The sequence below is a fragment of the Ursus americanus genome, chromosome 8, assembly GCF_024610735.1.
Source record: "Ursus americanus isolate L20-20 chromosome 8, mUrsAme1.1.p, whole genome shotgun sequence".
Taxonomy (NCBI): Eukaryota; Metazoa; Chordata; class Mammalia; order Carnivora; family Ursidae; genus Ursus; species Ursus americanus.
The window spans coordinates 18,776,248-18,848,336 of record NC_142134.1 but is presented as its reverse complement, the minus strand read 5'-3'; the positions used below and the strand labels follow the sequence as shown (position 1 = coordinate 18,848,336).

General features: G+C 39.6%; 2 protein-coding genes across 8 annotated transcripts; one reads left to right on the top strand and one right to left on the bottom strand.

Moving 5' to 3' along the window:
* Window positions 1–22,460: 22,460 nt before the first annotated feature.
* On the bottom strand, window positions 22,461–66,140 carry HELQ (helicase, POLQ like). 6 transcript variants are annotated; one of them, XM_045790832.2, is made up of 18 exons: window positions 65,703–66,140; window positions 63,961–64,678; window positions 59,946–60,124; window positions 59,209–59,409; window positions 58,721–58,793; window positions 56,585–56,682; window positions 55,219–55,317; window positions 53,579–53,724; window positions 49,449–49,688; window positions 46,947–47,088; window positions 46,488–46,592; window positions 38,364–38,526; window positions 36,469–36,626; window positions 35,196–35,294; window positions 32,328–32,501; window positions 30,543–30,656; window positions 29,276–29,410; window positions 22,461–23,203 (listed from the first exon to the last, which is right to left on the bottom strand). In XM_045790832.2, exons 1-18 carry the CDS (start codon window positions 65,892–65,894, stop codon window positions 23,096–23,098), a joined length of 3,144 nt encoding a protein of 1,047 aa, XP_045646788.2. In that variant the 5' UTR covers window positions 65,895–66,140; the 3' UTR covers window positions 22,461–23,095. The 6 variants fall into 6 exon arrangements, with proteins under 6 accessions (XP_045646788.2, XP_045646783.2, XP_045646792.2 ...); XM_045790827.2 differs by having other exon boundaries at window positions 38,364–38,586; window positions 65,703–66,139; XM_087864025.1 differs by lacking the exon at window positions 22,461–23,203 and adding an exon at window positions 25,408–25,706 and having other exon boundaries at window positions 38,364–38,586.
* Window positions 66,141–66,246: 106 nt separating this feature from the next.
* Window positions 66,247–70,720, top strand: MRPS18C (mitochondrial ribosomal protein S18C). 2 transcript variants are annotated; one of them, XM_045790893.2, is made up of 6 exons: window positions 66,247–66,405; window positions 67,194–67,246; window positions 68,571–68,654; window positions 69,527–69,584; window positions 70,459–70,518; window positions 70,614–70,720. In XM_045790893.2, the coding sequence occupies exons 1-6, from the start codon at window positions 66,306–66,308 to the stop codon at window positions 70,676–70,678; spliced, it is 420 nt and encodes a 139-aa protein (XP_045646849.1). In that variant the 5' UTR covers window positions 66,247–66,305; the 3' UTR covers window positions 70,679–70,720. The 2 variants fall into 2 exon arrangements, with proteins under 2 accessions (XP_045646849.1, XP_045646842.1); XM_045790886.2 differs by having other exon boundaries at window positions 70,602–70,720.
* The last annotated feature ends 1,369 nt before the right edge of the window (window positions 70,721–72,089 follow it).

Genomic DNA, 72,089 nt, shown 5'->3' with positions numbered 1-72,089 from the left:
TGAGCAGGAAGTCCAATGTGGGGCTCTCTGGGGGGCTCCCTGGGGGGCCCACTGGGGGGGCTCAATCCCAGGGCCCTGGGATCATGACCTGAGCCGAAGACAGACGCTTAACTGACTGAGCCACCTAGGCGCCCCTAAATTGACCAATATTTTAAAGCATTTGTTTCACTCACGAAAGTAGACATAACTAAATAGAACACCAATGACGTTTTCATTAAATACACTGTAGTATGCTTTTCACTAATTACCACTAATCCTCTAAATGGCAATGTTCCCCAAAATGTAAGAACATAATAATAATAATTTCTAAAATCACCTCATAAAGATCAAGGCATTTTCTTATTTTTAGTACATTTTTTTATTGATCATTAGGAAAAATATGAATAGCTTTTCTGATACATGTAAGTGCCCAATTAAAAGCAAAAAAAAAAAAAAATCCAGCAACACAAGTAATGTAAAGCTATTTCCTAATGCATAGAGATAGGAAGTGTCTGGGGTGCCTGGCTGGCTCAATTGGTAGAGCATGTGACCCTTAATCATCAGGTGATGGGTTCGAGCCCCACAGGGGGTGTCGAGATTATTTAAGAATAATATTTTTAGGGGAGCCTGGGTGGCTTAGTCGGTTGGGTGTCTGCTTTCGGCTCAGGTCAAGATCCAGGGGCTTCCTGCTCAGTGGGGAGTCTGCTTCCCCCTGTGCCCCTCACCCCACTTGTGCTCTCTCTCTCTCAAATAAACAAAATCTTTTTTAAAAAAAATAATACCTTTAAAAAAGAAAAGGAAATGTGTAATACTGGTGAGCAGTTTTGTTTTTGTTTTTGTTTTTGCGAGGTTGAGTACAAATGTTTCTGTGCCTGACAGGCTCACTCAGCTCTAACATCCTAAATTAAGGCTGAGCGTATGATTGGAAAATGACTTTGGAGGTCAGTCACCACAGAGAACTGAGTGGGAAAAGCCCTTACGTGGTGATTCATACACTGTCCTCTGTATCTTCTCGGGGTAATAATGACAAAGTGTTCTCCTTAAGACAATGAAAAAGATATTATTTGGAAAATAGACTGTTATTCTATTTTCTTTTGTTAATTTCTTGGAGACTTATTTTCAAATATATTTGAATGGAAAATATAAATATAATTTTAAAATGTTTTTATGAAAATGGATTACTACCCTGTTTGCATTATGAAAACTCATAAGACAAAAGAGAGACTCTGGCTACTTCGATGACCTGAAGGCAAATTCCAGTAAGGTCCCCAACAGCGTGACCTTTGAGACAAAATTCAACGAGAACTTCATCATTTGTCTCACTAAAGGTTGAGCAGCCATAACTGCTGGGACAATGCATGGCAGAATCTGGCTGTTTGGCTTTGGCCCCTACTTTCTCCAGCACCCCCCAAAGGAGCTGGCCTGCAGGGCCAAAACCCAAATGGGTGTTCTCCGACTGTTTCTCATGGCTCGCTGGTCCTGTCAGCGGCTCAGAGCTTCCTGGCGGTGGGGAGACTGCGCCGGCCTGGCCCGCCAGCGTGGCAGGCTTGAGAGAAAGAGTGGGGGGGCACAGGCTCTTTGGCTCATTTTTTGGGTGAGTGTTATAAACACACAAAAAAATGGAGAAAAAGAAGAAAAGCAAAGGGAGATGTGATCTTAGTGGCTGTACCAGTTATCACTTTATTGCTGCTGGGCTCAGTATCTATCCTTTATCATCTGCTCTATGATAATGGGCTAGACCCTTTAAGCACTTCTTGTTTGCAGCGAGCGTTTTGTTAGACTTTGTCAATAGAAGGTGCTGGAAGGACACCGCAGGAGGAAAGGGTTTCTCCTTCTGGTCTGGTTCTTTATTTTCCCCAGATTAGACACACTTGCCCACCCAGGCGGAAGAGCACGGGGCCACAGCAGGCTTCCCGTGCTAGAGGGGGTTGGTGTGAGGGGGCCCAGATCCCTTTTGCCAGCAGGTGCACCCACTCCCCTAATGTTGCTGTGAGGAGGGGCCTGATAACATCCACTATTGCTGCTCTAGCTAGAGAACTGTCCTCAGCCACATTGCTCCGGTCTCTGCCCTCGTCATGGCATTCTTCCCTGTGTCTTCACATCAGCTTCTCATAAGGACATCGGTCACACGGGACTTCAGGCCCACCTCCCTCCACGATGACCTTGTCTTACTCTTTCTACAATGACCTATTTCCAAATAAGATGATCTTCAGAGGTCCTGGGGTTAGGACTCCAACATATCTTTTTGGAGGGCCCAATTCAACCCATAATGACTATATAGGTCAACTAAGATACCTGGGAGGGCCAGATTCAGCCAGAGGGCTGTCAGCTGGCTGATACTGGCCTTCCTCCTCTGTTTCTATGGCACCTGCTTCTACCTGTGTGCAGAGGACCCGTCTCTATCACGTGCCTGTTACATTACACAGTAATCAGCACTCTGCTCGGATTTCCTGTTAGGCTGCGATGTCTTGAAGGCACCAGCAGTTTGTTACCTGGCATCCTCAGGGCCTGGTATCAAACCTGCCACACAGGATTCACTCGCCAAATGCTTGTTGAATAAAACTAGAATGGTTCTAGACTCTCAAACACAATTTGGTTTAGGTTACGGGGTCCATTACTTAGCTCCTCTGAGCCTTTAGTGTGCTATTTGTAAAACGGAATTAATCAAAACTAACCTGTGAAACTGTGTGGATAAAGGCTGGGGCCGAGTGTCACGGTTCGGAAAGTATTAGCTTCCAACCCTTTGTTGCTTTTCTGTCTTTGAAGGTGTGGGGACTCACTTGTAACCCCCAGAGTTGGTATGAAGATTATTTTAAGTTGAAGATATTTGAGATTCAAGCGATACAGAGAGAAGCCTTCTCCGAGCTTCCCTTATCTGACTAAAAGCAGAAACTCCTAAGAAATGAGGCTGCCCTAAATTCTCTTTGGGGTGGTTTCTACTCCCAGGAGAGGAACCAACAATAAACCTACCATATATCCCCTCTCCAGAGGTGTTTCAAGGCCATGAAGAAGACAGAAAGACCACCTGCACCTGTATAAACAAATATTCTCATATTTTTTTCTTATCTTCCATTTGTGCTCCTAAAAATCCACTTGTCTTTGCTAAAGGAATATATTTCTTCTTGCCATAGAAGCTGTTAGGTATACAAACCTTTAACTTCAACCGTTTAACTAGCCAGCTACTTCTTTTACTGGCTCCTGTGTGCACACGGATTAGCCTTCCCTTGTTGATCTGTCTTTTGTCAGTTTAATTCACAGGCCCTGGGCACTCAACCTAAGAGAGTAGAGGAAAAAGTCTTTCCTCTCCTACAAAGCCTCTGGAAAAGAGCTATTTTTTTTTTCCATTTGTGGCTCCACTATGTACAAATACAAATATCCTGGAACATTATCTGAACAAGGATGGATGATTCTGCCAAAACCTGGTGTGATCATTACTGCTTTCATCAGCTTCTAGCAACTGCTGAACCATGTCTGAACCACAGATGTCCACGGTGACCCTTCTCTCCCTTACACAGAAGGAACAGGCAGCACGTTTAATTACATTGCTAAAATGTGTATATTTGCAAGGAAGAAGGAAAGACTACATACCAAAGTGTCAGCATGAGTTATTTCTGGATGAAGATATTTGAAAATGTCCTTTTGGGGGGGGGGTTATTTTCTACATTTTCAGTAGCGAATATTAGTTTTATAATAAAAAAGCTCTTTCCTCCTCAATAAATATTATTTAAAAAACAAAAGTACAAGATGGGCAGTATCTCCTAGATCACTCTTGTTTGCTGTTTTTTTTTTTTTTTTTACCTTCAATCCAGATTTGACATGGTTTGTTTGTTTGTTTGTTTGTTTATCAGAGAGAGAGCACAAGGAGGGGGAGCAGCAGGCAGAGGGAGAAACAGGCTCCCTGCTGAACAAGAAGCCCCATGCGGGACTCAATCCCAGCACCCCGGGATCATGACCTGAGCCTAAGGCAGACGCTTAACCGCTTAGCCGACTGAGCCGACTGAGCCCCCCAGGCGCCCCTGACATGGCTTTCTAAATGTTCACTGCATAGTCAGCATTCTTTGCTCACTGGTTACATAGCAGGTGGAGAGTTATTTCTTCTGGGATTTTGCAGTCAATGCAAGTGGTAAAAAAAGAGACAACAGGCCCCGAATGGAGCCGCTTGTGCAAGCCCACATCAGCCAACCAACACCTACTACCTAACTTACTGCGGCCATAGTTGTCACTGAGCTTCTGTGAGTTTGCTCCTGGGGGAGTTCCAGGTGGGGACCACGCCAGGGGCAGTTGTCACACAAAGGAAATTTTTTTTTGCAGCAAATAAGAAGACCGCAAGGAATGACTTCCAAAGCGGTAACTCCGGGAGCAGGGGTGAGTGGGTTTCTTTTTTTTTAGAGTTAGGATAAATCTCAGAAAGGGGAGTTTAGTCGTCTTCCGTAGAGGCAGGCAGAAGGGTGCGCGCGCATCTTAAGGAACCGTCGCTGTAAGGACATTGTACCTGGTGTTAGGGAGGCTTGGGCTCCTCCTTGGGTGGGGACCTTAACATTATAATGAGGCAGAGGAAACCTTCGGACAGGGGGAAGGGGCTACGGGCCAGGTCCAAGAGCAGGAATGAACTGGATGGGTCTGGGCTCCTCATCTCAGGTAAGGCGTGCAGGGCCTCGCTTACCTTTGAAACAGCCCCGATTGTCTCCGATCTGGGACGGCGATTTCCAGGCCTGGCAAAGACTATTACAGTTTTTTGCATTCCCTTGACACCCCTAAAGACTGGGCTTTTTGCATTTCTTTGTAATTGAGCACCTCCTGGGAAGTTCTGCAAGCACTGTGCTCGGGCAAGCAAGGCACAGACCAGGAAAAATAGCTGGGGGCCTAAAATGACTTCTCTTGTTTCACAAAAGCTCTGTCTCACCTTTCTTTTTCTGGCTCACAACCCTCTTGGGAGCTTTCCCGGTGTAATCTGAAACCTGCCCCAGTACTCACCCAGCAGGGATTGACCAAAGGAAGAGGCAGGCCACTCCAGGTTGGCAGGTGCCAATTTTAATAATAGCAAAGGGAACTTACATAGGAAGCTTGTTCCAAGAGGCAGCAAAATGAATGGATCCCCACACCCGTCCTCCAAATCTTAAGAGTTGATACAGAGGCCCTAACCCGTGCAGGTGTTTTCAACATCACATCACCATCCCAAGGCTATGTCCTTGGAGCAGTCTCTAGGAGCAGGAAAGGAAGTGGAACCCACATTCCAAGGACAGGGGAGGGAGTAAGGAGTCTCCAAGTGCCCCAGTCCAGCTCACGGGTCTGTTGGAGGTCACATCTTTTTGATGACGTTACCCGTATCTGGGGACCCCTCGCTATTTCTGCTTACATAGTGTCTCAACCTCTCGCTGGAATGGAATCTGAAACCAGTCAGTCTGAAACCACCTGATTAGCACTAGAGAGGTAATCTGCCTTCCAGACCCTTGCTGTCCCCCAAAGGGAAGGTGACCTTGCCACAAAACAAATCTACTCTTTGCTAGTAACTTCCTTGTCCTCCCCCTTCTGCGTATAAACGTCTTTCATTTTGTATGACTCTTTGGAGCTCCTTTCTGCCTGCTAGATGGGATGCTGACCCATGAATCGTTGAATAAAGCCAACAAGATCTTTAAAATTTACTCAACTGAATTTTGTTTTTTAACTCAGGGGTTCAACATAGGCCTCCCAAACCTGAAACCAGAACTCCTTTTATTTTATTTGCCAAAAATACCGGGGCTGGTCACTACTTCTTATACAAGCCCAGCCCTAGGAGCTATTTTTATCAAAGAAATCTCCTATTAACAAAGGAAAGGAAAAATTTTAAAAAGAAATGGATAGCATGATTTCTTGGAAAGAAATATGAAACAGTGAAATGTGCTTTTGAAACAAAGGTGATTTTAAGATCACATACAACTTACTTGAAAGCAATACTAATGTTTATTATCATTTGGTTAAGGACAGGTTATAAGGACACTTAAACAACAGAGAACTTAATCTTGAACTGAATCTAGATAAAAAGAAAATAAGAATTAATTGGTGTCAAATGGTCTTATTAGGAAAAGAGAAGAAATGCATGTCCACAGCTCTGACAGATTTTGCTTTCTAACTATTCTAATAAACTGGCATTTGTTGGGGAACTATAATTAAAAATGAAACGTGTTCGTAACTCAGAAAACCTCTCTACGAAGAAGAGAAAGAAAACCATCTTTTACTGAATGCGCATAAGCCAGAATGTGATACGCATCTCAGGCCATCTGCTGAAAATGGCAAAGACAAAGGAAATCTTGCTCTCCTGCAGCTGAGTGGGCGCCCCCGTGACATTCGGTGGGTTTTGCAATTTGAAGTCAGATGACAGTTGAAGTTAGGTCGGTCCTCTCCTAGCAAACTGGGAAGTAGGGCGCGATCTTCCCTGATGATCACATTTCAGAGAGATGGCTTCTGGTCCTCTGTCCTGGGCGGGGGGGGGGGGGGGGGGGGGGGGCGCGACACAGGACATTCCTGAGTTGTGAGACTGGCAACAGGCTTATTTAGCCATTAAAAAGATTTATATCGTTTGTTTGAAGAAACAGAGAAAGAAATTCTGAAACAAAAGGGAAAGGAAGGTCTCTTCCCTTGTTTCCAAAAGGAAGAATTAAGCCTCTTATCTGACCTTACACACGCCGTGGGGTGACTTCTCAGTTCACTTACCGGGTGTCAGAGAACGAGGGGGGAAAGCAATTCAGCGAATGTCAAGTATGCAGTTTTTCCTTTTTGGCAAAACAGCAGAAGCATACTGTTTTTCTGATTGCCTCGACCAGGGACTTTTAGCCCCGGCACTACTCACATGTTGGGGCCGGATGATTCTGTGTGGTTGGGACGGTCGTGTGTATTGTAGGAGGCTTAGCGGCACTCCTGGCCTCTCCACCCACCAGGTGCCAGGAGGCTAACTGCCTCTCCCAACCTGTCGCGTGAGGAAAGGCGCAGGTAGAGACGCGGAGGGCAGGAGGACAGGCGAGGCTCACGCAGGGGGCTACGTGACCAGGCTCACGGACATCCCAGACGTGGGGAAATGCTGAGGCGGACGAAACCAGAGATAAGGGAACATAACGAGACTGAGAAGACTCCCTCGTTTGTCTCCAGTGTCAGAGATGAGCTCTGTCCGCGACACTTAGAGCTGGGCCGCCGAAAGCTACCAAACGTCACGGAAGAACTAAACACGGTGCAATCGGGGAGAGGCGTCAAGAAGATCTAAGTTCCCCGGTCAGTTCTCGAGAAAAGACTGCCACTAACGGCCCTGTGGCAGCCCGTCAGGACCCTCTCCCTCTGGAGAGCTTTTTTCTTTCCTTTCTGTTCTCACCGTCACTTACTTTCACTTCACTTCACCCTTTTGTGTCCGCGAGATTCATCCTTCGCCTCCCTAAGACAAGAGCCCAGTAACCCTGTAACACTACAGCAACTAAAAACGTCTTCGGTCATAATCTAATGTCTCCAATGAAGTGAGGGTGGCAGTTGCCCTCAGTTGAAAAGCACTGGCTTTGACAAATGATCTAAACACACAGCCCTTGGGGCGCCTGGGGGGCTCAGGTGGTTAAGCGTCCCACTCCTGGTTCCGGCTCAGGTTAGGATCTCAGGATTGTGAGATCGAGCCCCGTGTGGGTTCAGTGCTCAACGAGGAGTCTGCTTAAGCTTCTCTCTCTCCCTCTCCCTCTGCCCCTCTCTCCCACCCCCCACCCTGGCTGGTGCACGCAGGTGCAGACACTCTCTCTCTCTTTAAACAAAACAAAACAAAACAGAACGGGGGTGCCCAGGTGGCTCAGTCGGTGAAGCGTTGGCCTTTGGCTCAGGTCATGATTCGGGGTTCCTGGGATCGAATTCTAAGTCGGGGCCCTTGCTCAGCGGGAGGCCTGCTTCTCCCTCTGCCCCTCCCCCTGGTTGTGCTGTCTCGCTCTGACAAATAAATAAAAATCTAAAAACAAAACAAAACAAGAACACAAACCCACAGCCTAAACAGGTAGTTGAGCCTAGCCTGGGCTGGGATCCCCACAAGTCTTCTCTCTCACGACCTGAGCCACACCTGTCCGAGGCGCACTGGGTAATGTTCAGGGGTGCTCGACCTGAGCAGTGGATTCCGGAGGACCTGACAGCCAGTCCTCTTGGTGGAGGACGTGCCTGTTTATACCACCGGCAGCCAGCCTCCTTCCGCTCCCCACGCCCCACCCCAACATCTTTATTCATCTTTCTCAGTCCTTGTGATGCAGGAAGGGGGGTTATGACCTAACCAGTGTAGCTCCAGGGTTTGTCTTGTGTCCAGGGCCTACCAATCACTACAATCTCTTCTTTTGGCTACCCTGAAAAAGAGGAAAGAGGAATTCTTTTTGGGATGGTTTTACCTGGCTGCGAGGAGATGATTCTGCAGGCAGCCGTCTGGCCACCATCATGGGGGAGCCTGACTGAGAATGGAAGCGGTTCAGGGGGAAGTAGAATTAGGATAATAGGAGACAGTGTCCTGGGGACAAACGTCGAGCCCTGGTTTTAGCTGAGTCTGAAACCACTGCTTCTGAATCGTTTGCTACTGAGTCATCGAAGGGGAGACTTTTGCGTGCAACTGGCACACAGCACTCACGCGCAGACTCTCAGTGCTCTCATTTCTTCCCAAATGGAGGGGGAGGGGGAGGGGTGGGGGATGAGAGTCACGATCTTAATCTTCTCTCTCTCTCTCTCTTTTTTAGTTGGCAAAGATTTTGCCTCAAAATATTTATTAATTTCTGTGGTGGTTTTAACATATTTTCACAAATACTTTGATACTTTGCCTTCAAGCAAGTGGAGCTAAATTTGTCTCCCCTTAATTATGAACTAAGTAGACTTGGTGACGCACTTCTAGCGAGTAGAGGATGGACATGGAAAAGTACTAACCACAATGTCGAGAGCTGCAGATACCACTTGAACTAAGGTGGTCAAAGGAAACATCTCTAACAATAACAAAGGGTGGTATCGTGTACTCCCTGATATGATGCAACCAGAAGGGTACTCTACTGCATGATATTTCTTCCAAAAATGGACTACCCAGTGTAATCATGAGAAAATATGAGACAAGCTAACATGTGGGGGCATTTTACAAAATAACTGACCAGTCTTCTTCAGGTCAAGCTCATGACAACAAGAAAAGACCAATAAACTGTTAGAAACCAAAGTTAACTCAGCAGGCATGATGACTAAATGCAATATGGAATCTCATTTAGTTCCTGGAACAGAAAAAAAATTGTTAGAAATACATTATTGGAATATTTGGTGACATTTAATAAAGTTTTTAGTTTCATTAATAGTATTGTATCAGTATGAATTTATTAATTTCATAAATGCACTCTGATTATTAACATCCTCTCCCTTTTTTTAAAGATTTTATTTATTTATTTAACAGAGAACACAGGCAGGGGGAGCAGCAGGCAGAAGGAGAGGGAGAAGCAGTGTCCCCGCTGAGCAGAGAGCCCAACATGAAGCTGGATCCCAGGACCCCAAGATCATGATCTGAGCTGAAGGCAGATGCTTAACTGACTGAGCCACCCAGGCACCCCCTCTTCTTCTTCTTCCTTTTTTTTTTTTTAAAGATTTTATTTATTTGAGAGAGAGAGAGTGAGAGAGAGCGAGAGTACAGGGTTGGGGGGAGAGGGAGAGGGAGATGCAGGCTGAAGAGGGGGCCTGACACAGGGCTGGATCCCAGGACCCCGGATTCATGACCTGAGCCAAAGGCAGATGCTTAATGGACTGAGCCACCCAGGTGCCCCTTAACATTCCCTTCTAATCTCCCCCAGCACTGGGCTCTACCTTTGTTCTGAAGCTCCTCTCCTCATCACTTTTGTTATAGTTTATTTATGAGAAAGCCTTCTCTGCTACTAAGCTACATGTTTCTTAAGGTCCAGATCCTATCAGATTCATCTTTATATCCTCTGCACCACACACCAGACCCTCAAACTAAGAGTTACATGAAGCAACTTCAACAGGTACCAAACTCAGTGATCTACGTGTGTCTTAAATTAATGTCCTGGTTTCCGCAGTAAGATTAGAGGGAAATTTTTAGCAGTGTTCAGATTCTGGGAGCTGGGACCATTTGTTTCCCCTTAACTGTCTGGACTCCATCTTTCTTTCTCTGTATTATTCCTTGCTCATAGCTAGGGACACATGCCATGGCTAAACAGTTCGATTGTCCCTTTCTTTGCCAGCCAGTCAATGTTTCCTGAGTTCCTGCTGTCTTCAAAACACCAATAGATTCCCTGCTCCTGTAAAGGGTTTAAGGATGGCGGGCAATGGATGGGCCCTGATGGTGCTGAGGAGGACCAAGCCATGGCTATCTGTTTATCAGTCTGGAAAACAGAGCCCATCCTAGATAAGTCAGTTGAGGGAATATGATATAGGCAACCGCTTACAAAGTGTTGAAAGAGTTGAAAAGTCAAAGAAAGGATGGGGAGGAAGGAGGAGCAAGCCAAATATTGGCAACAGAAAAAGCTGCTGTGAGGGACAAGGTGGTCTCAGGAGGCCAGGAGCCAGAGCCACCACCATCAGTGGGAACCTTAGGGAGGGGCCAACCTTGGCATAAAGATTATTTTTTAGTTAAAAGCAATCAAGACCCAGCCGATTCAGGAAAAGCTCTTTACCTCCCTCCACAACTACATAAAAAGAATTTAGCTAGAGGACCTGCCCCAGGAAGAGAGCTAGCACCACAGACAGCTACATATACTCTGAACTACGCATGGTAGACAGGGCGGCACCTAGCAAGGCCTGTTTGCTCCAAGTCCTCTATGTCGCATTGTTTCTGAGTGGCCCAGGAAACATTTGTTTACCAAACATTGACTTTTTTCATTCTTCCTGAAGATTGCATTCCTTCTCTTTGAAGACCCAGACTCCTACCCCCTTCTGCTTAGTTCAGAATGACATATATACTTCCTGTTGCCTGACTGTCTTTGGAATTTCCATGTCTGTGTGGATTCTCTGTAAATACCCTGTTGAATTTGATTTTTCTCCTGTTAATCTCCTTTATGTCAGTTTGATTGTTAGTTTGGCTAAAAGGACAGTGAATGGGATAGGAGTTCTTGCTCTCTGAGAGAACTACCCACACTGGGGGCTCCCAGAGATGCTGAGACCAAAGAGGGGCTGCCTGGCAGAAGCTGGAGCCTCGGGGGAGCCATGGCCAGAGATACTGCCCATCGCCTACCAGTGCCTCTCAGGGGAGAAACTGGAGAAGAAAAACTTTTCCTCTACCCTCTCAGGTTCAAGAACTGGGGGCCTGAGAATTAACTGACAAAAGGCAGATTAACAAGAAAAAAGGCAAAGTTAGCTCGTGTGTGCCTTCAGTTTACACCGCAATTCTGTGATGAGTAACTCGAAGGGGAGGCTAGAATATGGGAGTTCATATGCCTAAGTTAGTAAGGGAAAAGAGGCTGGAGAAAAGGCTTCTATTAGAAGAACAGGTTTCTTTAAGAAAGACAAATGGTTTTTAGGGGAACAAAGAAGAGAAAAGAAAATGTGTGGTGATGCCTGTTTATACAGGGGCAGGTGGTCTTTCCGCCATGACATTCCCCTAGAGAGGGGAAAACGGTAGGTTTACTCTTGGTCTCTCTCCTGGGAACAGACCCACCCCCAGAGGGAATTGATGGAAATTAAATTTCTCAGAAGTTTCTCCTTTGAGTCAAGTAAGGGAATTTCTGAGAGGGCTTCTTGCTGTATCTGTTGAATTTCATATCTTCAAGTTAAGATAATCTTCATACCAACTCTGGGTTTAGAGGGTCCTGAGGGGGTTCAGGACATGCTACCCCCAAATATGGCACCGTAGCATAATGACTATTTTAAGCTGAAGGAGTTGGAGAAAACTGAAGTGGGAAGGTCACAGTGGCCTTCCTTCTGCCCTTCTTCCAAAATAGGTAATAAAACCCCCGTGTGAGAAGTGTCTTCCCTGTACACCAGGAAAGGAATACCCTATCTCCAAAGACAAAGGGACATGGAGAATCATCCGAACAAAGAGGTCTTACTAAGTTTCTTCTACTAGGCTTACCCCATACTCTTTTACTTGTTATATTTCTACACAACTGCCCACTCTTCATTAGACCTAGCATAAAAATACTCAGGCTTAACTGTTTCTTTGGGCATTATGTGAAACCTATATTAAATAAATTTGTGTACTTTTCTCCTGTTATTCTGTCTCTGTTGGTTTAATTTTCAGACCCAGCCAGGGACCTTGAAAACTTTTTCCCTCCTTATAGTCCCCACAGTTTTAACCTAATTGATGGCCAGTTGGGCAAGAGAGCCTGGGAAATGAATATGTCCAGACTCTAGGCCCTGAAATTCAGAGAAAAAAGAAGCAGGGAATGGTTCTAAGAGCAAACAGGCAAATGGCCCGCCCATCTATTTTTCTGTGGTCACCTGTGATATAGCTTCACCATTTGCCCTTCTCGAGTCCTCCATTTAAGGAAACAATGCCCACCCATCCGACAGCAAGCCCAATGGTTCCCTTCTGGGTCTGCTTAAATTGCTAACTTAGTGGTACTGGCTAAATAGCTAGCAGAGCTTTGTATCTGAGAGACCTCAACCATGCCTCCGGCAGTCACATACATGGAAACGACCAATTTATGTTGGTTTATAAGCAACACGAAACTGAACTGTCCAAATAAAATTCCCGAACAATACTTGGAAGCTTCTTAATTCACAACGTAGATGCAACAAGTGTTCCCAGGGATATGGAATGAAGCCATTGTACCTAGGGAACAATTGCCCTGCAATTTTAGCAGAGAACAGCCGGGGCACCTGTTTCAAAGGTGGGATTCAACCTTCTCTTTCTCCAGAGATCACTGAAGTTTATGATGGAAGACCAGAAATGTGGAATGGGATTCTTTGGTCCTAGCCTGCTTAGTGGCTTGTCTCAGACATAGGAATCTAATCAACTGCTATTTATGAATGGAATCACCAGCCGTCAGGAATCAGAAACATCCAAATTATGCATTTGGAGTAAACAATGGGAAAGACTCTTTCTCTCTGCTGAATTGACAAGAAAGAAGTTTCTTCACAAGAAAGAACTTTCAGCAGCAGCATCTGCTGGCATGTGCTCATTTGGCAGGAAGAGATCACAAAGTGTGCACTACCCTCAGTAACAGAAGGACAGACGCGGCACTGCCCACTTGCTCCTTTTGTTCTTGTCCTATTTAGGGAGGCGTCACAACCTTCTTACCTTTTCTCTGTGTGGATGTGGACTCATGTCCTCCTCTGTGCCTCTCTCAAGGACTTTCAGCTTCTCCTGCAAGAACACATGTTTCTCCAGCCCAAAATCTTGGCACAGGCGAGCCCTTTTGGCAGCAGGGCCATTAATGAGAGTGGGAGCTGGCGTAAATCTAGGAAGCCAGGGCACAGGGGAAGGCAGTGACCCAATTACTGACAGCTGTTAAAGCCTCATTTCTCTGCATTTTAGTTTCCCCAGCAGAATGGTACAGACACACCATCATTAACATTTAATTTTGATTTAGTATGTCTGCACTGGCTGGAACAACTGAAGTGCAGCCTGTTGCCTATAAAAGTTCAAGCCCCTTTGAGGTCATTCTGAACCGCACCTGCTCAGGCCCAAGAGAGGGGTAGAGGAAGCTGTTCAAGGTCATTCCAGCTTCTTCCTGCTACAGGAGTCTTGAAAGATGAACGTAAAAGCCATGTGAAGAGCGGGGATTACTTACGCATAACCCTCTTCCTACTCCCCTGTAATCACACTGAGAAAAAGAACCAAGAACTAAGGTTGTGTAATACAGATTGAAGGAAACCAAATATCAATTTTGGTGATGGAGTTTTTTTAAGTGAGCTAAGTGATGCGTTTTGAACATAACTAAAGAGTGACGAAGATCCCTTCCTTGACCACACTCTTTTTTTTTCTTTTTTTTACCATACTTTAGACAGGCTCCTCGGGGCCCTCTTTTTGACCAGACCTCAACTTTGACCTATAAAACCTGCAGACTCTCAGCACAAATGATTTCATCCATTCTGCAGCCCCAGAAGCCCCTGCTAAAAGACCTGAACAAACACTAACATAATTTCTAATTGCTCAAGTCTGCACCCCTAGGATGACCCCAAATCCTTTTAAAGTATCTGCCTGAGAAAATTGCCCAGAGAATTACTGTTTGTTCCAGCCAAACCTTGTGATAATGAGGCCCCAGGAATATCCCCACCCAAAACCTTCCACAGTTACTTTACGGCTTGCAGTTGTCAATCCTTTCTCCCCAGATTTTTAAAAAAATTCAATCTACATATACAGTATTATTAGTTTCAGGGGTAGAATTTAGTGATTCATCAGTTGCATATAACACCCAGTGCTCATTCCATCAAGTGCCCTCCTTAATGCTCATCACCCAGTTACACAATCCCCCCCACGTTCCCCCCAAGCAACCCTCAGTTTGTTTCCTAGAGTTAAGAATCTCTTATGGTTTGCCTCCCTCTCTGTTTTCATCTTATCTTATTTTTCCTTCCTTTCCCCTATGTTCATCTGTTTGTTTCTTAAATTCCACGTAAGAGTGAAATCATATGGTATTTGTCTTTCTCTGACTGACTTGTTTCGCTTAGCGTCATACCCCCCACAAATCAATACAAATAGGTCAACACTTCGACATGTAATAGTGAACTTGCAAATTTCAAAGGTAAAAAGAAAATCCTGAAAGCACCTCAGGACAAGAGTTCCTTAACCTACAAGGTTAGACACATAAGGCTAACAGCAGACCTGTCCACAGAGACCTGGCAGGCCAGAAAGGACTGGCATGATATATTCAACATGCTATCGGGGAAAATATGCAGCCAAGAATGCTTTATCCAGCAAGGCCGTCATTCAGAATAGAAGGAGAGATAAAGAGTTCCCAGGACAAACAAAAACTAAAGGAATTTGTGAACACTAAACCAGGCCTGCAAGAAATATTAAAGGGGATCCTTTGAGCAGAGAGAGAGATCAAAAGTAACAAAGACCAGAAAGGAATAGAGACACTCTACAGGAACAGCGACTCTACAGGTAATAAAATGGCACTAAATTCATACCTTTCAATAATTACTCTGAATGTAAATGGACTAAATGCTCCAGTCAAAAGACACAGGGTATCAGAATGGATAAAAAAAACAAGACCCATTGATATACTGCTTATAAGAGACTTGTTTTATACCCAAAGCACCTCCAGATTGAAAGTGAGGGGGTAAAGCACCATTTATCATGCTAAGAGACATCAAAAGAAAGCTGGAGTAGCCACCCTTATATCAGATAAACTAGATATTAAGCCAAAGACTGTAATAAGAGATGGAGAAGGACACTATATCATAATAAAAGCATCTATCCAACAAGATCTAACAACTGTAAATATTTATGCTGCCAACTTGGGGGCAGCCAAATATATAAACCAATTAATAACAAAATTAAAGAAACTCATTGATAATAGTACAATAATAGTAGGGGACTTTAGCACCCCACTCAGCAATGGACAGATCATCTAAGCAGATCAACAAGGAAACAATGGCTTTGAATGACACACTGGACCAGATGAACTTCACAGATATATTCAGAGCATTCCATCCTATAGCAACAAAATACACATTCTTCTCAAGTGCACATGGAACATTCTCCAGAATAGATCCCGTACTGGGTCACAAATCAGGTTTCAACCAGTACAAAAAGATTGAGATTGTACCATGCATATTTTCAGACCACAGTACTATTAAACTGGAGGTCAACCACAAGAAAAAATTTGGAAGGACCACAAATACATGGAGGTTAAAGAACATCTCTCCAGCTCTGAGATGCAGACCTTCTACCACTCAGCACTGCCTTCTCAAGAACTCGGAGCTGCCTGTTGAAATGCAGACGTGCAGGGCACCTCCAGCTCTCCCACCAGGCAATGGGCAGCTTGCTCTAACATGCACCACTGCCTCCTGTCACAAAGATGCTAGAAGTTTGCTTCTCCTCCAGATAAGCACTGATGAATAAACCCAGTCTGCTGGGACTCCCACTTGTTCCCCTCCTTACTCCTTCATTCTGGCTTTAAAACACCCAACCCCTTTGCATGGATAAAAGTTGAGCTCTGGTCACACTGGACCCTCTTCCCCATTGCAGTGGTTATTACTGAATAAAATCTATCCTTGCCACTTTAACCAGTGTCTGACTTATCTTTGACAAAGGCCAGATCCACATTTTGTATCTGCTCTAGGGAGCAAAGGTTAGTTTAGACAGATCACAGTGGCTGAGGTTATGAACTTGATCTCCACATGGCTCTGTCCACATGGTGGCCACACGTGCGCACCTCTGTCAGGTGTCATCAGTGCCTCTCATTCATCACGAGGGACACCAGATTTGAAATTAGAGAGTACAAACCATTTGCTGCTGCTTTGTTTGTTTGTTTGTTGTTGTTATTGTTGCTTTGGGTTCTCGTTTCTGCTTTAAGAGCTCAAATATCCAGATGGTGTGGGATGCAGCCTTCACTTTGCTAACCTCCTCTAGAAGACTACCTTCATGTCTGCCCTCCCCCAAACGTCCTTCTCCCTTCTGCCTCAGACATTCCCGATTCCCCTGCCTTGTTAGCGTCTAGTTCGTGGCTGACCTCTTCCACCAGGTCTTTCTCAGAAACTCCACCTCCCACTTCTCTTTCTCTAGTGTCTATAAGCACTGGTCTTTTGTACCCTGTTTCATCTACTGTATCAGTGGCTCATGGTTCACGCAACTATGCAGGAAACAAGAACCAAACATCCCACCTGTTGTTTTCCATCAGAGTCAAGCATCAGACTAAGTATATTGAAACCATTCAGTAAAATGCATTGAGATATTTTCAGAGCTTTCAAACAGCTTTGACAAATTTCAACAAAATGATGTTGAATTCCTTCATCATTTCTAGGATGGGCACTAGGCTGTTATCATAATGTTCAAAGTACTTACAAATCTATTCAGAATCAAAGTGGTGCTACTGTACTTTATACAGAGTGAGGAGTCAGGCTATTGCCTGGGGATTTTCTCCAATTTTGTGTGTGATAGGACAATAGATTTTACACAAGGAAAAAAATCGTTTGGCATACAGTATTATAGCAACTAGTTCTTTATACTTCCCTTGCTGTTGGCCCACATTTTCATAGTTTTACACAGTTCTCTTTATTATTATAACATACCTTATGCCCATTTAAAAGAGAAAAAAAATGCGTGGGAAAATTTCATAGACTAGCTGGCTTGTAAAACTCCTCAGAGTTAGGGATTCAAACTCCCAGTGTCTGTGGTAATTGGATGTTTTTTGTTGTTGTTCTGTTTTAGTCAACCAGGGGTAGGACTTCTACGTTAAGCTGTAGTTCACTTAAGCTGTCGTTAACAGGATTAGTAAAAAAAAAAATCTTTTCACTGGAGAAAAGTGCAGTTAATGAAAATGGTAGGCAGGGCACGTGGGTGGTGTAGTTGATTGTCTGACTCTTGGTTTCAGCTCTGGTCGTGGTCTCAGGGTCATGGGATGGAGCCTTGCGCTGGGGTCTGTGCTCAGCATGGAGTTTGCTTGGGACTCTCTCTCCCTCTCCCACTGGCCCTCCCTACGACGCTCTCTCTCAAAAATAAATAAATAAATCTTGAAAGAAATGGTAGGCATTTGTCACAGTTAACTTCTACAATTTTCAGGAATATAAAATCATACTTTCAACGGGCATAGCACATTCAACTTAGATTGTTCGTATGCTGTGTTCCACAAGGGGTCCTCTAGAAGGGTGGTTTTCCAGCTGTGTTCCATTTATTTTCAGATTTACTACTTTCCTATGGCTGCTGTCACAAATCACCAACAAATCACTGGCTTACAACAACACACTTCTATTATTTTACAGTTCTGAAGGCCGGAAGTCTCAAGAGGTTCTCAGTAGGCTGACAGGTGTCAGCAGAGCTGAGTTCTTTCCTGAGACTATAGGAGAAAATCTGTTCCTTTGCTTTTTCCAGCTTCGAGAGGCTGCCTGCATTCCTTGGCTTGAGGCCCCCTTCCACCCTCAAAGCCAGCAATGGCTGGTTGAGTCTCTTACATCATATCAGACTGATTCTGACTCTCCTGACTCCCTCTTTCCTTTATAAGGACCTCTGTGATTACAGTGGAGCCATCTAGATAAGTCAGGATAATCTCTCCATCCCCAGGTCAGCTGATTAGTGACCTTGAGTCCATCTACAACTCTAATTCCCCATTGCCATGTAGCATGACATATTTATACTTTTCAAAGATTAGGAAGTAGGGATCTTTGGCGTAGGGTAGTGGGGTGTTAATTCTGTCCACCATACCAGATATCATACACATTTGCGTTAAATTTTTTTCCCCAGCTGTATTGAGGTATTATTGGTATATAACATACATAAATGTAAGGTGTACAACCTAAAGATTTGATACATGTATATATTGCAAAATGATTACCACAATAAAGTTAGTTAGTATCTCCAACCTCTCACATAATTATCTTTTGTGTGTAGTGACAGCATTTAAGATGCATTTCCTTAACCACTTTCAAGTATATAATACTGTACTGTTAACTATAGGCACATACTGTGTGTAGATCCCCGGAACTTATTAATCGTATAACTGGAAGTTTGTGCCCTTTGACCAAAATCTCCCCATTCCCCCTACCCCTCATCCCAGCCTCTGGCAAAACACCAATCTACTCTGTTTCTATGAGTTTGGCTTATTTAGATTCCACATATAAGTGAAAATATACCGTATTTGAGCCCAAATTCTTAAAACAACAAAAACAGGTTAATTATTTAAAATACTCAGAAGAAACAGGGTTGCCTGGATGGCTTAGGTTGTTAAGCGTCTGCCTTCGGCTCAGGGTGTGATCCCGGTGGTCTGGGATTGAGCCCCACATCAGGCTCCTCTGCTAGGAGTCTGCTTCTTCCTCTCCCACTCCCCCTGCTTGTGTTTGCTCTCTCACTGGATTTCTCTCTCTCTGTCAAATAAATAAATAAAATATTAAAAAAAAAAGTGTCTGCCTTCCACTCAGGTCATGATCCCAGGGTCCTTGGATGGAGCCCCACTGGGGCTTTCTGCTTCTCCTTCTGCCCCTCCCCCCCTCCTTGTGCATGCACTCGAGTCTCTCTCAAATCAATAAAATCCTTAAAAAAAAAAAACTTATAAAAAAATACTCAGAAGAAACAAAGCATACACTTGAAGGGGGAATGTACCAAATTTTAAACACCGGATATACCAGTGTATTAACGTGGGCTGCCAACTTCATTTGTTTAATGTGGCCCTTAGAAGCTTCTTCTGCAATCTCTGTGTATGTGTCTCATTTTGGGGGAGGTTTAATTGTCTAACATGTTTGGTTCAGCTAAAGCAAAGCCACTCATTTCTTCCAGAGCGACAATTACAATTCTACATAGCAAAGTTTTTACACATTACATACCTACATTCTCCTGAAAGACAATGGCCACATATCACTTGAGTAATGATTTACTGAAGAAAGGGATCAAAAGACTATTTTTAAAATGCAAAATGAAGGAAATGAAGTGTGCTAATTTATCACATCAAATTTTTATTTTTAATCATTTGGCAGGATTTTAGGCATTTAATATAATATATTATATTATATGCACAGTCTGCCATCTTGATCAACTCCTTTCCAAACACCTGTAGGGTAGCTCATAATGTAAATAAACACAATAATAAGAAGAAAAAAAAGAATTATCAGAATGCCCAGGTGTGAGGCTCTGTTAATGGGGTGATCCAGGGCAAGCCACACTTTCTTTGTAACATTTAGACTAAAAAATAACATATAACTCAGATGGCCAAGAGGAATTATCTAGAAAACACATGGACGATGTTTAGTAGTAGTAGTCACACTGGCACGCGACAAAACCCTCAATAAACAATAATTTCTTGTCATCCTTATTACCACTAAGGATTACAAAAGAAAATATACACTTATCAATGTAATTATAAATGACTGGGAATTGGCAAAGAAAACCAAGTATAACAATGCTTACATATCCTTGGTGTTTTCTTTGTCATAATGGGATGTAGTTCAAAAGCTTCAGCAATTCTTCTGTGGGAAGCTTCTTACACATGGAAGCATAAAGCCACAGAGAGCCTTGTATTTGTCCTTCCTGAAATAAATATCAGTGTAGATATTTGTTGAGGGGGCAGCTGGATTTGAAAAGATTTAAACCTGAATTTGTTGAGGGGGCAGCTGGATTTGAAAAGATTTAAACTTGACCAAAACGTTGACCTACCTAATAGAAAAGTCTTTTTTTTTTTGGTGGTGGTGGTGGTGGGAATTGAAGCTGACAGTGAAAATCAAAAGGAGCCAGGACTTTCGAAAGATCTGGGGAAGTTAAGCATCCTAGAAACGGGTGAGCTGGTTCATAGCTTCCCCCTGCCCCCTCCCCCAAAACATAAAAACTAAAAGGAAAACCGGACAACACATTGGAAGTGCTGAAATTTTAACGTCTTCAAGCCTGATGTAAAGGAACTGCAGGTATATTCTTGCAGCTTCGGCATAGTCAGATGACACCGTCAGACTCCACATTCAAACCTTTTCATTTACCTAAAATTTAATCTGGTTTAAGGACATGGGTAGAAATTCAGCTTCCTGTTTTTCTAAATCATAAGGTAGCCATTTGTTCCAACTCCATTCACCAAGTTACTGCTCTTTTCCACGGGACCCAAGCATAGCCTGTCCTAGCTCTTGATTTCTCTGCCTCCCATCCCTTCTCCCTGACTTGTGAGGAAATGGAAACAAAACCAATGCTCTGCACCCTGGCCACAGAGGTGGGCATAGGACCAATCAGACCATTAGAATCCCTCCCAGGAACCTTTCCACCTGGGGTTGGCCACAGGGAGCTCTTTTTGCTTGGATCTTGAAGCTGTAAGGAAGTTCAGAGTCCCCTGAAGAGGTGGCAAGTCCTCCGTGGTGCTGAGTCTGGTTCTCATAGTCCTCAGGCCAGTTTGAGCCCGGCTGTGGCTTGAGAATGTGGTCATTAAATATTCCTTTTCGTGTAAACTACATATACCTGGATTTCTGTCACTGGAACTGGAGAAACGTTTCTTATATATTAAATTCTTAAGTGTATTTGAGTCTATTTTTATTTTCACTCTGTTCCCACTGATCTACTTTTCGCTTTTTCTCTAGAGCTAGAGTGTTTTTATTTCTTTACATTTGAAAATCTTTTAGGGCTAATCCCCCATCATTACACTTCATATAGTCTTTTAGTTGAATTGACCTAGAGAAACCTTGATTGGAGGCAGGGGAGATTGTCCTGGATTGCTGATATAGCTGTTTTGGTTTCTGTAAAGTTAGCCCCCTCCCCCCAATCTTGCCGTTTCTAATCTTAAATTAAGTTGGTCAACTATACTTCAATTAAAAATAAATGAATAAGAATAAATTAAGTTGAGGCTACTACTCGGTTTCTTATAAATTGGTTAGCAAGAATCAGGGCTCAGCTTCAGGCTTGCTTACTTGGGTGGACCAATGAAACTGGGGTTTCTAGATTAAAAAAAAAAAAAAATGAAGACTGGACTATGAACCACTGTGAGCACACCTTAGTGGCTGGGCCCAAGTGGCCAGGAGGCTAGCCAGCTGTTCTTTCACAACTTTTTTAGCTGCAAAAAGCGGAGTATGTGCAGTGAAGCCCAAGGTTTTACTAAGACATTGGATGCCATAGTTTGGCTCATATGAAGGGCGGAATGTCAATGAATGAGATGTGATGTTAGGGCTATGATCAAAGGGACACTTAGGAGGGGATAAAATGGGCAGATTCTACTAAGACAATATCATATGAATGTTAAGTGCACACACTTTAGATGGGAGAGCCTGGGTCTGAATTCCTGCTCTGCGACTAACTTGTACATGACTTTGGGAAAGTTATTTTAATTTCTCTGTGTCTCAGTTTACTCCTCTGTGAAGTGGAAATAATATTATGGGCTTAAATTAGTCACATGAAAGACTTATAACAGTACTTGGCACATAGAAATTACTAGGTAATTACCAGGTAAATGACAGTTATAATAGTCTAAAATGTTAAGGCATGAAGAACTTAGACTGTGGATCTTTTTGCATCGTTTCCAATGGATATCTCAGGTGAGTAATACTTTAAGCTAGTCCAGCACTCAAAGACATTGCTAGCTATAACCTTCTTTCTTACAGATAACCAGCCATGTACATTTGAGCTATAAATCTAAAAAGGCATGGGGGAGAGGCAACATTTAAGTTGTGTTTAAAGAGAATCTTTGAATTGTTAATTGGGTAGTATTCATTCTTTGCACAGGTCCCTACTTTGTGTGATGGACTGGGCTAAGTGCTGTGTGGCATATGAAGATGAAAAAAAAGGTCTCGGCCCTCCAGGAGATTTCAAATTAGCAGCATAAAAAAAGACATGGGCATGATGAAGGGCTCAGAATACTTACAGGAGGGGAAGAACCCATGTATGGGGTGGGGGTGAGGATGCACTTGAACAGTTTCATAGAGGAGACAGTATTTGAGAATTTGTAGTTGACACTTGAAGCATATAGTAAATTTTTTAAAAGATTTTTTATTTATTTACTTGAGAGAGTGTGCATGTGTGTGCATGAGTGTGTGGGGGGGGAAGGGCAGAGGGAGAGAGAGAGAGAATCTCAAGCAGACTCCGCGCTGAGCACGGAGCCTGATGCAGGGTTCCATCTCACTACCCTAAGATTATGACCTGAGCCAAAATCAAGAGCTGGATGATCAACCAGCTAGGCCACCCACGTGTGCCCACACAGTACACTGTAAAGATATTTTTGCATGCACTGGGGGTAGCAAAAAACAATTAGGAAATAAACGGTTTGGAAATCCCAGGGAAAATTCTGGGATTTCAAACAGTCTAGTTTGACGAAAAAATGTATAAGAGAATAATAAAAGGTCTGGCTGCAAAGGTAGGCTAGAGATATGTTGAGGCAGTTGGATTTCATTTTGTGATGGACCCTAGATATTTGAGTAGAGAAATAATGTGCAAGTATTGAAGAAGAAGGATTATTAGTGGGAAGGGTGAAAGGTATATTCATACATCATCCACAGTCCTTAATGTATAATTAAAATGTATTTTTTTCATTTATAAATTATAGGGAATCTAATAAAAAATATGTACAATAAATCATTCATGTTTGGAAATGCTCGTCAGACGGCTTCACGCTTTTTCAGTGGAAGAGGCCTCCATACTGGGGAAATCAGAAGGCAATCTCAATAACTCTTCCACTTCCTCTTGTAAAGCCTCTGCTTTTTCGTGCAACAGCATCTACAATAAAAACATCAAGACATGAGGCCAAAATTTGCATTGCCGGAGAAATGCTACCATTTTTACCACTGTCTATGAGATACTTGAATCCTTACACAACAGCAATCTAGACATTAAAACTAATAATGAGATTGAAAAATAGCCACTTAAGCATAAGTGATTATAGTAAATGAAACTGAAGCATTTAGCTAAAGCCATTTTAGCTGACCACTGCATTTGGTATACCAAAAATAAAGCTTTATTACTCTCAAAGATCTGTTTTATTGAAGATTCAGCCACTTAAAAATTAACTTTTAATCCATAAAATTAAAGGCAATTTTGCAAAAATTTAATTAGCTCTTGAAAATGTTATCCTTTTTATGTGCTTTTTACTATTCCTCAAAGTTTAGCAAGCTATCTTTTAAAAACCTATCAGTGTTTCAAAGAAAAGTTTTATTCAAGCTCCTAAAATTAACGTGGCTAATTTCAAAAGAAACATAATGAGTCAAGAAAGTATTTCTGAACATGGCACAGAGTAGATGTCAGTCAGTATTTTCTGAGTAATGACTTTCCCTCTTTCTTTTAAAAACTGGAAACAGGGGCGCCTGGCTGGCTCAGTCGGTAGAGTGTGCGACTCTTGGTCTCGGGGCTGTGAGTTCGACCCGCACAGTGGGTGCAGGGATCAGTGAAAAAATAAACTTTAAGAACAAAAAACAAAAAACCAGAAATACAGTTTTGGTACTTACTGCAGCTGGGTATTGTGTATATTGGGTGCAGTATTTGCATTACTTCTGTCGCAGAAGTTTTATACAAAAAATCCAGCAAAATCACATAGACGTTAAAAATTAGAGGATACAAAATGAAAGTGAAAACTCCACTCTACCCATTTGACATAAAGCATAGCATTACATAGTATTATACATAGAAGAGATTAAAATGCAATGAGGTAAGCTTTCCAGTAGCTGAGGTAATGGTGACCATGTAAAACTAATCTCCCAATATGTCCTCTAAAAACTATACAGATCAATGAGAACAGCAAGTACACTGCACAAAACCCATGCGCCAGCATTACTAGAATACAGAGAACACCATCACCTTCATATTATAGTACAAATACCTGCCAATTTCCAGCAGAACCATTTCTCAAGCTCCCACTCCAAGGGACTGCAGAGATCAAGGTAAGATTGAGAAAAAAATACATGGGAAGGAGAAGAGGGAAACAGAAGGTCTTAGATTAAATACAATCACCTCCAGAGAGAGAAAGCCTACCCCGAGTATAAAATACTGAGAAAAGACTCTTTGTAGATTGAGCCACTGTCTGTAGGAAGGGATTTATGGATGAAACTCCAGAAGGCAGTCTTGGAAAGGCAATCCCTCTGGGGGAGATGACGAAAAAAGGGAGAGGAGCCCCTTAGGCTGAGTGGGGGGTGGAGAAATAAGACAGTAAAACTTAGGATCCAGTAGGACAAAAGGAAATTCAAAAAATCAAAGAACACAATTTTCCTTGTACTTCTCTCCAAGCCATTCATTAAACTATCCTTTGCCACACTGACAGAAGAGGAGACTCAAACTAGAATTCTCACCAACCACTCCAGATGGCCATCTCTGTCTGAGAAATGCAGGGGCATAAGCAGTTCTTATTATACTAAATTACTATATAAAAGGAAACAGAAAATGAGAATCAAAGCTCTCCAGCTCATAAAAATTTATTCTCCTGAAAGCAAACTATGAAGCAGAAAAACTGTAATGCAGCATTCCAAACTGAATTAAATATTCTCAAATAAACATTTGGAGATATGGGGGAAAAACACATCCTGAATAAGTCCCAAACTAAGAACAAAATGGACCCAGAACAGGAAGAAATGAAACAAAAGATGAGTAAGCTCAGGAAAGAAGTAGAAGAAACAGGGAAAATCATATCAGAAATAAAAACTAACAAAGTACCCAAAGAAGAACAGATTATAATAAAACTTAATTAGGAACAGGGGTGGGGCAAGAAAACAAGATGATGAAAATGAGATAAGGAAAGAAGTAAAGGGGCGGCTGGATGGTAGAGTTGGTTAAGCATCTGGCTCAGGTCGTGATCTCAGGACCTCAAGCCCTGCATCGGGCTCTGTCTTCTTAGAGTTTCTCTCTCCCTCTCCCTCTGCCCCTCCCACCTGTACTCTCTCAGATAGATAAATAAATCTAAGAAAAAAAAAAAAAAGAAGTAAAAAGGGTCAGAGAGATTGAAATGGAAGATGGGCAAAGAAGATTCAACATACATATAATTGGAGTTGCTAAGAAAGAAAAATCAAAGTGTGGATCATATTGAGCTAATATTTAAAACTACGATCTGGGGCACCTGAGTGGCTTGGTCAGTTGAGCATCTGACTCTTGGCTTTGGCTCAGATCGTGATCACATGGGTCATGGGATCAAGCCCTGGGTGGGGTTCCATGCTCAGCAGGAGTCTGCTTGAGATTTTCTCCCTCTGCATCCCCCAACTCACATGTGTATATGCGTGTGTGCGCTCTCTTTCTCTCTCTAAAATAAATAAATAAATTAAAAAAAATAAAACTACAATCCAAGGAAACTTCCAGAAGTAAAAGAAAATAAAAATATCCTAGTAAAACTGTTTCAATTTAAAATAAAGAAACAAGGTTCATGTCTTACATACTAAAAAAAAAAAAATCGTAAGGATGGGGGGAACTAAAATGGAATAGGAACAGAATTTAACTGCTCTTCAAATGAATTACATAACCACAGTGAAGCAGATTTTTAAAAAAAGTAACATTTGAACACATACATTATTTCAATTATATATTCTCAAACTAAAGACTAAAAGAGTTGTAAATAATACTGAACTTGTTAGTTTTTTTGCAATAGTATGCTTTAACAATTCTGAAATTATTTTCAGTGCATTCTAGGATTGAGCAAAACAGATAAATATGTTGATGAAAGCAGGAGCTGGGTTTCTCACTGTTGGAGAAAGGAACTCAAAATACAAGAAGAGGTAAGAGTACAATGAGTCCTGTAGTGCGGATAAGTGTGGATTACAGGTGACTGGAAATTCTTCGATGTTTACATTGACAGATGGGATCTAATTCTTCTCTTGGACTTGTGATTCACTTGTAACTAACGGAATGTAGTGGAAATGATGCTGCATGATTTCCAGGGGTCTGTCAAAAGAAACTGCAGTTTCTGCGTTAGTTTCTTGGAATGAGACCATTCCAAGATCTCTTGAATGCTTCCTCTCATATCCCAACACCACGCTGTAAGAAACCCAAGCTAGGGGTGGCTGGCTGGGTCAGCTGGAAGAACCTGCAACTCTCGATCTTGGGGTCATGAGTTCAAGCCCTATGCTGAGCATAGAGCTTACTTAAAAAGAAAAGAAAAGAAAAGAAAAGAAACAAGTTATAAATAAGAAACACAATATTTTAAAAGGAATTATATATATCAGATTGAATAAAAAGGGACAGAGATGGTCCAAAATAAAAAGAACCTTTGAACCCTTGAACTTCTTTGGATAGGGAAAAGACTGAGAAATCTACCCAGCTGCAAACATGGGCCATTACTTATAGGAAAGAAAGAATGATTCAGATGAGGGGATTCAAAGCCAGGAATAATCACTCCCAGGGAGAATTTAGGAACTGGCCACATATGCCTGGCTGGGTATCAGAACTGCTCCTATGTACCACATATTCTCCCTCTTTTTGAATGGGAGTATACCGTGGCTATCCTGTCTCTGTTCACCATTGTACGTGCAGCTCTTTAGTTCACAGGTCTTCAGAGTGAGAGGAATATATCTGTGAAATTGTGCTCAAGGAGCAACAGCTGCACTTAGATTTGATTTAGAAGAAATACAGGACCTTGAGCCTGAGTCTGATGCCATAAGGGGATAAATCTTTTAGGGACGAGTATATTTTGCATGTGGGAGGGATGTAAATAATCTGAGACCAGAGCGCAGACATTACAGATGACTGCAAATTATCTGGCACTCCCTTCATGTGGAGGCAGGGTCTAATTCCTCTTCCTTTAGATCTGGGCTGATCTTTGTGGCCTTCTAGTAATCAACAGGATACAGCAGAAGTGACACTACTTCATTTCTGAGGTTAGCTGAGAAGATTTCCTGCCTTTTCTGCCTCGAATCTCTCAAAATGGTCACTCTCTGGACATTTCCTATTGAAACTGAGCTGCCATGCCATAAGAAACCCAAGCCCCATGGAAAGGCCATATGGAGTTGCTCCTGTTGAAAGCCCCAAGTAACAGACAATTTTCAACTGCCAGCCATGTATGTGTACCATCTTGGATATCGCATTCAGTCAAGCCTTCAGTTGACTACAGCCCCAGTCAAAATCTGACTGTACTTGCATGAGACTCCAAGTAAGAATCGCACAGCTAAATCTTTCCAGAATTCCTAATCCACAAAAACATAAGCAAAATAAAATAGCTGTTTTAAGCCACTAAATTCTGATGTAAAACTTTGTTATGCAGCAGTATGTACCTAGAAATATTAGAATTGGAGTTATCAGTATGGGTTCACAGCCTTTAATAATTTACACGTAAGTAGAGAAAAATATACAGGCTTATGGGCTCTCTCTGCTAAGAGAACCTAGAAACAATGATATCTCTCTCATTGTGAGCATACTTAGCCCCTCAAACTTGGGTTTCTAAAATACCACTCCTCACCAAAAAGAAAGAGGGCTCTTTGGAAAAACGGCTGATTCCATGACTAAGGCAAGCTGAACCTGGAATACTTTGTGCAAGAGTCCTAGTTATTTAAAAAAAAAAAGGGGGCACTAGTTATTAATTTTATTGTTTCTCAGCTCCAAATCCATCCCTCAATGTCCTGCTGGAGACAGATAGTAGAGCTGGATCCTGTAAACACTTCTCCTTTGCCCGCCAGTACAATGTTAAGCTTTGCCAGTAGAGGGCACTGGAGGGACTGCAGGAGGAAGGGGTTTCCCTTCCTGGTTTTGGTGTCTTTTTCTTATGGCTCCTAAGGGCTAGTCTGGTATGCTGAACATCTGGTGGCACATATTACAGTGAGTTTCAACAGCATCCCTGCAGACAGCTTTCCAGCAAGTTCCATGGGTACTCAAGCTAGCTTCTAAGCAAGTTCCACCTTGCACTCCGGGGAGCTTCCTAGCAGTTCTCTCAGCATTGTGGTGGGCTTGCCAGCCGGGGCTGCAACACAACAAACTTATCTGCTGTCCTGTGAGCCACAGCCACACCCTCTCCAATGAAGTATGAATCCCATCCACAGGGGGTGGTGTGGGGTGAGGCTGGACGCTCTTCTCATTATTCCTTCCACGGTCGCTGAGGTTCTGTTTACCCCTTAGAAGCCAGCTAATAACCTTTGTTACTAGTTACTAATTCTTTATATTAAACTTTCCTCTTCAAATTACTGTGTGGTTTCTGTTCCTAATAATTAGACCCTGATAGATAGTCCCCAAAAGTAAGAACGTCCAATAATGATGGGGATAGGTCAAAGAGACAAATTGGCCCACATCTAGAAAAGGATAACTAGGATAGTAAATTGCCTAAAACTAGATTATTTATTATGGATGAAAGAAACAGAAAAGAGGAACGCTTGGACACAAAGAGAGCTGTTTTCAAATATGTGAAAAACTACCATAGGAACAAAGAAAATAGACTAGTTCTAGAGGGGAGTACTTACAATGTAATGGTGGACATTGTAAGAAGGCAACGGTTAGCCTCATTATATTGGAGTGCTCTTTGTAACACTGAGTGTCCAAAAACAGAACGATCTAAATTTGAGGCTGTAAGCTCCTTGTCAAGGAAGGTGTGCAGAGGTACGCAAAGGTGGGAAGACGAGATGTCAGGGATGTGGAGGAAGGGACTTCTGTGAAAAGGGTGAGGAGGCAGAATTCCATGAGTTCCAGAGCTCCCTGTACTTCAGGGGACACTTGAGATTGTTTTTTAGGAGGTGCTTTCTCTTTTTAGCAAGCCTTGTATCGTAACAGATGCACTATTTTATCCACGTATTGTGAGTACACACTTTTGTGTCTATAGTTAAATGCTTTTGCTTTTATGTCCAAAGTATAAAGAGATAACATGAAGGGTGAAAAAAAAATGGTTTGTTCACTTACCTTTGCTGATGAGACAATTTGCTTGGCCTGGCGTCTTGATAAATGATCAACTGTCCTTATCAGCACTTCAGGATTTGCATTAGCCAAGTGCATCAGACTTTTATAGCCTGCGTTGTATAACTGTCTTGCTCGACCCTGAAAGATATTACAAAAATCAGCAGGGTCAGAATTTGGGATTAGGAAAAAAATAACCAAGTGTCTTATTGAAGGGAAAAATTTCACATGCAAGAGACACAAACAGACTAAGGTGATAATAAATATGAAGACATAACACATTCGAATTCTGAGAAATTTTAAAAGATGAATTTGGATGGTTCCAATCTGACTTCAAGACAGCTTTTTGTGCAGCTTAAGTTACCCGATGTGTGTTGCAATCAGGAATGAGAAATCCATTATGGCACTCAGGTAAAGGGCATTATTTTAGACATCCAATCAAGATGTTCTAGTCCAAGATCCTTAAAATGTTTTCACCATCTACTCAGGGGACTGCTGTGTGTGTGTGTGTGTGTGTGTGTTCCCGGGCAGAAGAATGCTTCTGATTGAAGGACTGAATAATAGAATAAGCTGAAATCAACAGTTGGCTAAAAACAGAAAGCTGAGAAACCAGGTGAGGATACTTTGTTCTCACTCCCTTAGGAAATGGAAATAAGCCTTGTTGCTCCCAAATCGCCACTTCCTAAACAAGCACTGAGTCTAAACTGACAGAAGGAATTCTTCATTGGAGTGGAGGAAGGACGAGATGCTAAGGACGAATGGTAGCACACACATAGTTGGGGAGTCTCATTTTTATCCCTACTGTTATTTTTTTCACAAATGTGATTTTTTTTCCATCAGGACTGCTTCCAGATTTACAGGGGATTTCTGGGAGGCCGTGACAACAATTTATTTAAAAAAGAAAACAACAGGGGCACCGGGGTGGCTCAGTCATTAAGCGTCTGCCTTAGGCTCAGGTCATGATCCCAGAGTCCTGGGATTGAGCCCCTCATCCTCATCCGGCTCCCTGCTCAGCAGGAAGCCTGCTTCTCCCTCTGCCACGCCCCCTGCTTGTGTTCCCTCTCTTACTGTGTCTCTGTCTGTCAAATAAATAAAATCCTAAAAAAAAAGAAAAAAAGAAAGAAAAAAGAAAACAACAACAAAACACCCTCTCATGACCAATGAGGAATAAGGCTGTTGTTACTCACCGTGTGATAAGAATCCACAAAATAGGAAAACCTGATTTTTCTTTTAGTTGAAATCATTTCAGTTGGGACACTGGGAAGCTACTAACCTCTAAAACTCCAGTCACTTCCATGAGAGGAATTAGCTCTGCCTTTACACAATAAGTCAACTTCTTGGTAAGTTCTACCAAAAGGGCTCTGTAAACCCAAAACTCGTCAAGTTCCTGCAGAGCACAAAGAAATGTACAGAATTGAAACCTGGTTAAGTTATTCCAAGGTTTGGTTGGCATGGTAGGGGGCTCACAGAAGATGTTCCCTGATGTAAGCTCTGAAACTTGGTTAAGCCAGAGACAAACAATAATTCTATGAAAAACTATTATAAGGAAACATGGGCAGAGACTGAAGGATTTGATGAAGTGGTTTTGGGATGAGCAAGAAGATTGAAAATTGAAAAATAAGCCAGTGAGAAGAGTTCTATTCATTTTTTATCAAAACACCAGCAAGTGAATCCATAGTTTTTCTTAACCAAATAACTGAAAACAATTCCCACCTCTGGGAATTTATCCTGAAGACAATATATTACATGCGGAAGGATTTCAATGCAAGATGCGGCAATATTGAAAACAACAAAAATACTGGAAGCAATATTTAAGACAATAAAGATATTGGAAGCCATGGGTCAATAAAGCTGGGTGCGTAAATGAGAATTTATTATATTATTTTGTCTTATTTTATGCTTGAAATTTTCTGTAATAGTAGTTTTTTTTTTAATGGTTGCTTTCCAACCTTTGGGTGTCATTGTGAGCGCACGGGATACGTGGGGCAGCATTAGCCCGCTATTTTGTGCCACTAGGAAAGCAGTCAGCGCACCAAAGATGGCAGAGTAAAGGGAAAACCCGGACCAGAACGCTGAATCCATCAACACTGTACTGCCTTAGCTCTAGCTTTCCTGTTATGCATGATCATCTTTGTTCCTTATTGTTTAAACTTCTATGGGGTTTTCCTGTTACTTGTAGTTAAAGGCATCCTAACAGTATTGATGTACTATTTTATACCACTTACATAACTTTTTAAAAAGAGAAAAACACTTTACTGAAAATACACTCATGAGAGCACAAGTTATTAGGTAGATTGTTTCTAGGATCAACCATCAAATTACAGTTGCTTTTCAAGTTCCATATAGTTTCTTTTACTTGAATAATTCTATAAGGCTGATGTCCTTATAGTCCTAAGTAAAACAAATGGATAGAATTTTAGGGTAAGTGTCTTTAAACATGAAGAACAACAAACAGAAAACTTAAGAAAATACATTTTAAAGGCTAGCTGTTTCTTATTATCTATAATTTGTATCTACTGCTTAGCTAGCACATGATTAGGGAAGGTGAGGTAATATTTAAAACAGCATAAGTAGGAGATATTAAGAAATGTGCATTTGCTAAAATAATTATCATTCAACTCAAAGTCAAGTATTTCGGATGAGAGCATGGTCCCAGTGGTGACAAGGTGGCTGCTGGGTACTGGTGATGCACTAATCAAACACTTTCCATGGTTATCACCTGGGAAGATTATCACATACTCTACATTGATGGAGAACTGCTGTTTTAAGAGTTGATTCCAAATACTTGTACCTATTAATGGTGGTTCTAAGAGTGGGGATAACTAGGTGCTTTCCACTTGTTCGCTATATATTTTAGGTTGTTCTGCCATTTTTGTATCTCTACCATAAGTCAGTATATAGGACTTTTAGAAGCAGATAAAAACAAATATATTTTAAATAAGGGGGGTTTATGTTAATAGAACAGCAATGAGGAAATAATGACTAACCAGTTTATAAGTTAGTAGCAGTTAAAACAAAAAGGTGCACAAAGTATGTGTCATCTAGTTAATGGAATTACCTCACAGAAATGTAGCACACAAGAAGAGAATGAGGCAGCTCCAGTGAGAAGACTTTGTATATAGCCTCGAGGCATATTAAATTTTTCAGACACACTCCAAATGTTGGTCTCTTTGAGCAGGGTATAAAGAACAAAAGACAGGTACAGTCTGTTGACAATGTCCTTGTCCACCTTCTAAAAAGACAAATCAAATAAATTTATGTACTGGACCTGCTAAAAATGTACATTATGTTGAAACTGGACAGAAGGTAATGTGAATGAAGTTACACTACAGGAAAACCAGAAGAGAATGATTCCACAGGGAAAAAAAAAGTTCAACATACATCCTTTAATTCTGATTATCATTTTTCCAAGTATAAAAAAAAGAAAATAAGCCAAATTTCCATTTAAACTTCTACAGGGGAAGCTGTAGCGGGTTGAATCATGTCTGCCCCCACAAAAAGACATGTTTAACTCCTAACCTGTGGTACCTGTGAATGCGACGTTATTTGGAAATAGGATCTTTGCAGATGTAATTAGTTAAAGATCTTAAGATGAAACCATCCTGCACGTACAGTGGACCCTTTAAAGCTCTTTATTCAGTGCCTGGTGTCTTTATCAGAGGAGAGGACACACAGTGACACAGATAAGAAGCAACGTGAAAATGTGAAGATGGCAACGTCTAAAGGAGACACTCGAGGGATACATTTACATGCCAAGGAACACCAAAGATTGCCAGCAACCACCAAAGGCTAGGAGAGAGGCAAGATTTTTTCTTCCTCAGAGCCTCCAAAAGGAGCCATCTTGCTTTCAGACTTTTGGCCTTCTGAACTGCAAGAGAATAAATTTCTGTTGTTTTAAGACCCCCAGTGTGTGCTAATTTGTTATGGCAGCCCGAGGAAAAGAATATAGGAAGGAAGGAGTTGGGAAGACCTTTACATTTACTGTGGTATTTATAGGTTGTATATGTTTGTGAGTGTAATTAGACAAATGCATTTACTTAGGTATGTTAATAAGCTTGTCCACACTGAGAGTAAATATGAGATTCTATGATCTCTACATGGTCATGACACATAATTAATGTTTTCAAAGTTTTTAAAACACTGAAAGGGAAAAATGCTACCTGTAGTTGACAATTTCTGTGTACCTGCTTTTGCCTGTGGTGACCAGTTCTTGTGTAAAGTATTTCATAGACACTATCAAGCTAACTTAGAAACTGAGTAACTCATGCTTAAAGTCAGAGGAAAGAAAGAATGAACTGGAAAGAGAAAAAGCGGGTATAAAATATAAGATTATATCCCTGATGATAGTAAAAGAATGGGATGAGAACTTACAGTGGCATATCGAAGACTGTATGAATTACAGATTCTCCATGTTGATACTTTTAAAAAGCATTAAGCTGAAAAATCCGATAGTTGAATTGCCAGTAGGGAGAGATTGCTTTTTAATTTCCCAATTTTAGTGCACCTTCATTATTAACTATAATTTGAGTCAACGTAGATTTTGCTTAGAATGTATTTTCTAAGCCAAGAAAAATGATATAATTATATTACATGGCAAGATAAGATGCTTTATGCCAATTTCAAGATCTTTTATAAGAAATCTTTAAAGAAAAGTGGGAGTATCTTTTTCAATGTAGAGAAATAAATTTGATTTTAAGTCAATATCATGTTCTCTAGAATTTAAATCAACAGAACATTTAATGACTGTATTTCATTAAAATGTAACAAAAATAAATTCTGATTCAAGTTTTAAAAGATGCATTATTCTAATAAGATTTTGTAAATGTTTATTATTTGGTAATGAGATCCAAATTAATATGATTTTTTAAAAAGATTTTATTTATTTATTTGTCAGAGAGAGAGCACAAGCAGGGGGAAAGGCAGGCAGGGAGAGAAACAGGCTCCTGGCTCCAATCCCCATGATTTGAGCCGAAGGCAGATGCTTAACCAACTGAGTCACTCAGGTGCCCCTATTTCCATTCCTCTGAAAGTTAGTGTATAAAACAGTTGCTTTGTATTTGTTGACTAAACAAAAGATCATAAAGAATATTAGACAAAAAAGTATTAATTTATCAGATAACTTCAACCTTCCACAGAGTTTTACGTAGTTTAAATACTAACTAGATTGGGAGTTGTTTAAGAACAACAAAAAAAACAACAAGCAAAAAACCCTCAAACCCATCCTATCTTAGAATCCCTGACACCAAGTAGAATGGCTTAATAAAAAAAGTTTCTAGGTATGGGGGGTAGGAGTTGGGGGCCTGGCTGGCTCAGTCAGAGAAGCATGTGACTCTCAATCTTGGGGTCATGAATTTGAGCCCCGCATGAAGTGTAGAGATTACTAAAAAAAAAAAAAAAGTTTCTAGAGGGGTGTCTGGGTGGCTCAGTCAGAAGAGCATGTGACTCTTGACCCTGGTGTTGTAAGTTCAAGCCCCATATTGGGCGTAGAGATTACCTAAAAAAAAAAAAAAGTTTCTAGAAAATACATTTTTCTCTCTTGAACTGAACTTATTTCAGGATTATATACTATCATAAAAACATTTTATAAATATTTTACAATTTTTATAATGTAAGACATAAGTAGCCTAAGAAAAGTAGATTAATAAGGTTTCCCTTCTTCTATGATAAGAAGCTTATATGTGCATGACAGAGTGTTTCAGAAATGCAAAGCTACACATACAAAAGAAGGCCCTCATGCCAGCCAAAAAAACTGTTTTTAAAAGATGCCCAAATTTCTGGTCCTCAGATGTTTTAAATGATAAAATGGGAATTACATTAACTTAAAGAAAAAAATATGAAAAAGATCAAATAAACAAAGGAGATGATACAACAGCATTAATTGTGCTAAATCAACTTATTTAGGAAGAGAAAAAAAAGACTATGGTACCTTTTTTATAGCTTGACCTGATGCTTTCTTCCCAATAAAGTTTTCAGAGACTCCAAGAAGAGCAGCTACATTTTGTTCTGCAGGACTGAGCTGGCTAAACTACATGTAAAAAGAGAAAACACAGAGAAAAATCAAATTATAACTTTTTAAAATGGGTTTATTTATTTGAGAGAGCCAGAGAGCATGTGGGGGGTTGCTGAGGCAAAGGGAGAGAGAAAATCTCAAGCAGACTCCTTGCTGATCACAGAGCCCGACATAGGGCTCCATCTCACGACCCTGAGATCATGACCTGAGCTGAAATCAAGAGTCGGATGCTTAACTGACTGAGCCACCCAGGCGCCCCTCAAATTGTAACTTTTAAACACCTGCCATTTGAACCAAATCCAGTATTTCCTGTGATATCACATTTTCATGGTTTTAAAGGATATGAAATAACATGAATGTATTTATACATATTGTAAGCTTAAAAATGTATTATTAAAATATAATATATTTTAGTAGAATACTGAAAGGCATGGTCACAAGCACTGTGACTATGGACTATGGTTTCCATAGACTATGTGGTTATGTTTAATATTGAGATTTCTGGGGGAAGGAAGAAGAGGGAAAGCTTTTGACCATAACTGCCTTATACAGTACCACTTGAAAAACTTAGGTACAATTTTAAAATAGGAGATTAAAAAGAAAGCTAATTTCCTGGAATGAAGAGCTGCATATTGCTTCTGCCAGCGTGTTCATGCGTCTGCCCTGCTCATAGTAAAATCATAATAGACTATACTCTAGCACCTGGTTTTGTAACAGGTAGGACCAGCTGCACCTTCCTGTCGTGATAAAACTGGCATTCCTTCTCAGGTATTAACATCATCGGGTTTAGTCATCATGCTTGGCTCTGAGAAAGCTTTCACGTAATTAAAAATCTCAAAAAAAAAAATAGCTTTCACGGTTTTCGTCACATTCTAGGCAACATAAAATGGAATGGTCACCAAACCGTAACAATAACTATCTTTGGGGAATGGGACCAGGGAGGATCCTCTTTGGTTTTCTGCACCTTATTCTTTCAATAATGAACATGTTTATATTTAACAGAAAAGTAGTATTTAAGTTAAACAAACTGAAAATGCTATTGCCATATTACTATTTTAAAAACTGAAACATGAAAGGCCCAATTTCAAATATATTTTAGTAGAGGAAAAAAAGTGAATAATCACTTGACAAAAATTACATCATCGTTAATAAATAAAATAGCCTGTATTTAAGAACCTTATAGTCTCACCTGCCTGAAGTATATCATCCAGTCAGGGACACACTGAGAAGCCATATCATATGGAGTTGTTAGGTAAATTAGGTGAAGAAGGCTTTCGAGCACAAGACCTTCGAGACCTTTCTTCAAGTCTCTGTAGAGAATATCACAATAAGCCAAATCTATAGTTCCTAAAAGAAAGATCAAATATTTCATCTTTCATAATTACCAAAGGGGGAAAAAGGTGATTTTTAAAATGGTCTTGTTTAGAAGTTACCTCAACATAGCAAAAAGTTTTCAAAAAATCTTAATTTTTTAAACTTCATTATAGTGAACATACCATGTTATACTAGTTTCAGGCGTACAATATAGTGATTGAACAATTCTGTAGGTTACTGAGTATTCATCATCATGAGTGCACTCTTAATCCCCTTTATTTATTTCATCCATCCCCCACCCAAAATTTCTTCTTATGTAATTTAGCACGACTATTTTGGAGGTCATTTTGAAAGGATACATTAACATTTCATAAGTACATACCTTCTGACCCAAATACTCTGTTTTTGGAAATCTAACCCAGAGAAACATTTCCACACATACCCAAAAGCACATAAATGGAGATGCCCATTGCAGCTTTGTTTATAATTGAGAAAAAAAAAAAAGTGCATATGTCCATGAATAGGGGAATGGTTAATTAAACTACAGTATCCCGGCTATGGATGATTATAGTAGTAAGAGAAAAATGAGGTAGATTTAAAGGGACACACATGTTAAGATGCTCCTAATATTTTAAGTGAGAAAAGCAAGCTGCCAAAAAATACTTACAACTATGATTTCATCTTAAAAAATAAACTATAAAACATATAAATGTATATGCATGCATATGTATAAAATCTATACATAATACATACAAATATACATATACACATATATCATATACATACACACACTTATCTATATACATAATAATATATGAAGGGTAGACATCAGATTGTTAACAGTGGTTACCCCTGGGAGACTGGAAATGGGACAGGAGAATGGGATTTTCCTTTATGTAATTCTGAGTTCTAAGGATTTCTTTAGACAATAGACATGTACTATTTTTCATTAAGTAAATTATGAGGTAGCCATTAAGAAAAAACTATTCACTGTCATGGAACAATTTTTAAGATATTAAGCAAAAAAAACCAAATTGTGGAATTATACAAATGATTGTTTATTTGAAAACAAAAGCTTTAAAAATCTTAAACTTGTATACAAGTATATATTATGCATTGAAATGAGATGTACAGAAAATGTCTGAAAAGATGTATGCCAAATTGTTATTCTTGATAGGATATTCAGATTTGTATGATTGCTAGGGGAGGGGCGTGTGAAGGGTGATTACCATCTTTTTCCCCAAATACTTCTACAGTATCCTAAATTACTTGTAATTCAAGACATTTTTTGCGGCACCTGGTGGCTCAGCTGGTTAAGGGTTCAACTCTTGATTTCAGCTCAGGTCATGATCTCAGGGTTGTAAGATCAAGCTATGAGTCAGACTCGTGGTGGGTGTGGAGCCTGCTTAAGATTCCCTGTCTCCCTCCCTTTCTGCCCCCTACCTCCCCCCCCCGCCCCGTTCCCTCTCTGATAAAACCCAACATTTTTTCAACTTTTTATTTATTTACTAAAAAAAATTTTTTTTTAAAAAGTAAGCTCTACACACAACATGGGGGTTGAACTCACGACCCCGAGATGGAGTCGCATGCTCTACCGACTGAGCCAGCCAGGTGCCCCAATTTTTCAACTTCTAAAAGCTAAAGTAGTCTAATAGCTTATAAGATTAATGCTATTAATATAAAATTACAGTTCCAATTTAAAGAAAGAGCATTATTTAATTTCTATTTTTTTCTCAACACATTTCCTCAGAAATGTAGGTAAACTCTTACCCTTAAAAGAAGCTCGTCCCAGTTTTGTAATATTAAAACTACACTGGATCTCTTCTTTGGACTTATCAATAGTGTCTTTTTGTAGAAGTCCTTTTTCTGTCAGGTATCTAAGTGATTCGACAGTTATTTCCCACAGACTTTTTTCTTTCAACAAGATCTTCTGCTGAACACCAAAAAATGTACCACACATAAAGTGATATATGTCATCAAGATTTGTTGCAATCTGAAACAATTCAGGACATCATTGGAGCATTTTCCTTAATTTAAGGCATCATTTTGAATGCACATTTGAATACCTCAAAGCTATTGAAATAAATTAGTATAAAATTGACATACACATATAAAGATAATTTTACAGTGGCATTTTAAAATTAATAAGAAACAATTTAAAGTTGTCATATTCGTACCTTTGATGAAAACATCTACATATTTTTCACCCAAAAACTCCTCAGATTTTTGAATAATTTTTTACAGTATCTCCAAAGCTGTGCTGTTTACTCTCCAATTATCACTAATTTCCACTCAGCCTCCTTCAGAAATCCTCCCTTCACCCCTTTCCATCCACCTGTAAAGCATTCTTTAGCAATAAAAATGGTATTAAAACATACACACACACACAACACAACTGAAAGTCTCCATTGAAACAGGATCAGGCAATATTTCCCGCCTATCACCTAAAAATAAATAGCAGTCTTCTCTTTTTGTCTCTCTCATTCCTGTTCTTTTGCTGCCTTCTCTCTCCCCCATTAGTTACTATTTAAAACCTATAATGGCAATCGTAATACTTAGCTCTCCATTTGGTAGTCAGATGTAGAGTTGATGCTGAAGTAGAATTAATTTTGCATTAGCCAATTTCAATGAAATCAGCATGTTATACTGAAATACAGTCAATCAATAAGCATATTTTGGGACGCCTGGGTGGCTCAATCGGTTGAGTCTGCCTTCGGCTCAAGTCAAGATCCCTGGTCCTGGGATCCAGTCCCACATTGGGCTCCTTGCTCAGCAGGGAGCCTGCTTTTCCCTCTGCCGGCCGCTCTCCCTGCTTGTGCTCTCTCTCTCTGACAAATAAATAAATAAAATTAAATTTAAAAGTTAAAAAAAATAAGCATATTTCTCTCTCCCTTATAATTCTGATGATATTTTCAACTAGAAAACTTAAGTAGTTATTTGATACTAAACCGTATAAGGGTTAACAAAAAATATGATGAGGCATAGACATTTCCTGTTGCTATTCCTCCTTTTAATAAAACTCACTTTTGAAATGTTCTAATATTTATTATTATTATTATTTATGAGGGAGAGAGAGAGCACACGGGGGGGGGAGGGGCAAAGGGCGAGGGAGAGAATCTTAAGCAGGCTCCACACTCAGTGCTGAGTCTGACGTGGGGCTTGATCTCATGACCCTGACATCATGACCTGAGCCGAGATCCATCCAGAGTTGGACGCTTAACTGACTGAGCCACCCAGGCGCCCCAAAACTCAGTCTTAATATAATATTTAGTTAGGCCAAAATTGTCGTTTTAAGGTATTCAAGACTGATACTCAGTTTGTATATTATCAATGAACTTAGTTGCTGTATTGTTTTCTACTTGGTTGATTACAGTTAACATTGGGGATATAAAAAAATTCCTTTACTTGATCCTTCTAGCTATCATCATGTTATCTTTCTAACCCTCTGTGAAAAACTTACAGGCATAGTGATTTAGACCCACTGGTCTAGGCTCTGCCTCTGGCCTCCACAGCTTCTCAAAGCTGGATTCTCCACTGTTGCCCCAAACCTTCAGGTCACCCCTACCTGACTCCAAAGGCAATCCATTCATTCAGTCAAGGATTTACAGAGCACCAACCACATGCCAGGCATTGTGTTCGGCACTGGGATTCAGGGACAAATAAAAATAAATGTGGACTCTGCTTGCACAGGGTTTTTACATTCCTGGGGGGAATCACTGCCCTAACCAGAACATAATTACAAACTGATAGGTTCTACTAAAGCAATGTGGTTTTATAAAGCATACAATAAACTGACTGAACTCAGAGGCACAGGAATGCTTCCCTGAGGAGCAGTGGTTAAGTGAAGTCTCAAGGGCAAGTGGGTGAGGGTGAGTCCAGAAGATGGGCGAGTCCAAGCTTAGTGAGCACTGGGGTGGGAGGGAGCACCACACATATGAGAACTGAGAGTGCAGAGTGCAGAGTGCAAGGTGGCTGGTGAGAGAGGAGGATGGAGACAGGCAGAGGCCAAATCTACCACGGTAGACCATGGTAAGGCATCTGGGTTTCCTAAATCCAAAAAACAATGGGAAACCACCACTGACAAATTTTAAGCAGAGCTGGGTAGCACATTCTGAGTTTACATTTCGACAAGATCAATCTGAGTGTGAAGAATTATTTGGAGGGGATGTGGGAAGGCATGGCAGACTGGATGCAAGGCAGTCAGACCAGCGAGGGGACAATCACACTGACCCAGACAGGAGACTGCAGGAGCACAGACCCCAGTGTGCAGGTGCAGGGGTAAGGCTGGAAGCAGCCTACAGAACCTGCCTCTCTTGGCCTCAGACTCTTTTTTTGTCAAAGGGGAGTTATATTACTTAATTCGAAGGTATGCAAGGATCAGAGATAAAACACATCAAGCGTCTAACAGGGTGTCTGAAATACGGTTGTGATAAATAAATGATAACTGGAGGCTCCCTAAATCCTATGGCCCAAGCACTGTTATGGTCTCTCATTAACTCCTGCAGTTTCCTTCTCTTCCACCAAAGCATGGACCTAGTGTCTCCAGGGGTGCTCATCTGTCCTCCTGCCCCGACCTCACTGCCCAAGTCACAGACCTTGCCCTTCTTGCTTCTCCCCTCTCTTCCATCTGCTTGTTCCTGTCCACAGGACTTGACTGCTGCTTCAATTCCAACTCTAAAGGTTTTCCAGCTCTCCACTGTGTCTAGAGTTCCAGACTTCTACAACTACAGCCCTGTTGTCCCTACCCCAAGGTGAGAGAGGAACCCTGATGGCCTGGCCTCCTCATGGCTGGGTCCACTTTCTTGAGTTCTGCCTCCTATGGGCAGGCTTGGAACAACAGCTGCCTACCTGCTAATCTCCTGAACCAACTGCTGCCTGGACTTCTCACTGCTGTACTTCAATGGCTAAAACAGAATTTAAATGCAACTGCTGTGTCCCACAGATCTTGTACTGCCAGGCCCATAAAACCACACCCCCATAGCCAAGTCAGTTCTCCCAGTCTCCCTGTTACCTGAGTGCTCCTGTCTTAGGTGAAGCCCCAACTCCCTCCCAATTCCACTACCTTTTGCTGAGTCATATACACATTTGTCAGATGTATGTATTATGAATATTTCCTCCATGCTTCTTACTTTTTTAACCATGTCTTTTGAAGATGATTTTAAAATTATGATGAAGTCTACTTGCTTGATTTTTCCCTCATGGTTTATGTTTTTTGTTTCCCACATAAGAAATCTTCAGCCAAGGTAACAAAAATGTTTCCCCTGTATGTTCTTCTAAAAGTTATATTTTAGGGGTGTCTGGGTAGCGCAGTCGTTAAGCGTCTGCCTTCAGCTCAGGGCGTGATCCCGGAGTTCAGGGATCGAGTCCCGCATCAGGCTCCTCCGCTGGGAGCCTGCTTCTTCCTCTCCCACTCCCCTGCTGTGTTCCCTCTCTCGCTGGCTGTCTCTCTGTCACATAAATATATAAAATCTTTAAAAGAAAAATAAATAAATAAATAAATAAATAAACAAACAAATAAATAAATAAAAGTTATATTTTAGCTTGTAAGTTTAGGTCTATGGTCTATTTTGAATTAATTATTTGGACAAAATCAGAGTGAGGTAAGAGTGCAGGTTAATTTTTTTTTTCTTGTTCTACATAGATATCTAGTTGATTCAGCACCATTTATTGAAAAAAACTATCTTTTGTCCATTTAAATATCTTGACACCTTTTGTTAAAAACTGATCATATGTAGGGAAGCCTGGCTGGCTCAATTGGTGGAGCACACAACTCTTGATCTTGGGGTCCTGAGTTCGAGCCCCGTGTTGAGTGTAGAGATTTTTTTTTTAATTGAGCATATTTGTGTGGGCCTAATTCTGGACTTACTGATCTATTGGTCTATATGATCCTTGCACCAATATCACACTGTCTTGATTACTGAAGCTTTACAGTAAGTTTTGAAGTAGTGTGAAGACTCTTATTTTTTCACAAAATTAATTTTGGCTATTCTACTCCTTTGCATTTCTAAATAAATTCTATTAGCCTTCAATTTGCACAAACAAGCCTGTTGAGATTTTGACTGTGATTGCATCAAATTTATAGACCAATTTGGGAAGTAACATCTGACCAAAACTGAACATTCTTTTTTTTTTTTTTAAGATTTTATTTATTCATTTGACAGAGATAGAGACAGCCAGCGAGAGAGGGAACACAAGCAGGGGGAGTGGAAGAGGAAGAAGCAGGCTCCCAGCGGAGGAGCCTGATGTGGGGCTCGATCCCAGAACGCTGGGATCACGCCCTGAGCCGAAGGCAGACGCTTAACGACTGAGCCACCCAGGTGCCCCTTGAATGTTCTAATTCTTAAACATGGTACTTCTCTCCATCTATTTAGGTCTCCTTTAACTTCTCTCAACAGTTTTAGTTTTCAGTGTATAGATCTGACACATATTAGTTAAAATTATCCCTAAGTATTACATCAATAGATGCTACTGTGAATGGAGTTGTTTTTCCAATTATTTGTAGTGAATATACAGATACAATTGAGTTTTGTATATTGATCCTGTACCTATGACACTGCTGATTACACTCTAGTTTTTTTGTACATTCCTTTGGATTTTTCTTGAACATAGTATCAGCAAATAAGACAGTTTTACTTCTTCCTTTCCAATCTACATGCCCTCGTTTTTCTTCCTGTGTTGTACTGGAGATGATTTCTGATATATGCTGGAAAGTAGGGTGAGAGCAGACCTCCTTTCTTTTCCTGACCTTAGATGGAAAAACATGTAGTCTCTCACCATTAAGTGTGATGTTACCTGTAGTGGTGGTGGTGTTGTTTTTTTAATAAACACCCTTTATCAGGTTGAAGACATTCTCTTCTTTTTTTTTTTTTTTTTAAAGATTTTATTTATTTATTTGACAGAGATAGAGACAGCCAGCGAGAGAGGGAACACAAGCAGGGGGAGTGGGAGAGGAAGAAGCAGGCTCATAGCAGAGGAGCCTGATGTGGGGCTCGATCCCACAACGCTGGGATCACGCCCTGAGCCAAAGGCAGATGCTTAACCGCTGTGCCACCCAGGCGCCCCTGAAGACATTCTCTTCTAATTTGCTGAGTTTTTATCATGAATGGGTGTTGAATTCTGTCAAATGAATAGTAACATTGAATTTTGAATGTTAAATTAACTTTTTGCATTACTGGAATAAACTCTGCTTGTGTTGCTGGATTACTAATACTTCAATAAGGATTTTTATATCTATTTTTACCACAGATATTGGCCTGTAGTTTTCTCCTCTTGTAACAACTTTGTCTGATTTTGGTATCAGAATAATGGTGGTCTCATGAGATGAGCAGTGTTCCCTCTTCCTCTACTTTCTGGAAGAGTATGTGTGTGATTGGTATTATTTCTTCCTTAAATGTTTGATAGAGTTCACCAGTGAAGTCAGTTGGGCCTAGAGTTTTCTTTGTGGGAAGTTTTAAGTTATAAATTCAATTTTCTTTAATAGATCTAGGACTAGACTTTCTACTTCTTCTTCAGTCAGTTTTGGAAATTGTGTCTTCCAAGAATTTTCCCGATTTTACCTAAGTAGTTGAATTCATTTTTCAGCATTCAAGTGTGATATAGTTATTCGAGGATTATTCCTTACTATCCCTTTAATATCTCTAGGATCTTTAGTGGTGACCCTTCTTTCATTCCTGATATTGGTAATTGATGTGTTCTCTCTTCTGCCTCTGATCAAATCAGTCAATAATCTTACTGATCTTTTCAAAGAACTAGCTTGTGGCTTCATTATTTTTTTTCTTTTGTTTGTCTACTTTTTATTTCATTTCTGTTTTTAGTTGTATTATTTCCTTCTTTCTACTCTGGGTCCCCGCCACCTGATTCCTAAAGTAAAACTTAGACTAGTGAATCCGGATCTTTCTTGTATTCTAATAAAAATTTTAAAGCTATAAATGTCCTTTTAAGCACTTTTTGGCTTTATGCCAGTAATTCTGATATATCTGTTTTCATTTTCACTCCCTTCAAAATATTTTCTAGTATCCCTTATGATTTCTATGCTATTTAATTTCCAAATATTTGCGTAATTCCCTGATATCCTTCTATTACTGCTGGTATACTATTGTTTCCATTAGACACCACACTGTATTTGATTTCAATCCTTTTAAATGTATTGAGACTTGTCTACAGTCTCAGAATATGGTCTATGTTGGTGGAATATTTTATGTGCACTTGAGGAATATTCCATTCATACAGTGTACACTGGAAAGAGTACAGGCCAACAAGGCAGGAACCTAAATTATAGTCCCGTCTAAACCATAACTCACTGAATGATCTTAGACTACTCACCAATTCTCTAAGACTGTTACATTATCTAATGTATGAATGTAACTAGACTTGGTGATCTTCATGAGCTCCCCCTCCTTTACTAACTCCTTTGCAACCCTCCTACTGCAGGTCTTTATTACATTACACATGGATTACTACAATTGCTTCTAAACTAGTCTTGCAATACTTCTGCATACTATTATCCCCATTTTACAGATAAGGCAAGTGAGGGGGGTTTAAGAGAGAGCTAATAACTTACACAGAGTAGTAAGAGACAGAGTTGGGATTGGAACACATGTATGTGTGATATCAGAGCCCTTGCTCTCAACCAGAACACGTCACTAATTCTCCACTGATAAGTGACAGTGTCACAACTCTGTAGTCTACTATTTAAGCATGCTCTCCCATTTTCCCCAATTTACAGCACACAGTCTGGCCTAACTTTTCCCACCCAACTTTCAACTCTTCAGGATCTGCAGTCTTCCTCTAGAGCTATACAATCTAGTCTGCTTAAGCTCTCTCATCATTAATTCTATGTTAAATACGTGGAATGGCTTATTCCTTCCCTTTGCTTATCAACAACTTCTATCTCCTTCACTGCCCAGCACTGATTCCTTTTCTTCCTTATATCCTTTCACTATTCTGAACTGCCAGGGAATATTATAAAATTACACTCTTCATCTACAAGTAATCAAAACTTATGGTATTTTTTATTTATTAATTACTTTCTGTATTTTCACCTAAACTGTTCAGGTTAATGAAGGTAGACTACATGATAGGTGAAAAGCATTGGTTTTTGTACAACAAATTAAAACCCTGGCTTTGCCACTTTATGGCCAAGTGACCTTGGCCACAGAATTAAAAAATTACTTAAGAATAACCATAGAGGCGCCTGGGTGGCTCAGTTGGCTAAGCGTCTGACTCTTGATTTCAGCTCAGGTCATTATCTTAAGGTCATTGGATTGAGCTCCCTGCCAAGGCCCGCATTGGGGTCTGGGCTCAGTGGGGAGTCTGCTTGAGATTCTCTCTCCCTCTGCCCCTCCCCCTGCTTGCATTCTCTCTCTCTCTAAAACAAATAAATCTTTAAAAAAAAAAGAAAAGAATAACTGTAAAAAAGAAGTTTAACTCAAGAGTAATCCTAAAAGAGACAGCTAATTTCTAAGAAAAGACTGTTTTCCTGCTGTGCCTTTTTCTTTTTTAATTTTCTGCCTGATAAAGGCTATAGTGATCTCATGTTTATAATATCCTAGAATGATCATAGGGCTACAGGTGAACCTTATTCTTAACAAGGGCAGAGATGATGGATTATCTCACATCAGGACCTATGTCCTTCTAGCTTCTTATATCCTCCAGAGTATGCAAAAATCTCTCACTTGTAATAATGCCCAGTTATGATTTGTTGATTTTTCATATTTCATACAACTCAAAGCATTAAAATGGATATATAAATCTAGATTCAGATTTATCATGTCGGATTATTCTTTTCCACATTAGATTAGAAGTTAACATTTTTTTTCATACTTACAGTTCTTATAACTTTTAAGTCTCTATTATCTCAGGTTATGGTAATAATTAAAAAATAATGAAAAATACCTTCAAACCAATCAAAGAGAGAAACAAAGTTTGGATTCCCTTGGTGAATTCTTGAACAAGATGGCTATAACAATTTTCCAATGGTCTGCTTATTAACTCCAATACCTACAAAAGTTAAAGCATATTATGTTTTGTGTTTTTATAAAAAAAATTAAGTGTTCCATATAAAATTTTATATTTTGCATAGATCTTGTGGAAGCAGGGGGTGTTAAGGACATAAAGACAAACAAATATGAATTTAGCAGGTGTTTTCATGAAAATGGAAGATAAATAAGGAAAATACTTTTCATTGCTTGTCTGAACTACAAAAGTATTCAAACTATTCTTTCTAATTCTTAATCATAGAGGAGAAACATTATTGAAAGAAATCTTAATAATTAATTTTTAAAAGATGATATCATAAAAGGGCTTAGACCAAAGACCAAAAAAAGATGAAACAACCAACAACCAGATGATTACCTGTTGCTTGTCTTTTTCTTGCAGTATAAGGATACTCTCCCCAATAGAATCTATTCCAGCACGGCCAGCTCTGCCAATCATCTGCTTATATTGATTCCTCTTTAAAAATTCCTTAGCAACATAGGGAGCTCTTAAAATAACTCTATGGAATTGATAGTATTAATTAAAAGTGATACTCCATCTATACTAATATCTATTTTTTAAATTCTTAATTTCATTATATATGTGATGATATTAAATTTATGACATGTTAACCGAAAACAATAAGTAACTGCTATTTAACAAGCACCGGTGATGTCCTAGATTCTTTATGCACAAAATTCCTGGTAATAATGTTCTTTATTATTTTACCTTAGTTTTTCCAAAGGGGCTAACCGAAGCCCAGACAAACTAAGTGGCTCACCTCCACACACAAAACTAGTAATGACTAGGGCCTGGTTTGAATGTGTTGGCCGAGCTCCCAGCTTGATTGTTACTAGAGCAACAGTCTCCAAAGACTGATTCTACACCCCACAAAGGAAAAACTTCACCACGCATTGCCAACATATGCATATTTATTTATTAATTTATATTACTGTCAACTATATAAAATTCAGGTTTCAACTGTTTTGACCTACAAATATGGTAATTTCAATCCTGCTCATGTAGATAGAAGATTGTAGCCAGCTTTCCTGTTCAAAAGTGAGAGGAAACCTATGTCATTTATCTGCTAATCAGCCTACTCCTTTATTAACCTCAACAGACAGCCAAGATTACAAACACTTGAAGAAAACTAAGGGCATAAAAGAAGAGCAAGAATATACAGAATAAATGTCTGACAGAAACAGGGAACAGACAGAACTTTAAAAAATTCTAATTGGGGGGGCTTGTGGGTGGCTCAGTCAGTTAAGTGTCTGACTTCGGTTCAGGTCATGATCTCAGGGTCCTGGGATTGAGACCCACATTGAGCTCTGAGCTCAGCACAGAGTCTGCTTGTTCCTCTCCCTCTACCCCTCCCCTTGCTCATGTTCCCTCTCTCAAATAAATAAATACATAAAATCTTTCAAAAAATAAAAAAAATTACTCAAGGATAGCAAAATAAAAAGTAAATCATAGAAAGAAGACGTGGGATACAAGAGGCAGTGGTAAGCAAAAACAAACAAACAAACAAACAATTATAATTTACAGGAAGGTTTAAATAATTATGGACTATAAGATGAGAGAAGATTAAAAATCTGGCACTAAAATTCTAGGTAGCTGCAACATACATGAGGCAGTATAGGAGAATACACAAGTGGTAAGACTCTTGTTATGTTCACGAGGGGAATTAACAACTGGGATAAGAGAAAGAAGATATATAACTTTCTTTTTTATTCCCCAATTGTCTGAAAAATGGAAAATTTAATCCATGACAGAGATTGAAAATAAAAGAATGGAAAAAGATATACTTAGCAAAGAAAATGTAATCCTACTGTTCAAAGTGAAATCACTCAGTGAGAAAAACAAGGAACTATTATAGTGATAAAAGGTATGATTCAGAGTAAGATATTTAAAATGAACCTTTGTATACCTAAATAGTTTTGAAATACAAAGTAAAAACTTCTAGAAATACAAAAAGGAGAAAGTCAACTCCATAATAATAGTGGGAGACTAACACAACTCTCTGGAATTGACAGGTCAAAGAATCACAAATAGTAAGAAAATCGAGGGAGCTGATAACATAATTATTAACTGTGATCTCATGGAGATGTAGAAAACTGCATACCCAACAGAAAATATGTATGTTTTTTAATGTGGATGATTTTTAAAAATCACCCACGTGTTTGAAAAAAAAGTCAAAAATTTTAAAATAAAAATTATAAAGAGCAGACATCAATTATACAGGTCCATAGCTTTGGTAATAACTGAAAACATAATGAAAGATCTACTCTGAAAAAAGATGCCAGACCCAGAAGTCTTTACGGATGAGTTCTCTAAGTTTTCAAGGAAATACCTATGTTAAATAAACTCTTTCAGATCATAAAAAATGGCAGAAAGCTTGCTAACTGTTTACAACTAGAAAAATAAACCCTAACATCAAAACCAGACAGAGAGAGCACCAAAGAAGGATTCTAATACCAGGATATCTACTAAAGTTATTTTTCATTAAAATATTAAAGGAAACAAATGAGGAGCACCTGGGTGGCGCAGCTGGTTAGGCAGCCGACTCTTGGTTTTGGCTCAGGTCGTGATCTCAGGGTCATGAGACGGAGTCCCACATTGGGCTCAGTGTTGAGTGAGGAATCTGCTTGAGACTCTCCCTCCCTCGCCCTCTGCCCCTCCCCCCACTCTCAAATAAATAAATAAATCTTAAAAAATAAATAAATAAAATGAAGGAAACAAACCAAATAATCAACTCCTCAAATGATGAAAAAACATCTGATAAATTCTCATCCATTACTGAGAAAGAATAAAACAACAAAACTCCTGGCAAGCTAAGAGTTAAAAAGTTTTGCGCCTGGCCCAAAGCTACTTCCATCTTACCTTCGAGCTGGTAGGTTAACACCTGCTGCTAGGGTGGATGTGCAGGTAAAAAGGCACAGAACTCCCGTGGAATAGGCCTCCTCCAACAGCTTCCTCTCGTCACTCGTTAAACCGCTGTGGTGGTAAGCAACACCAAAAGGGATGGTGCGCTTTAAGACGGGACACAAGTTGCCACTGCTGATATTCTTCAAGTTCTTAATCACTTCATGTTTTTCTTTCTCCCTGTGTTTCAGATATTCCCTAGGAAAAAAGCTCTGTTAGAAATATGAACCCTAGATCTTACAGTGACAAAGTACCTACTGTTTTAATTTTAGCAGATGCATGTAAACGTTCTTTATTAAAAAATATATTACTTTCATGAATCTAAGTATCTAAAATGTTCTTAGAGTTTAGATTCTGATTTCATTAACTATTAGGCATTCTCTCAGACTTTTTGTGGATCACAGAACCCTGTGAAAATCTGATTAAAAGTAAGGGAAAAAAAACCCATAACATAAATATAACACTTTGCTTATAAGTTCATGGGCTTCCTGAAGTTCATTCCTATACTGCCTGTGAGTCCATGGATGCTAGGTTTGGACACCTGCTGTAGATGTTACGATGATTTTTTTTCATTAGAACATACATTTTTATTGACGATTTTTAAAAAAATTTTGTCATAAATGTTCTTCTCTGAAGATGGAAACATACTTATTATCAAACCATACGTATTTATGGAAAATACTGTCTAAACACTAGCATTTTAGAAGCTTCAATGATATCCCACAATGTCTCTGCATTTAAAAGCACTTATTATTTTAAATTCCTGGGGCGCCTGGGTGGCACAGTGGTTAAGCGTCTGCCTTCGGCTCAGGGCGTGATCCTGGCGTTATGGGATCGAGCCCCACATCAGGCTCCTCTGCTATGAGCCTGCTTCTTCCTCTCCCACTCCCCCTGCTTGTGTTCCCTCTCTCACTGGCTGTCTCTATCTCTGTCGAATAAATAAATAAAATCTTTAAAAAAAATAAAAATAAAAATAAATTCCTTTTAGAAAAGAGAGAAAGGACTGAAAGATGAAGTACAACTAATAACTAACTGCCTTCTGAATACCAGTAGCAAACAAATATAGTCTACGATGTACAAGTTATAGCCGTGGCCTGTGTTGTTTCAGTGTGCTTCGTGGAAAGAATAGAGCGCTCCAGCTCTATTACTCTGATGTTAACTGTAGAAGGCCGGTAACTTCATAAGAAGCTGAGAAACAGGGTGCAAGGAGATAAAAGAACAACGAAGACAGTGGTCAGGAGTCATGGGCGCAAGAATTAGAAGTGACAGCTGAGGAGGGAGCAGCAGACTCTGTTACCACTTTCCAGTCAGCGTGTGGGGCCACAAAAAGGATGTACAGGATGAACTCTTCTCAAGAAATTACATCCTACATGGGGTGAAAATATGGATAATCACCATACAATTTTAGAGAAGGGAGACACTACTTACAACTGGCCAGGTAAGACATGGTTACACAGAGAAGATTTCATGGCAGAAACCAAGATCTGAGCGAGCTCGTGAAGAATGAGTGTCAGAGAGGTGATGATGAGGGGGCAGGGAAGCTGCTCTACCCTTTCCTGATCAAGGGCGTGGAAATGAGAAGTTCAAAGCATAAACAAAGAGAAGTAGTTTGGATGAGCTGCAAGGTGAATGAAGAGTAAAGAAATAAGGATGGAGAAGTAAGTTGGATCCCAGCCTGAATTCTAGACTAACAAAGCACTGTGGCATCATTTTTAAGGAGATTTTCAGGGAAAGTGATATGACTAGAGCTTCGGCAGTTGTCAGCAAATGGTGTTTAAAAGTCGTTCTTGATTTAGAAGTCAAAGGTAGTGACAGCTATAAAAAAGATGATAATTTTCCTTGATATTGAGACAATCACTTGGGAAAAATCTGTTTCAGACTTTGCACTTAAATAGATATAGAGCCGTATTCTACTGCCCAGATGGTTTTACTGCACCAGCTTCCCATGCCATTTATGGTAAGGAAGCAAATAATTAAGATACAGTGGATATCCCAGGACTCTCCAAGAAATCATGTTTTAGGGGCGCCTGGGTGGCACAGCGGTTAAGCGTCTGCCTTCGGCTCAGGGCGTGATCCCGGCGTTATGGGATCGAGCCCCACATCAGGCTCCTCCGCTATGAGCCTGCTTCTTCCTCTCCCACTCCCCCTGCTTGTGTTCCCTCTCTCGCTGGCTGTCTCTATCTCTGTCGAATAAATAAATAAAATATTAAAAAAAAAAAAAAAGAAATCATGTTTTAAAGATATTGTTCACATCAGAAGCCATTTAGCTCTAGATTTTACTTTAGCTACATGTAAATTACAGAAGAATATCAAATAGTATGCGTAAAACATGATTCTTCATTTCTTAATAGCCACAAAAAAGGGTGCTAAACTATACTCAGAATATTCAACTTATGAAAGCGGCAAGTAATATGCAAAATATATTTTAGAGGAAATTTTCCTTCAGAAGTGTTAAGTCCTATTTCTTTAACAAAAGTATCAAGTATTGGGGCGCCTGGGTGGCTCAGTCTGTTGAGCATCTGACTTTTGATTTAGGCTCAGGTCATGATCTCAGGGTCATGAGACAGCCCTACGTAGGGCTCTGCATTCAGCTGGGAGTCTGCTTGAGATCCTTTCCCTTTGCCCCTCCCCCCACTTGGGCCCACTCTCTCTCTGATAAATAAATAAATCTTAAAAAAAAAAAGTAAGTATCCATTACAATTCATTAACTAAGAGTTCTGGAAAATGAAATTTTTAAGTGCTTCAATGTTAAACATCAACATTTATGATACAAATAAACTATTATCATCAAAAAGCAAAATAAGGCAAGGGTATAACTAATAAATCACAAGTCTTCCAGTCAAATGTTAGTCTCTAAATTTCCACATCACTTAGCCGGTGCTAAAATTTCCTCAAATTATTCTATGAAAACAAATGATTTACTGAGACTACCTCAATGATAATTTAATTTCCTTAGGTTTTTATAATCAACATCATCATTGTAAAGGCAGACTATTAGTTACCAAAATGGAAAACTCCTTGACTCTATCCCAAGCATCTAAATCTTTGTGCTGGTCAATAAATTTAACTCTATTAGACCAATCCATGACAGTAGGACTGGAAGGGGAGGTGGGAGATGACTAGATTAGAATCCAGGGTAATAATGGTCTGTGGTGATACAGCACTGGTTAAGGAGCCAAAAAGAAGTCTGAAAAATCCGATACAACTCCACACAGGACAAAGGTAGAGAAAAAACCTGAACTGTTCATACTCAAGGTCACTTTATACTTATCTCTGAGTATAACAGAGCCAGTATTAAAATACTATCAAATTACAAACTAATAAATTTCTTAATTACTTAATAACAACTTCAGTGTGAAGTTTACTAAGAAAACAAAGGCAACAGTATTTCATTAAAGAGAAGGTTAAACTAAAGATATGATTCATGGGGCACCTGGGTGGCTCAGCTAGTTAAGTGTCTACCTTAGGTCATGGTCTCAAGGTCCTGGGATTGAGCCCTGAGTCGGGCTCCCTGCTCAGCGTGGAGTCTGCTTCTCCCTCTCCCTCTGCCCCTCCCTCCCACTGCTCGTGCTTTCTCTCTCTCTCTGCCTCTGTCTCTCTCAAATAAATAAAATCTTAAAAAAAATAAAAATATGATTCATATCTGCAGTGATTAGTGACTGGTACTCTGACTATCATAGCCAGTGGCTGACCTCGGCTGGATGTTGAATCTGCCTGGAAAGTTCTACAAAATAACAATGCCTGGGTCCCATCCCCAGAGATTCTGATTTGTCTGGGATGTAACCTGGGCACTGGGATTTTTAAAAGCCCTTGAGAGGATTCTTTTGCAGTCAAGACTGAGAATCATTGATCTAAGCCATTATATTAGTCAGCATTCTCTTACATGTAGTCTTAGAATTTTTCTTTGGCTATTGCACATATATGAATTTCACAGTTAAACTTTCTTCAAGGTTAGGGCGCTTAGAATCTAGTACAGCAACTTAATATAATGTTCTACAAGAAATAATAATTGCTTGTTGAATAAACAGAATACACAGCATGTAAACCATGATAAAATAAAACAGAGTATTTTTTAAAGATTAACATACTTGCTTAAAAATTTGCATATCATTTCTGCTACGTTTTCACAGTTCTTCTTAGTGGGACAGAAAACTAAGCAGGAATAATTGGGAATAACTTCTGTCACCAATGCTACCAAGTGATCAGGATCCATCTTTTTCAGAGTATCAGAGTACTGTACAACAAGACGCGGGAACAAGGTAGTTAGTAACCATGAAAACCTGTCATTTTACCAGAGTGCTTTGAAAGATAAGTAAACCATAATTTTCATACATTTTCAAAGTGTAATTTTGAACTCCTCATTTAATAAATCTGATCATTTAAAAGAAAAGATGAAACCCAGATGAAACATGAAAATGTTAAGTCCCACTTTTAGGTTATTAGGGTTTTGTTAGGTGTATTTCGTTTTAAATTAAAGAAACGAAAATAGTAAATGTTATTAATAACCCCACTGCATGTTCACCTCTACCAGAGCAAAACAAAGAAGTCCACAGAGAGAAGCACAGATTGGTCCTAATAACAGTCAAAGGACCACATAAACAAGATATACTTTTCCTATTACTAATAGTTTTCAAAAACAGATTCAATCATACTACGGGATAAATTTTCAGAAATAAGAAAATGTATTCATCAAGCACACACAAGGAACCCAACATAAGGAAAAATATAAAATTATTTAAAAATCTCACTTTCTGGGGCGCCTGAGTGGCACAGCGGTTAAGCGTCTGCCTTCGGCTCAGGGCGTGATCCCAGCGTTATGGGATCAAGCCCCACATCAGGCTCCTCCGCTAGGAGCCTGCTTCTTCCTCTCCCACTCCCCCTGCTTGTGTTCCCTCTCTCGCTGGCTGCTCTATCTCTGTCGAATAAATAAATAAAATCTTTTTAAAAAAAAAATCTCACTTTCTTCAACTTTACTGAAAACCAAGACACAGATTTAGAATAATATACCTTTACAGAATTCTAAATATATTGTAAAATCCCTTTCTCCCCTTCTTAATAACCTTCATATAAGTCACAGAACATTAACACAGCAGACCTTAACATTTTTGTACCCAGTACCTGAACTGCATAGCCCACAAAAGTTTCTTCTTGTTTTGCACTTATTGCTGAATGAATAAATATTCAAAGGAGAAGTCTGCCAATTTTCTTGGTTCATGGAGCTCCAGGGCCAAAAGAAATACCTAACAGCTTTGTTTATTAGGTATTAGGTACAGACAACTTAAGTATGTATTTCCTCACAATGTAGTAGCCGTTTGCATGAATAATACACGTCAGTTGAATGAAGAAAATATTATCTCATTCTTAACCATAACCGCCCACTAACAGGATATGCACACAACTGGGCACTGCAATAGTCTTTCAGATCTTTGAAGCAGATTGGACATGGCTACTCTTTTTCCATCCCACACTGATTTTCACGTAGTATTTTTTACAGTAACTGCAAAAAACAAACAAAAAACTTCACTAAGATATGATATCATAAAAAGGAATAGAGTGTGATCCGATGTCCAAACTGGAAACAACCTTGAGCCAGTAGTGTGTATGGTGTCCAACAGATGTCAAGCACCAGCTGTTTCTCTTAAATATCTAAACTATCCCCTGTGAATCTTTTGTGGTGCCCCAGGGCACCAAGTCTGGGAACCTCATACTCAAGGGTTATCAGTGTTACCTGACAATCAAGGAGACGTGAAAAAGTCATGCTGTTCTCAGCTTTGCTGTCCACTTCATATATCGCATCGTTTATTTTCAAATATTCTTTTAATTCAACCTTGAATTAGAAAGACATTTGCAATTAATACCACATATAAATTCCTTTTCCACAGTTTTAAATTTTGTAAAATGTTGTAAAAACGGACAGCTATACAAAAACTGTAGCTTTTCTAAGGTATGTAAAACATGTTTCAATGTAAAAGCTTTTTCTTTACCATTTCTTTAAGTCTCTTTTTCCCTTTCAATCAAAGTAGGGATTAATTTCCTTGAAGGAATACTTTTGAACAGCCACTATCTAAAAGGAAACCAGACACTTCCGCATTTGTCACAAGAAGTATAAATAAGCCAATGTTCACATTCTGTCTTATTTGTGTTATTCCTCAAGATCTAAAATTTTCTGTCTTATCAGTCATCAGTTTTAATTGTAAATACCACCATGTTACTTTTAATTTAAGTATCTGTAGACAAAAAATGTGTTTTTTTAAAAAGATTTTATCCATTAATTTGAGAGCACCAGCAGGGGGAAAGGGCAAAGGGAGGGGGGAATCAGACTCCCCACTGAGCAGGGAGCCAGACAAGGGCCCAGCCAAAGGCAAATACTCAACTGACTGAGCCACCTAGGCACCTGACGAAAAAAATGATACAGCTCATTGCATTTTTAAAATAATAGTATCTAATTCGACTATTATTTAAAGTCAGCAAGTATCTCTCAAAAATTCTCTTTTCTGAAAAGCTATTTGGACACTGACCACGCATATTAGTACTGCAGAGAGAATATTTGTTCATTATAAGCTACTTTCAAATAACTATGAATTATATTTATTTACTTTCTTTAAGTCTTTTGGGAATACCATGATTAGGAGTTTAAATTTAAATCCACGTGAAGTCTTCTCTTATTGAAAGAGCATTATAACTACCAAAGCATAAATAATTGAAAACATTTTAACTTTCAAGATAAAATGTTTTTATGTGCTAATAACTCAAAACATGACTAAATTTTGACCAAATGAAAAAAACTTACCTTACAGAATTAAGAAGTGAAAAAACAGAATGGATCTGGAAAATCTCATTCAGTAAATATTCATTGAAGGGCCATGGGCCAAGCATTGTTCCAGGTGCTACAGATACAGTAGTGATCCAAGCCAAGATCCCTAACCCCAGAGTTTATATTCTCTATACATAAACTCTTATTAGCATATAGTCACGTCAGGGGAATTATGCCCCTTCACTACTCTATAGATTTTTTAATATAGTATGTTTGCTACTTTTCTTCCTAAGTAAGATGATATACACAAATCCATACAGTGCAAACCTTAGGTACATACTGGTCTAAACTGACTGGTGTAATATTCGGCTTGAAGGAACTCTTGTAGGTCTTCAACATTGTTCAGTGTTGCACTCATGCCAATAATTTGAGTTGTTTCTAAAAAAAAAAAAACACACACCAAAGGATTGAGGAAAATGTGTTATTTAGTGTAACATAATAGTAATTTAGCAACCTTTTTGTGTTCTGGATTCTTCCTGAGTGATCCGGGAAAGGAGGGAGTGGGGAGGAGGTAAGAAAACTACAAAGATATTAGCAGAGTATTATTCTGGCAATCAAAGACTGAGAACTTTCAGGTGTCCTGAAAGTTACTATTTGGAATTTTACAGAATTTCACACTTGGCAAAAAGTCGGATCTTTATCAAGACTTCTAAGCAACAGTGATGGCTATAAATACGCTTGCTGCTGACTCTCTGGACCACTGTTATGAAGAGTTATGACAGGTCCCACAGGTATACCTAGAGGCAGATGTATGGTGTAGGATGCAGGGCTGAATAGGTCCTGAACTCTTGCCCAACAAAGCCCTTTATGGGATCTTGCTATCAGGTTGTCAACTTTTTTTTTTTTTAAAGCAAAGGTGGAGTGAAACTCATGAAGCTGCACGTCCGCCTGGGCAGTGTAAAATGGCTGCCTTCCACAGGAAAGCAGTTCAGTCAGGGAGGGTCTATTACCATCATCCATTTTTAAAAAGTTTTTTATTATTGAAGTATAGCTGACACGTAGTGTTATATTAGTTTAGACTATAGTGATTGGACAATTCTATACATTACACACTATTTGCCACAGTAAGTGTAGCTATCATCTATCATCATACAACATTATTACAATATTATTGACCATATTCCCTATGCTGTACTTTTCAACCTTGTGACTTATTTATTTTATAACTGTTAAGTTTGTACCACTTAATCCCCCTCAGCTATTTTGTCCATTCCACTATCATCTATTTTTGATGCATAATGAAACAGAGGTACAGTTAATATAAACTTGCTCAAGGTCACATATGTAGTCAAAAGTGAGTCAGGATTTTAATCCAGCTCCAGAGTCTGTCCTCAGCCATTACACTATACTCTCTCTCAGTAGTAACCCATGATCTCCTATAGAGAGACAGTGTGGAAACCAGTGTGGAAACCAAGAGAGAGTGTTTCATCACTCAAAGGAAAAAAAAATGATAAACAACCAAATGCTGAAGAAAAATAAGACAAGGACAGTAAGTATACACTGGATTTGACAAGTAGGTGATGATTCTCCTCTTTTCCTCGGCTTTCTGTTTTTCCATAGAATTTATCACCGTCTGACACACGGTTATGTTTTCTTGTTTATCTGCTTATTGTCTACTCACTTTCACTAAAATACAGGTTTAATGAAGGCAGGGTTATTTTTTTGTGTGTTATTCACTGCTATATCCTTAGCACTTAAAATACTGCCTGGCACAAAGTAGGTACTCAATAATTTTTTTAATGAATGGTTATAAAGTGCTACAACCTGCCTAAATATCATTGCTATCAAAATTATAAAAATACTTAATATTTGACCTTTAAAATTAAATCATTTTTCCAAATATAAGCTATTGCAATATATAACTTAATAAGTTATCTACAAATAGGAAAGAAGACATTTAGAACAAATATTTCATATACGTTGAAAGACTATCTGATGTTGCAAATAGCTTGTTAAAGTGACTACTTACATCTGCTTTATTGGTACTATGAGGATCATACTGGTGGTGGCGGCCACAAACGCTTATTGAGGGGTGCGTGCTAGGCAACTGCTGACTGCTTTACATTAACTCCTATGATCCTCCCAACAAACTCCTCAGAGTGGTACCATTATTATCCCCATTTTACAGATGAAGAAATACAGAGGTGGAGTCACATGCCTATGCACTCACGACTAGTAAGCGGAGGATAATAATATGGGATGTCCTCAAATGTTAATTTCCTTCACATTCACAACTCTGCTCATATACCCATTCTTCCAAGAAAAAATTATAAGTTTACTTTAGAAATAAAAAACCAAGGCAGGAAGCTTACGTATATTACTCTAGGTTACATAGTCTAGCTAATGATAGAATTAAGTCTTTCACAGGCCTCTTGAGGACAAATCAGTTAGTGACCACATTTAAAAAAATACTTACTGCTAGTGTAGAGGATTTTTGCTAGGGTCATTTCCAGTATAGCCCCACGGCTCCCTTCACCAATCATGTGCAACTTTGAGATTTTAAAAAAAGGAGGGAGGGAGAAAAGTAAATTTGCATATAATGCTGATATAGAACATGCAGGTATTTATAGAAATGAAGTATATAACTCTTAAGCATTCTGGATATAGCAACTAGAGTATATATGCATTATATCACAGGTATTTTGGTTAATGAGGTTTGCGGGCAACATCCTGACATATCTAGATTTCATAAATACCATTATAAAATTGAATATATACACACCTATATTCACTCTTCAAAAAACACTTGACATAAAACTTAATTTACGATTACCAAGCGTGAAATGTATTCATCTGTATTGTCTAAATAAATTACTTATTTTCATAGTGGCACTAAGCACACACACATAATAATAAATGTTAGTATAATAAAAATGTTGATAAATTATAAAAGTAGTTACCAACCTCATCTACAACAACCAGACCCAGACTGCCAATCCTTCCAGTTTCAATCAAAGAGTTCACTAGACTATGTCCTTTTTCAATAGTGGCAATATATAGAGATTTTTTTTCCCTTCTTTTAATTGGAGGAAATTTTCCTTTGCTTCCAGCATATTCTTCAACAAAGAAACCCAGCTCTATACCAAAACTTGACAAACCTGAAATCTGGAATATAGTTAAAATAAACAAACAAACAAAAATCAGATAAATAAGAACTCAATTATCAAGTACTCATGTTGATTTTTGAAAATTCTAAAATAGTCACAGATAAGACATATATACCTAAGAAATGTCATAATTAATGTGTGACTCTGCAAAATGAATGTAACTTTTAAACTACATAATCAATGTGGAAATAAATTAAGCCTCCTCTGATGCAAAATAAAAAAAGAATAATTCACTTACTTTGATAAAATAATTGGGTTACTTTCTGCTTGAAAAGGTAGGCTGAATATCATTATATTAAATACCAATATTAAAATGGAATTTAACACACCGGTTTAGAAAAAAATAAAATTCTTTTTGCAACAGGTAATTAGTCACTTAGAAGAGATTTTTGGTAGTCCCTACATCTGCTTTTGCACATCCTAAAAATACTCTCTACCTCTTCTCAGTCAATAAAAAGTTGTTACATTTATGCTAGTTTTTATATTTTAATGTGAAAACGTTAGCAAATACTCTGTTAAAAAAAAGAATCACACCTTTTCTTGGACAATTGCCACATATGGTAGGATCATTAGAACGTCTCTCTGCCGGCAAAGCAGTTCTTGCAGCATTAATATCTCAGCCACGAGGGTTTTTCCACCACTCGTTGGCAAGGAATATATTAAGTTTTTTCTTTCTTGCACAGAATTCAATGTTAAGCAAGTATGTTGCCATTCTGTGGAATTAAAAAAAAAAAAGGCATTATTTTCCCCTTCTGCAATTCAGTCTCCAAGTTTTCAAAGAAGGAAAAATCAAATCCCACGGTACATCCATCTTCTCATAATGGTCAGTGTAATTATACATCAGTGTTAAATGTCAAACGTCCCCACAGCAAAATGGACAGAGCCAGTGAGTGTCTAATTCTAATTTAGGCCTGGGCAGCAGAGTGGGCAACTAGGCCACCTATTTGCCAGCTGCACACTTAGGTCTAAGATTCCAACAGTGCCTGGGACATTATCTGAGACATCAGAAGGAGCTAAAGGACAGTATGAGGATCTGGGTGAATTCTTAGGCTTTCCTCTTTTGTTCTGCAAGGAGATTGTGTAAGCTTCCCTTCCTCATCTATACAAACATCCTAGAGAGAAATAGGGGGAGGAGGAAAAAAAATCTATGAAGTTTTATACACACTAAGAAAGACTATTCAACTGACTGTCATGGGGAACTGAACTCTGGTCTGAATACCATTTTGAAGTGTAAGAATATTTCAACCATAAAAGGCTAGGATTGGAGTGCCTGGCTCGCTCAGTCCATAGAGCACGTGACTAGTGATCTCTGAGTTGTAAGATCTCTACAGGCTGAGTGTAGAGATGACTTAAAAATAAAATCTTCAGGGGCGCCTGGGTGGCTTAGTCGTTAAGCGTCTGCCTTGGGATCAGGCCGTGATCCCAGAGCCCTGGGATCGAGCCCAGCATCGAGCCCAGCATCAGGCTCCCTGCTCGGCGGGAAGCTGCTTCTCCCTCTCCCACTTCCCCTGCTTGTGTTCCGTCTCTCGCTGTCTCTCTCTCTGTCTCAAATAAAAGACAGAGAGCACAAACAGGGAGGAGGGTCAGGGAGAAGCAGACTCCCCGCTGAGCAGGGAAGTCCAATGCGGGGCTTGATTCCAGGAACCCTGAGATCATGACCTGAGACCAAGGCGGATGCTTAACCACCTGAGCCACCCAGGCATGCCAAAAATAAAATCTTTAAAATATAAAAGACTAAGATTATTAACTGGCACATCTAGGAGTTCCACAATTTAGCAAGGTGGAATTCATGAAAAGGATCACATCAGTGTGAAAACTAGTATAACTACTCTGTAGGCTCATCTGACAATGTGGATCACCAAAAGTCCTCAAAACGTGCATTCGTATTTTATCACTAGAAAAACGGGCAAAAGATAGAAGACACTTCACAGCAGGGGGGAATACATGAAAAGATGCTCAACTGCTACTTTCTGGGTTGGCAAAATAAATACACAAACAAAATACAAGTAACTACTACTACCAAAGGAAAAAAAAAAAGCCTCACACATGGAAAATCCAGAGCCGATTTGACTGGGGACAAATGACATTCTTGTGGTGGTGGATGAGAGCATAAAATACTATAATCTTTTTGGAAAGCAAACTAACAGTATCGAAAATAAAACTGCACACTGTCTTTGACTTAGCAGTATTATTTCAAGGTCTCTACATCTATATAAATAAAAGCAAGGACATATAAAGATTACGTGCAAGATGTTCATCATAGCAGTGTTTATATATAACAAAGAGCCATCAAGGGGTAAAAGTTGAAAGAATTATTGCACAACTGTATGATATCATTCTCTGCAGCTTGAAAAAAGGTGGTATAGACTGATTTATACGTGCTCAATATACAGTTAAGCAAAAGATCATAAATGTGTATTGGGTTGTACAAAACCAATTATGTACAGGTATTAGAAAAGAATATATACATAGAAAAGTTGGACTTGAATGTATTGTTTTCCAAAAAAATTAAATTAAAAAAATGACTAATAGGATATATTACAAAGGTATTAAAAATAGTTACGTGTGAATGAAAACCAAGTGACTTTAATTTCTTGTATTTTGGTGATTCCCAAATATTTGCAAATGGCTTTTTTCCACTTTAAAAATATTTCAAAAATACTTAAATACTTAAGCTTAATATTTAATACTTACACAATTAAAAGTATTTCAGACTGGTATCACCTATTATACATGAAACTGCAGATGTCTGTATGAAAATACAACTTAACCATTTCTGCATTTTATCCAACTCAAATTTTTAAAGTATAAAATGACCAAGATAGCAAGTATTTAGTAATATTACTCATCTTCACACATTAAAAAAAGATGATATTAACTTGGTTATGAACATTTATATAAAACACATTAAGCATGCAATTCTACAATAAAAAGGCAAAAAAACCAGTGTAAGGTTGAGGTTCTCAAGCTCAGTGGTTCTCAAACTTTTGGCATATCAGAATCCCCTGGAGGGCTTGTTAAAACCGACTGCTAGGTCACAACCCCAGAGATGGATTCAGTAGGCCTAGGGTGGAGCCTGAGAATGCCTATTTCAACACGTTTCCAGGTGAAGCTGACGCTGGGGTCCAGGAACTGCACTTTGAGAACCACTGCTTTAGTGCAGTGAAAAGTGGCACACATAGTTATGCTTTAATTTGGTCACATCATCAAGCCAGATTTATAAGTAAAAATAGATTAAAAAACCTGTTATTTACTGAAGTTCTTACTTAGAAGCTACCAATATAGTTACAGACAGTCATTACCACAGTCTAATTTGCCATGTCCTTGACGCAGAACATAACTTATGAAACAACCATTATTGTTATTATTATTCCTTTTTAATAGATCAGGAACTAAGGCTCAGAGTGCAAAACTTGTGCTTCAGTGACAGGGCTGGAATTGATAACTAGGCTGACAACCCCCAGCAGCTGAGAACCTACCACAGTGTCCCAGGCACAGCGCTAGTTACGTAAAAAGAGATCAGTTAGAATGAGCCCTGTCCTCAGGGTACTCAGTCTGGCAGGGGATGCAGATTAAACAAAGAACAAGGTACTAGGAGAAAAGCGGAGGGAAGAAAGTGAACACCTACTTCAAGGGCAATACACACCTTTAGCTCTTTAACTGCAAACCTCACAATTTAGAATTTATTAGACTCTTGTAGTCTTATATTAGACTTTGTTTCCTGTAGTTCTACTTCTCCACCTGATTGTCTTCTCCCTGAGATGAGAACCATGTTTTCACATGGTTCATAAGGCACTAACATAGGAGTTTCAGAAATACTTATGAAGTGACCGGTCGATAGGCTCATCTTTGAGGATGCCAGCAACTGTCCCTTCTTTGTCTAAAATGACACATATCTGAAATACATGCAAGGACCCAGGAGTTTTGAAAAACATTACAATATATATTGCTATTAATACTATCTCTTTGCACTTAACTCTTCAGCTGTCTTTAAAGATATTTAGTTTTAATCAGTGGTATTACTAATATTGACACTTTCACTCAGGACATGAGTAGTTAAAGGAACTTCAAGTTTTCGTACAGAAGACAGAGCCAGCCAGACACACCAGCAAAGTAAACTGAGAAGCTGCTAGATAGAGAAAAAACCAGGAGTGGAATGTCAAGAAGTCAAGAAATGAGTGCTTCAAGGGTCTGGTCAATTGTGTCATGTAAGCCACTGAGAAGTCAGGCAAGTAAGAACTAAAAGTATCATTGGATTTAGACACCCTCGTCATTATTTCTTAAGTGAGAGCACAGAACCCAGAGTGGGCTGGGAATTAATTTGAGGTGAGGAAAGGGAGACAGCAAGGATAAGCGATTAGAGAAGTGTGACCATGAAGGGAAGGTAAGAGGTTCAGTAGCAGGTTAGGGATGGAAAGTTGAGAGGATGGCTATTTTTATTTGTTTTAAGAGGAGATATAGGACCATAGAAGCATCTGTTTTCTATTGACTTGCACTAGTAAAATGGTAATAATGGTAAATTTTTTTCATTTCAGCAAAAAGCATTTACCATATAATTTTTCAATTCCTTTGAACTGAACATAAAGGTCTCTCACTTTGCTGGGTAATGAATAAAAAGGACCAAGGTCATTTGATGATGACTCAATTGTTTTCTTAGCAACATTAATTTCTTCAGATAGGAGAGTCTCTTTGAGCTGTTTAGTTCTAGAAAATATTGGTGTGTGGGCCTTGGCATTTCCAGTCATGGCACTTTTTAGATGTTCTTTAAGACTTTTTCTCCTATTTTCCTCTGAACTACTTCTGACTTTAGAAGAGGAATCATCAGTTTGCTGGTGGTGTTCTATACTATTCTGGGGTAATTCCTCATTGGCGGTCTTGTGAGAGGATGCATTCCAATCCCTCTCTTTAGTAGACTGATCGCCCAAATCATTTGAAGAGCTCTTCAAATTTTCAAAGTATAAAACCTGTGAAGAAGGTACATCATACAAAATATCAGGTTCTGGTTCAACAGAGACATCTTCATGCCTACACTGGTTCTTTATGTGCTCATCTGTTTTTAATTCAGTAAAGCTGCCCACAGTAGTAATGCTGAGTTTGTTGTGTTTGATGTTTTCTGAATATAGATCTTCAGTGGCAAGGTCTGAGGCATGTTTCCTATGTTCAGGAACTTGCATATATTGTTGTTCCAGGTCATCAACTTGAGCTAAAAAAGAATTTTCAGCAAAGCTGTCATAGTCACCAAACATGTCCTCTTCACTGTCATTATTCTGGAAAGAAAATGAAAATCTTTATGGTCAATTCTAGCTTCATTAAGAATAAAAGTTTCAGCCTAGAGCTATTCCAGGTATATAATTACATGGATCATAGGCCTAAATGTAAATCACCTTATGAAATGGATTATATCATCTCCATTTTACAGATGAAGAAATGGAAGTCCAGAGTGTTTAAGTGATTCGTCCAAGCTGCACTCCTAGGGTGTGGTGATACTGGGATCCTAATTCTTAAGTCAGTGTTAAATCCTTAAAAAGTAGTAACACCAATAGACATCTACCGGAATGCCATCTCACTAAAAGTTTCGGGTAACTGCAACACCATTCCTCCTCCAGACTCCAATCTACAGAGACTGGCTTGTAAGAAAACCATGCTTGTACGACTGGACTCTAAGGAGATTCTGTCCTTAGGAATTGAAGGGAGGGTCTGCATACTGACTTGGAATGGTCTACTAAACAGGAGATGTAAATTTAGAGGTAGCAATATAGTGAAGTGATTAAGAAAACAGGAAACTACAGAAGTGTAGTTCTTAACTTCTTAGGGCCTGATTTCTGTTGTCAAATCTAGATAATGTAAATAGCTTAACAAAGTACCCAGCACATAATGGGTGTGCGATAAACGGTCGGTTTTACTAGCATAGTAGGAGGAGTAACTTGGAGAGCTAGATTTGTGTCTCAATCATGCCACTTATTTGCTGCATGTACGACTTCTGCGTCTCAGGGGGTCTAACTTTGAGATCTGTATAAAAATGAGGATAGCAAAGCAATCCCTCACAAGCGAGGATTAACAGCGGTAACAAAGTCGAGGTAATCAAATGAAGGCTAGTAGACAATTGGGCTACTGTTTGCATATAGGAAAGGAACAGCCAAAATTTTGGAGTTTCTAGTTCCATGGCTTCTAGAGCTGGTCTTAGTGTTCTTTCAGTGAGCATGCGCGGTAGGAGCCCTGGGTTTGTATTAGCTCCCGCAAAGTGGACAATGAGACAAGAAACTCGGCATTTGAGAGCTGAGGAGGTTGTACCTCGACCGGTTGCACCTCCACGGTTTTCTTCCTCCGCCGGTTCCCAGCCACCATCTTCTCCTCCTCTTCCTCCTCCTCATCGCCCGGCGTGAGCTCAGCCGCGGCGGGGACGGCAAAACGGCACGCTAGGCTAGGACGGTCCCTTTTGCGGACTGACACCCGCCGGCGGATGCGGGAACCACCCTCATCCATGGCAGGGGCCGAGGACCCTGCCCGAACTTTGTCCGTGACCTGGCCGCCAAACCCCAGTGGAAGAGGGAGTGGAGGGCAGGGCGCGGGCAGCAAGTGGGGCAGACTGCGCTCGCCCCTCCATCCACCTTAGTATAAGACCACAAATCAATTACCGGTGCTCTCAGACCGGAAGCGGAGGCAGAAGCGTAAGGGCCCGCCTTTTCCTTGTCCAATCATAGGTGTCCCAGGCTTGTGGCCGTGAGGGTTAGAACTAAAAGGTGCTGCGCAGGCGCATTGAAAACCTTATCGGCTCTTCTCAAGTTCGCCCGCGGAACCTTTGAACCGAGTACTCGGGCCACCAGGGGAAGAGCACCGGCGGGGACTTGTCAGGACGATTTGGAAAGAGGAAAGGAAGAGGAGGAGCGAGGATCCATGGCGGCTCTGGTTGCTGTTTGCGGTCATCTAGGGAGGAAAAAGTTAACGCACTTCGTCAAGGCTGCTGTCTGCCTTACAGATCCTGGGACTCACGCGGGTACAGTTTCCATATCCTGTGCTCTTTTGTGGCATTACAGCCATTGCGGTAGCGCCAACTAGGTTGGTGGAGTTGTCACTGTTAGCTAAACGACGCCGGCTTCTAGGCGATTAAGAGCTTCTCCAAGATGGGTGGGAATCTGTAATGACCCATAACTGGTATTTTAAAGCAGAAGGGGGCGTGAATGTCGTACAATACCCCCCCCCCCCTTTAAACACACGGAAAGAATGATTCCGTGATTCTCAAAAGAGGCAGGGACTTACCTGCCTGAGAGCTCCAGGTAGTGTTGGTGAGGAAGGGACATTTCCAGAGTCACCCGGTAGCACATTACAGGAGTTGTCTAAGGTCCCAGATCAGGACGAAATTGTGACATGGGCTCTTGAGTCTGTTATTTCTGCACTTTATCTTCTCTGTCAATAACGACTCTTTAGGAGGTCTGTTACGTTTTCCCTTTGGTATAATAGTGCCTTTCAGTTGCTTTCCCCTTAAGTGTTTGCCTTAAAGATCTGTCTCTAACCATGGAGTGAAGGGAAAATAAATTTTACGAAGAGAGGTGAGAGGTTTGTAGGGGTGGAGAAATACATGCCCTTTCCCCAAAACCTTGGAAAGCACATTCATCTTAAGTCTTACTCTGCCTCACATCTAAAGGTTTTTATCCGGTCGTTGTATGAATATAAAACCTTTCTTTTATATCCCTCGATTCATCTTGCTTCCATAAAAACAAAAATCTTTCTTTAGTTGCTGAGCTGGTAAAAAGAATTGGTTTGTTGCTGTTTGTTTAATTGCAGTGCTTTGGAGAAGTTGTTCACAGTATAAACAGGTAGCTGGCAATGAGGACCTGGTAAGACTTTTTTTCTTCCTTTTTTAAGGCATTTGCAAATGTGACCAAATTCTTCTATTTTAGCTATGTGAATAGAGTTCAGCTGGAGGACAAAACGATTAAGATGATAGTTTGAGTTTGAAAGTTGTAATTCATTGGTGAATTGTCACTTAAGTGCACTTTGAAGTGAGAGAATTCCTAGAGTTCTAACAAGAAGCATTGCTTGCGTAACACTGTATTTTTCCTCTTAGATCTTAAATTTAAGGGTACGTGCTTTGGAAATTAAAAAAGATAGTTTTGGTGGGTGCAGTAATTGCAGAATATCCAACAGAGGGATTACAAAGTCTGCCTGTACCTTGGCTTTCTTCCCCACTTCAGATTCAGTTCTTTGTCCTATTCATTAGTGGGGGCGGGGAGTGGGTGTTTTAGTAAATGAAGGATCAAAATTAAAGTTTTATATCAGGACATTAAGTAGTTTCCTTTAGCCTGTAGGTGTATTTTTATGCATTTCAAGTACTAGCATTGGGCTTGGCCAGTGTAGGTTTTCTTGCTACCTGCAAAGATGATTTGACACTAATCAAACCATACAAAGCTCTTGGTGCAGTGTAAAGAGGGAACATAGTTACTGCATGTGAGTTGCATGTAAATTGGATTAAGAAACTTTGAGGAGTTGGAAAACATAGAACTCCTCTAGTCCCTTGAGCATCCTTCTTGGACATCTAATGCACACCAGAGTTGAAGGGAGTAAAGAAAATTACTAGAGTTTTTCTAGGTCATAAATTCCCCTGAGGCTCTAATGAAATACGGGCTCTCAGAAAAAAGCGGTCTCATTCATTTGAAATTTTGCATAACTACAGGGGGTTAAGGACTTCAAAGCCATTTCTAGGTTAAGAATCTCTTGATTAGAGACATGCGTATAGTGATTATAGAAGGGAGGCATGTGGCAGAAGCATCAGGGGCAGCAGTGAAGACAGAGAAACCAAAAAGGCTGACATAAATGTATAAAGCAATCTGGGACAATAAAAGTTATCTTCCCATAAACCTTTGTTTTCTCCAAGGATTGTATTTTATCCCAGAATCCTCTTCCATGATTTAATTCCTCCTTAGTCAAACCAGAGTACTTGTACAAAATATGTATGAACACACTGAAATCTTTAAAGTGGTGACTCCTTTTCAGAAATACTGATTTTTTTTCTATAAGCCAAACTGTTGTATTTTTTCTTTTTCGTAGTGAGAAAGGTACAACTAATACTTTGGATAGATTTAAATGTGGTAACCTTAAGATTTAATTTTTTTAATTTAATGCATTAACCTGTATTATCAGACTTTTTTTCTTTTATCTTAGCCCGTTCCAATGGAAAATCCTTATAAGGAGCCTCTTAAAAAATGTATCTTATGTGGAAAACGTGTAGATTATAAGAATGTACAGGTGAGATATGGTTTTACTTCACTATGATATTTGATTTTAGGATTTGCTCCTGTTAAAGAGAATCAAGTTAGTTTTATAACAGGCTTTGTGTAGAGGCACCTGTTTTAATAACTTTATAATTTCAAATCTGGTTTTCTATGTGTAAGACGTCTCTATTTTATTCTTAGGAGAGCCCTTTGGCTCTCCCTTATCTACTATTATTTCAGGTCAGTGTTTCTTTCTTGTCTGCCTTGGAGGTCATCAATATCGCACTATGCAGTGATTCTTAGTTGGTAGAGTTAAATAGTTTGGAAAAATCTCCTCTGGTGAATTTGGTCTCTGTACTAATAATACTACTGGTATCACTGCTTCAAATGTAATTTTATCCGTTGGCCAGGGCTCCGCAAATTAAAAGTGGCAAATCTGGGGGAGAGAATGGTACTAAAGAAGAATTTAAATTAATAAACCATAAATTACGGCAAGTGGGCTGATGTACCTGTCGCTCTTGAAGACCTCACTATAGTCTGATACAGTGTGATAGCTTTTCGTGACAGATGAGATGCTTAGTGCCTTATTATAAGCAATAGTATTTTAGGAAAGTATCTGTGGAAAAGTTCAAGAAAACAGCTTTAGCACTGAAAAAATGTGTACATTAATCTGTTTTGACACACTGGATAAGAGATGTTAACTTTAGTAATCAGCTTTTTCATTAAAAAAATGGCCTATTAATAGAATGAGCATAGTTCAGTATTTTTATTTATATTTTATGAAGTTTGTCTGAAATTTATTAATAAACTTTTACATAACTTCACATTTTTTAAATTTACATAATCAAGGTTGAACAAATGTATTGATATAAATTTTTTTTCTTCTCCAAATAAAACTCAAAACAGCTTTTGTCCCAGTTTATTTCTCCATTTACTGGATGCATTTATGGAAGGCACATAACAGGTATTTTGTTTTCTGTTATAGCAACTTATAAAAAATTATACAAATCTACTTCCATTATTTAAGAAAAATGTCAAATTTTCAAGTTGTGCTATAAATCGCTAGTAGACCAGATACTACAGGTACTTTGAGAAAGCCTCTTCATAGGCCAAAAGGATTATTATTTTACATGTCTTCTTATGCTCAGAGTTAACTATAGGCAGACAACGTGTAAAAAAATTAGGGCTTAAGAAAATTGCGTTGATGTTTTCAAGTATCATTCCTACTTATTTAAACCAGGGCCTATTGCTTATAGGCCAAGTCCAATCTGCCACCTGTCTTTGATTTTTTATTATATTATGTTAGTCACCATACAGTACCTCCCCGGTTTCCGATGTAAGGCTCGATGATTCATTAGTTGTGTATAACACCCAGTGCGCCATGCAGTACGTGCCCTCCTTACTACCCATCACCGGTCTATCCCATTCCCCCACCCCCCTCCCCTCTGAGGCCCTCAGTTTGTTTCTCATAGTCCATAGTCTCTCATGTTTCATTCCCCCTTCTGATTACCCCCCCTTTCTTTATCCCTTTCTTCCCCTACCGATCATCCTAGTTCTTATGTTCCATAGATGAGAGAAATCATATGATAGTTGTCTTTCTCTGCTTGACTTATTTCACTGCCACCTGTTTTTTAAGTAGCTTATTTACATAGTGTCTATGGCTGCTTTGGGAGCTATATCAGAGTAATTATAACAGTGACTGTTCGGCCCGCAAACCCTAAGATATTTACTACCTGGCTATTTATAGGTTTTCCAGCGTTTTCTTGACTTAAGATAACTGCTATGCATTTTGAGTGTTGACATTTCTTATGAACATGAAAGCATTTTTTTTAAAATAGGTCTTTGTGGGAAGAAACAGAAAGAAATCACAAAAGCAATTAAGAGAGCTCAAATAATGGGTAAGAGCACCTAAAAAACTGAATTGGGCTAATCAAATGTTTGCTCATTATCTTTTGTGAAGCATTTTCATTATCTTTTACAGGGTTTATGCCAGTTACATACAAGGATCCTGCATATCTCAAAGACCCTAAAGTTTGTAACATCAAATATCGGGAGTAAATTATATGAGTCTTATCATCAATAAACATATTTTACAATAAATGGTTGTATGATTCTAATATTGACTCAAATTGTAAGATTTAATAAACTTTGGGTAGAAAATCGGCTAAACCTTTTCAAACTAAAGTATTTTTAATTCTTAATAATCGAAATCTTACAAGGAAAAAGTGAGTAAAGCTTCCTCTCCATTGCTCTTTAAAGAAAACAGGTTATTTAAAATGTTAATACTCATTACATTCTATATACACACATACAGATTTTAAAAACTGGTACTGTAGGATGGTCCCAGTTAGCTCATACACTCATTGATTTAAAATACGGGAAGGATGACTTACATTAGAATTTTACTTTAGGCCCAGATTCTGTCTTATAAATGGGATTTTAGGGATATGGGTGCATGAAAGTGGAATGCTTGTATTAATGTACAAATTCCATGTGGCAGGGTGTGGATTTTCTAATTAGCAAGTAGAAGTATGCCTGGCTAGGATAGTGGGTCTTCCCTTTGTAGAGATGTTACATGCAGATGGATAGTGGTGTAGTCGCAGGACCTCAGATTTACTCCTGGGCTAGTCTATCTTAAAACTGGTAGCATACTTTAAAATGATCCATAGGCAAGTGGTCTAGAACGATCTTATTTACTCCAATGATAAAAACTAATCACCAAAAGATGAGAATAATTGGGGGGAAATGATCTATGAGGACCCCTTTCATTCCTTTTATTTAATACCCTGAAACTTGGGTCATCAAACTTAATTATGGAAGTTCAGCCAGTACTGACCTCAGCAAGCTTCTCTGACTGAAAATTTAGCACTTCTTTTTTCACAGATGGATCATTGTGCACAAGTATGAGCCAAATACATTACCTCTCTATAGTGTTTTAGCAAATTGAACTTTGTATGGCGGCCTGTTTCTTGTAAGCAGTCTTTGAAAAATCTTAAGCTTTTGTCTTCAGAAGACATTCAAGTATGTTGGTTACTTGTTGCTTCTACAGTTCCTTGTCTAGCCTGTTTTATCTGTTGGTTTATAAACTGGTACATGGAGGGCAGGGAGAGACTGAAGAGGCAGACTCCAGATTTGTAGGTGGCGGGCTTAATAAACATGGGAACTTACGAAGTTTGTCTTGGGTGGCCATAAGACAGGTAGATCTCTGCACCTGTCTACTAGTCTTAAAAGTTTATACCGAGGCCTTAACTGGGTTCAGTGACACAATCCATATGGTGTCAACACCTTACTTTCTCAAGGCTATGTCCTTGCAACAGCTCCCACTGTGGGAACAGTAGACAAAATGTACATTCCAAGGATAGGAGTGGGTGAGGAAACTTTGCTTCTGTCCAGCTGGCAGGTCAACCAGCAATCCTGTGCTCTCAGCAACCTCCACCAACAGTTCATTTGTTGGTTGCATTTAGTCTTT

Excerpts from the sequence above, each read along its gene's own strand:
- HELQ (XM_045790827.2), bottom strand. The coding sequence starts at position 65,894 with ATGGATGAGGGTGGTTCCCGCATCCGCCGGCGGGTGTCAGTCCGCAAA. Across the intron at positions 60,125-63,960 it reads AGGAATTGAAAAATTATATG|AATGGCAACATACTTGCTTA; the intron begins GTAAATGCTTTT and ends TTAATTCCACAG. Across the intron at positions 29,411-30,542 it reads AAGTGACTGGAGTTTTAGAG|GGTCGAGCAAGACAGTTATA; the intron begins GTTAGTAGCTTC and ends AATATCTTTCAG.
- MRPS18C (XM_045790886.2), top strand. The coding sequence starts at position 66,306 with ATGGCGGCTCTGGTTGCTGTTTGCGGTCATCTAGGGAGGAAAAAGTTA. Across the intron at positions 67,247-68,570 it reads TAGCTGGCAATGAGGACCTG|CCCGTTCCAATGGAAAATCC; the intron begins GTAAGACTTTTT and ends CTTTTATCTTAG. Across the intron at positions 69,585-70,458 it reads TTATGGAAGGCACATAACAG|GTCTTTGTGGGAAGAAACAG; the intron begins GTATTTTGTTTT and ends TTTTTAAAATAG.